The sequence below is a fragment of the Salmo trutta genome, chromosome 10 (genome assembly GCF_901001165.1).
Source record: "Salmo trutta chromosome 10, fSalTru1.1, whole genome shotgun sequence".
NCBI classification, from domain to species: domain Eukaryota; kingdom Metazoa; phylum Chordata; class Actinopteri; order Salmoniformes; family Salmonidae; genus Salmo; species Salmo trutta.
This window is the reverse complement of record NC_042966.1, coordinates 12,186,953-12,249,231: the sequence shown is the minus strand read 5'-3', so window position 1 is coordinate 12,249,231 and position 62,279 is coordinate 12,186,953. Positions and strand designations below refer to the sequence as shown.

The following is a 62,279-nucleotide window of genomic DNA, read 5'->3' as shown; positions in this document are numbered from 1 at the left end:
GCCAAAATTAGCCACAAATAAAGTGCATTCTAACGTGAAAGACACTCTACCATAAAGTAGATGAAAATGTGTCCACCTGTCCTAGAGAAGTCTATAGGCTTACAATCAAATAAGTGATGGTTTTATGGAGAGACATAGTTTGAGGGACCAGTTCCATTAAATGATGCATCCCACCAGAACATACGTCCCCAGATACCTTGTCAGAGCATCATTCCCCTGAAAAAACAGTCAGTGTCATTTTTTAAAAATGTTTGTTTATGGTCATGTGGATAGCCGGGTACGTTTTAAACATAAATATTTACTGTTGTAGGTTGCCATTCACCGGATAGATTTGTAGGCTGTATATTCTGTGATTCATACATTATATTATCTCTTACATCTTTGATGTGTGCAGTACATTTTGTATACAGTAACTACGTTGTATTGTCCACACCCACTTTTCATGTTGTTTGAAATGTGAATATATTTGGGAACGTGTGCACTTCTGTTTGACCTGATCAAGTTTTAGCTGGATAGGTGGTAATTCTGTTCTTTTCAAATTAATTGATACCCAGCTGTGAATTACTTGGAGATAATATCCCTCACTTAATTTCTGTCCTGACTGAAGTTGTTGGGCCCACAGAGTTTGTGACATGAAGTTGAGAGTCAAATAATTTCACTGCCATCTACTGGAAAGGCTTTTTGACACGGGGCCTAATGTGTAGTCCTAGACGTGATCCCTATGATGATAATAATATGGTCACACAGATCAATTACATTTCAATGATCAAGGAATGGAACAGTGCACCCGATCCTTGCGTGCATAATAATCACCTGTCTCTAGTAGAACATCTTGATTCTCTGTCCATATCGGAGAGAGTTAGCCAGTTTTTTTTGTCATCCAAGTCACACTTTCCAAACAGTCCTTTTTCTCTGTCGATGGTGTGAAGGGGAATCCTTAGGGCGACGACGATGACACATATATTGCCAATGGGTGTGTGTGTGTGTGTGGATGCAGCTCGCGCAACTCCATGGGAAAAATCTTCGGAAACCCTTTATCTCATAAGGGTGTAACGTAATGGCTTTCAGTCCGTGTAAGTCAGGGGGGGAAAAAATACAGAACCCTGTGATTAGCTGTTATTAACGTTACGTTACTGAAAACACATTCCTGATCATGTTGTTCATAAGATCAGTGTTAGAAGGCTCCTCTCAAGGCATTCCGAGGCGGTCTGTCCCTGGAGGGAACAGTAAGAGACATGTTGTAGCGCTGCGTTATCCTTACCAGTGCTCATAGTTACTTCTGTCATTTTATTTATTTGACTCCTATGTAGGACTACAGGGGTAGTTAGTTGTAGGACTGGGAGTGAATAGGGATAAGATGAGCATGGATGTGCTGCCTAACATTTCTATCATTACCATATGGTCCTCATTTTCTTTCTTCTTCTATCTATCTAATCGATTTTGACTGGTTACGTGTCCAACTCTCTGCCTTGTCACATACAGGTTGTCAACAGAGACGAGCAGGCCACACCAACCGCTGGCAACTGTGTCACCCGCTTGGCAGTGACCTGGTGGGGCAAGCGATAAGCTGAGAGAACTGTGAGAGTGGACATCGACATATCCATCACGACCATAAGGACAGGTGTGTGTGTGTGTGTGTCTGTGGAAGTCACCCATGTCTACAATGTGACAGAAGTGTTGGCATTTCTTATCCTAAGATGGTTTTGAAGAGTACAGTATGGAGATTAGTTCAGGTTGGCAGAGGGCCCAGGGTTCTTCTAGGTACTCCTCCTATGTTACCAAAGAGTTCTTAGCCAGCCGAAATCTGTACGTAGCATGCTGTGTCGGAGTGCCAAAGTCAGTGTACCCCAGCCAAGAGCCGTGCGTACCAGGAGGGACGCTAGACACGATCGGTGCCAACCACGCCAACCTGGTGTTGAGAAACTGGCAAAGTTGTGTGGAGATTGGCACCTGGAGAGATCTGACAGCAGTCTTTTTCCAACAAGACTGGCAATGGCATCCCATAGACAATTAGGCCTTTGACCACTTCCAGATACGCTGTGCGAATCTGTGAGAGCAGAGAAGAGTCACAGGGGAAACGATTGCAGAGAAATGCAACTATTATGAATACTTTGCAAAGGTTCCATTGGGATACAGAATACCAGATAAAGTTGAAATGAGAAGTTTTAAAACACTGGTAATTTGGGGTCTTTTACATGATCACAATTTCAATGCAAATCCATAAGTTCACCTCTGAACTTAAAGTGAAAGTTTGCCATTGTTACTGTCACAAACCCCACTGTGTATCACCACCCTCCTCACCACACCTCCTCCTCCTCCTCCTGTCTGTTTTCCAGCTGACTCTTCACAGTCCCGCACGCATGATGAGCCCCCCCTGCCACAGCTTACCCTCCCAGCGGGCACCAGCCTGCCCAGCAGCCCCAGACGCTGGTACGCTGCCAGGCCCACAGGGGCACACACTGACAACCATAGAGAAGCAGAGACAGAGGGAGGACAGTTGATCAGACATTCGGGACACATCTCCCACCACGGGCCTGCTGCCAGCTGCATGCAACCAATATGGAGCAGGCTGCTTCCCACATTGGAACATGATTATCTTTCATTTGGTCTGCTTTTGTGTGGAGCACAATGGCCACCATAAAGGGGGCAGAGCCACCTGTAGAGTTAATGAGATGGTCACGCTTGGAGCATTTGGGCTGGACGGGAGGGGTGATTTACGATGGTTGTGTTCTGAAGTGCTCACCTTGTTTGTTTGTTTTTTCAAGTCACAGACAAGAGTTCACACAGTGTTTACATGAAATAAGTGTTTGGAGTTTTCAGTTAGCATGTGGGTGCTTATGATGTTTCTTTCTTTGAATGTGTAGTGTGCCAGGTCATCCCAGCAAGGCTACTCCAGAGGACCTGTTCTACCTCCTGTCGCGCAGGGTTGTCCATAACAACCAACCAGGTTTTTATTTGTTCGGCCATCCGTCTGTTCTCTCTTTCTCTGTTTCTCTTTTCTACTCCTCTCTCTCTCCCCCCCCCCCCCGTCTCCTCTCCATGAACAGCAACAAAATGCTTGGAGGGTGCTGCCTCACTGAAAGGTTGACGACCCCCAGTGGAAAAATGTGCCATGAAAGGTCATGAAAGCGTAGCAGTTGGAGCTGTCAGAAAACGTAAACAACAACAACTCGCCTGGCTCAGTGTTTTGTCTGTCTTTTTATTGTCAATGGGTTGTCAGACGTGGTGTTGGAGTGCCTGGGGAGCTAGTGGGAGCTGCACTACCCTCATCTCACCGAGTCAGGTACCCCGAGTGACCTCTACATGTCAGCCAGGCAGAAGAGGGCAAGGAGCCTTCAGGACAGTGCAGGTGCGGCGCTTAAATGTGTCCCCCCATCTACCAGAGTTTATCCGAGTACAGTATCTCTGCATCTCTTACTGACTTTGCCACTTGATCTCCATCATAACCTAATGAGCACAACTGTAAGTGATTTCTCATTGGTTTCACACACAATGCACATTTTTGCAAAACAGTAAACACAACGCTCTACAAAAGATGAGAAATTCAGTTGAGTAAATCATTAAAAAAAGATATATATATATATATTGTCACAGCTGATACAAATGACTCCCATGAATGTGAACCTCTTCCGCACGTGTGCTAAACGTCTTTGCACAATTGTTCAATCAGCAATCAGTCCTTATTCATGCATAAAAGAGGTCACCTCTGAGATTGCTGTTTGCAAGAATGGACCAAGTAAGAGGGAGAGAGAGGGGCCTATAGAGGAAGATAGTTCAGCTCTCAGTTACAATTGACAAAGGTCAAATAAAGCCTTTTGTTTACAGATACTCATGGTCTTGAGTGACATTCTTTCTTCACTGGTCATCTTTGGTAAAATAATTTTAGGTAAAAATAATACAGCCCATGCTGTGATATGTTTATTTGCCCTTCCCTGCGTGTTACTTGTTTTGAAAAAGTTGATTCTGTTTGGACAAATCAAGCAATCGAGAAAAACTATCTGCACTGGAGTGTTGGAGATGACAGTATTAGAGTCCTAATGTCTCTGCATCCTATCATTGGGCCTATCTGGTGTGGGAGACAGACATGGCCCTAGTCACAGGAGTTAGTGCCAAATACTTATCCTCTGATAACATTTTGAGGAAATTTGTGTTATAGTGACAATCCAGAATTCATTCTCTATGAGGACAGACAACTCATTTTTGTCAGTCCCTTCTGCAAGGACAGAGGTGATTAGGTTATTGGCTTTGTTCTCCCCCAGCATTCAGTAAATCCAACCAATAACTGTTGTCTTGTTAAATATATATATATATATATATGGGTTACTTTTCCTCACTGCCTTATCATTACAATATTTGTATCTTAGGTGTTTGTGTGCATATCTATGTCAACTGATTACTTCTGTCATAATTGTAGCATGTGTTTGTTCTTGCATGGACCAGACAGTGGTAACAGTGGGAGTGACAAATCACACAGTCAACCAGGCAGCAGCAACTCGAGCAGGGACAAACAGAATGGGTAAAAACACACAGGCCCCCTGGTCCTCCAAGTCTCTGTGAAAGATGCCACCAGCACCAAATAACATACATTTTTCGTTGGGGACATTAACCCTCCTGTTGTGTTCGTTTCATTTTAATTCATTCTGTGTTCCCGGTCCAAAATGACCGCCCCATTATAGCTGATTATAAATCCATAATAATACATATTATCACCTAATGTTGTGTTAGATCGTTTTATCAACTTAAGTTCTTGAAAACATTACAAGTTTTGAACTTCAATTTGCTATTTATGGCCTGTAGGCCTCATTGACCTGCAACTCATTTTTGAGTAAAAACAAAAAGCATAATGTATGGATTATTTTGACTATAACAAATACTCAGATCAGACATATTGTGCTATTTATCACAGACTACTTTGTGTCAAAGTTTAACAAGGACTCTCTCCTTCTCACCAGTGTCACGATCAAAGATATGATCAAGAGCCTCACATACAGTACATCGTTTGGACATTGTGCTGCCACAGAATGAATTGTGAGCAAGGCCTCAAAAAAGCTTTATATACCAGAGCTTTGAGAAAAGTTCAATATATTATTGACACATTGTTGCTATTGTTTGTGAGAATGCCAACCGGCGTGGTTCCCGTGGGGGAAAGATTCTATTGGGTTAAGGTTCCCGTGGGGGTTGCCATGGAAGCCAAGAAGGGGAGTGAGGTGTGTGTGCTCATACACACATGCATGTGGGGGTCTTTGGAGAGGAAGTGTGTTCATCTGATGAATGGCATGTGCCTGAACTCAATTTTATACCCTAATTGTAGTCTCACCCATTCATTTCTAATGACCGGTCAAATTTTTGACCGGGAACACCACAGGTGTACAAAAGTTAAATACAACATCCAAAATGTTATGAAAATCATCAAAATATATTTTGTGTGTTCAGATGCCCTGTGTACACAAAGTCATGGAACCTTATGACAGATTCAATTAACTACATTTTTCAGAGAGATAACTTGTAAATCAGTCCAATTTGACCAGAACACAGCAAGGGGTTAAAGTAAATCCTAACTCCTATTGACAAACCGTATATTTGGTTCAATTTCACTTCATGTTCCCATAATCGCTCAAACAGTATACTGATAACTGATGAATGAAATTAATGGTCAGACTGTTAAGCTTGTGGTTTCCCCCAGCCCTCTCCTTTGCCGTCAGGACCTATAACCCAGAGGCATTTCCTGAACACCGGGGAGAGGGGGTGCTCTCTGCCATGGCCCTGCCACACCTCTTCCAGAGGAGCCAGACTACCACAACACACTACTATTCCTGGGAAACCCATAGGAGTGCATATTTGTAGCACTGAATCACCTGATTCAACTAATCAAGTGCTTGATGAGAGTTGAATCTGACAAGCTAGTACTGGGTTAGAACAAATATGTGCACCCCTATGGGTCACCAAGTTCCATGTTTGAACTTCACTATACTAGACTGTCCAGCAACACTGTTGGGAGGAAATCTGCACTGTAAACAATGTTGTGGCATGTAAACACAGGCAATCACTCAGCCAAAACCGATAAATCCTATTTTCAACAAAAACAAGGTCAAGGAGGTACAGGGATGAACTTTTCCCCTGCTTGTATAAAATGATGTCAGATTGGATAACTCATTTTGTAACTTATACTATGATGCCTCCAGAATACACCCCATCTCTTGTGGGTCTGACCTCAGTTGGATGAATCCATGTCAAACTTGCCCATATTTCCACAGCTTGTCCTGGAATGTACTGTAAGATATTTCAAGCTAAAAATCATAAACGGCCATACAGAGTCCAGGTGAGTGTCATAATGCGCAATTACGCCTTACGACGGTGACAAGTGTGCGCCATGACGAGCAGACTGGTGACCTAGAGGCCGGAGAGGGAGCACACGTGACAATTTTAACCAAAGTAGTGTAGTAGAGGTACAGTATACACCGTATCAATTAATAAGGCTAATGGAACAGATCAGAATATTTAGCCTCAAATAGTGATTAACTACTTCTTAACATTTCAGGCTCAGCAATGTGCACGCACGTAGGCCTATGCGCAAATGTTTAAAAATGCACATGCGAGTGGTTTCATGGACAGAGATAGAAATGTCCGTTAGACAATTAGAAAGAGGTGAGATTAAAGATGCAACAACTATCATGGGTTGCTAATATGAACAGCACAATGCCTTTCCCAGCTAGACAAGGAAAGAAATAAACCCAATAGAACAGGAGAAAGCGTATGAGGAAGTCTTTATAAAATAATTGCCTCCACGTTTCTTTGGTGGGATTTAGGCTACTTTGAAGAAAGGTAAAACCTGCTCCATAATATTACAGTGGCAATTTTAGCATGTAAATCTTGGCGGGGCAAAGTCACAATTTTTTTTAGATGCATGCCAGAAAAGCCACTATAACACTAAACAATACATTGCACTATAACGGTGACAAGGGTGCCCACAAACTGTTAGAGCCTACATACAGCTGTCCCAACAGCAGAGCTTTCTTTTCAGCACCATGGAGTGAATCCTTACCACTGCTACACCTGGCTATCAGCGGAGCCTTGTCTGGCAGCGAAACAGTTCATTCAGCCTGGTTTACTGACTTTTTAAAAAACATAGCTGATATGGCTGACTTGCTTAAACAAATGTGGCTTCTACTGGTAATTGAGATGCACAAACTATGGCATAACGGGATGACGAACGGATAATCCACAATTTCGATTAAGACATTAATGAGCCAGCTAAGACGGACATAGTCAATTTAACTATTTGTTCAGCACTTTCGAAATGTATTCTTCCTGTACACCAAGTCAAAACTTTAGGATAAATAAATAAGCAGACAATGAAAGCTCTTACAATAGTCAATGATTGCATTTCTCCAAAACAGGTTATAGGCTACATGTGCACCACCAAGTCAGAACAGTAGGATAAATTATAAGGGGGAAAGAGACCAAATTATTATGGTAAGGCACATGGGCTACTAACAGCTTACTACACAACATGCATTTAGTATTACTTTCTTAGCTACAGTATACATATCTCCCTGGCATATTACATAATTTATGCAGCAGCATACAATACATTTTTTGGAATCACCATGTTGTGCTGTGCTCATTTGAACAGGAAGGTGGCACAACTTTGTCATCAAAGTCTGGGATTCTCTGGATTCATGCTGCTTTCATGACAGCTGGGAACTCTGAAAAAACAAGGTTGAATCACGACGTCAGTGATCTTCAGGTCGGCGCTCTAGAAAGAGGCCTGAGTTCACGACTTGGAATTCCGAGTTGAATGACTGTTTAAAACGTATTTTCCCAGTTGGAGATTTGGAGTTTTTTCTCCCAGTTGTCTTGAACTCACTGAAGTATGAGATTTCCCAGTTCAGAGTTTCCAGTTGTTTTGAACGCGGCAGAAGTCATGCTGGATTGACAGCAAGAATGTTTATCCTTTTAAGCTTGGAAAAGAGACCCTTAAACCCAGACTTGGACCACACACCCACTCCACTGTATAGCAGGCTAGTGATTGCTTTGCAACGCCTGCAGTTAGCCATTAATTCCTTCCAAACCACTCATTGTTGAATTTGCAATTTACAACTTGCTGTGCAATGTTCATGTCCAATTGCCAATGAGCAATTACCGATACTCTTTATAATTTCTATATATACACTACATACTATATACTATTAGTTCATTTTAGTATACTGTAAACGAATGGTTTCGTTTCAGTTGAGCGTACTAGCGCTTCGCCTATCCCCCGGAAGTTGATGCTGTTGCTATGCAACCTTTTGCTAGCTTGTTAGCATAACAAATGACTAGCTAGACATTTTACGATTTCGGGTGTGTTCGTAAATTCAATCTGGAGTACAGGGGGTGCTCTGGGCATTCATAAATCCAGAGCGTTGTCAGATTGTCCGTTAGTTCAGCGCACACACTGAATGCTCTGGCCGAGGAGTAGGGTTGATCCGAGCGTTGGCTAGCTACTAACAGACACTAATGAGAGAACACCTCACTCTGACCATTTTACTCTCCCTAACAGAGCTGGCTAGGCCGTTTTCATGTTATCCAGAGTGTTGGTGACTAATTGAGCTGCTGGCAACAATTTAACTATGCTTTTTTTGGCCAACATTTACTGACACCGCCCATATTCAACGGGTGTTGACTGTTCTGAAATTCATCAATTATTCTGCGCTCTGGCACACTCTCAGACGAGAGTGCTCTGAAATCGGAGTAGATAGCCAGAATTAACAATGTCCATTGAAACGCACAACAACTATACCACTTAGCTAAGAATGATCTGAATAAACGTTGGGTAGTTAGTTAGATATCAGATAGTTAATATACTGCCAGGCAAGTTTGATGTATTAGTAGCCAACTAAGATTAGGTATCTACTGGTACATACTGTAGTAATGCTATGCAGTTCGTAAGGATAACGTAGCTAACAAATTGTCAGCCAATGTAACTTATTTGAAAAGTCATTACTTTATTACATTGCTCAACATTTTCTTAACATTTGTCATAATTAGTTAAAGCAATGAATTTGTATCTGCTCTCATCTGACTTTTTTAGCTAAACAGGTGGGGCTCACCTGCCCTGAATGACAGGTCGCCACTGTAATATTACATAAAAAGCCCAGGTTTCAAACGATTAAGGAACAGGAAAAGTATTGAGATGCTAATGATAGGCCTAACCGTACTCTGGTAGATACCCTTCTCAATAAAATTTTAACTAGCTACAAAGTAGCCTATGCCTACTTGGCAGAATTATATCATTATTATTTGCATCAATCCAGTGACCATTTTGTTTTGCTCCACCTCATATGCTACAGAAACACCTCTAACCAAACAACAGTGCTTTGTGCATGTGCGTTTGAATTAAAGGGTAACTACACAGAAATATATATATATATACACATTCTGTTCAAAAGTTTGGGGTCACTTAGAAATGTCCTTGTTTTTGAAAGAAAAGCAATTTTTTTTGTCTATTAAAATAACATCAAACTGATCAGAAATACAGTGTAGACATTGTTAATATTGTAAATGACTATTGTAGCTGGAAACGGCTGATCTTTTATGGAATATCTACTTAGGCGTACTCAGTCTCAACGTCAACAGTGAAGAGGCGACTCATGCTGGCCTTCTAGGAAGAGTTGCAAAGAAAAAGCCATATCTCAGACTGGTCAATAAAAATAAACGATTAAGATGGGCAAAAGAACACAGATACTGGACAGAGGAACTCTGCCTAGAAGGCCAACATCATGGAGTTGCCTCTTCACTGTAGACATTGAGGCTGGTGTTTTGTGGGCACTATTTAATGAAGCTGCCAGTTGAGGACTTGTGAGGCATCTGTTTCTCAAACTAGACACTCTAATGTACTTGTCCTCTTGCTCAGTTGTGCAACGGGGCCTCCCACTCCTCTTTCTATTCTGGTTAGAGACAGTTTGCGCTGTTCTGTGAAGGGAGTAGTACACAGCGTTGTATGAGATCTTCAGTTTCTTTGCAATTTCTCGCATGGAAGAGCCCTTATTTCTCAGAACAAGAATAGACTGACGAGTGTCAGAAGAAAGTACTTTGTTTCTGGCCAGTTTGAGCCTTTAATCGAACCCACGAATGCTGATGCTCCAGATACTCAACTAGTCTAAAGAAGGCCAGTTTTATTACTTCTTTAATCAGCACAACAGTTTTCAGCTGTGCTAACATAATTGCAAAATGGTTTTCTAATCATCAATTAGCCTTTTAAAATGATAAACTTAGATTAGCTGACACAACGTGCCATTGGAACACAGGAGTGATGGTTGCTGATAATGGGCCTCTGTACGCCTATGTAGATATTCCATAAAAATCAGCCGTTTCCAGCTTCAATAGTCATTTACAACATTAACAATGTCTACACTGTATTTCTGATCAGTTTGATGTTATTTTAATGGACAAAAAATATGCTTTTCTTTCAAAAACAAGGACATTTCTAAGTGACCCCAAACCTTTGAACGTGAGTGTATATATATATATATATATATATATATATATATATATATATAGAGAGAGAGAGAGAGAGAGTGAGAGCGGAGAGAGAGAGAGAGATTTTCCCAGAACTTTAAAGTGGTCTCCTGATGTGGTTTAAGCATTGTTATGGATTTACAATATCCAGTTTTGGTTTTCTATTAACAAAGTGTGACTTTGAGAGCAAAACCCCAAAAAATCTGAAACCTGTGAATTTCTGACTCAGTTGACAGCCTCGTTTACCTGTTCCAATAGTAGGCCTACTATTAGTCTACTTGCACAGTACCGCTTGGGTTGGCCTGACTGTGAAAGACCAATATGGGATTTATAATTTCAGGTCATTCAGAGTGTCATAGAATTATAATTTTTTTGTGCAAAATTATAGTATATCCACTTTTCCAGGCACCACTGCACCCTGTCACTTAAAGACCCTGGCCTGTATCGTAAATGGAGCAGAAATGTATTATGGTCTATAACGGAGGTGACAGACAATACGTGTGTGATTGGCAGGTGCCTAACGGAGATGATAAATAAGATCAGCTCTTCCACTGTGTGTGACTTTCGTCGGGTACCTGCAAGGTAAGCTGGGGTAGATAGCACCTGCTTTGTGTGTGGGTGGGTAAAAAAGTTGCTTCTCAAAAATATACAGTAGGGGGAGCCAAATCTCCTCAAACACATATCCATTGCTTGAAAAGCAAAAAAGGAAAGATTATAACCATAAATAGGTGCTAAGTGGCATAGTTTTTTGTGGTTATCATTTTTGCTTTTCAAATACGATTCTCCTTCAAGAGCACTTGTGGTTGTTGTGGAATACCTGAAGAGCTCCTGCTACTTTTCTTCAGCGTGTACACTGCTGTCTGAATTGTGTGTCCATCCATGTTTGTCTATTGTTGTCTCTGTGACATTTTGTTTGTGTGCATGTTGATATATGTTTTTGTGCACATCTGTGTGAGTGTGTGTTTACTTATTTTTCTGTGTGGTTCAGTGTAACGAAACCAGTCTTCAGAGAGCATGTGAACGATGGCTGGAGCTTTACCTGGTGACTGAGTTGACATGTTTCATCTACCTTAGAGACTTAACCTTTGAACTCCTCCACGAGACCTTAAGCTCACCCAGGTAGCTGCTAGGGGATAGTACCACCCTTAGAGTAATGTCAAACTTAAATGACACCCTATTCTAGTCATAACTCACACAGTTGGTTGTCTACGGCCTTCTCGGGCTCCCGAGTGGTGCAGCGGTCTAAGGCACTGCATCTGAGTGCTAGAGGCATTACTACAGACCCTGGTTCAATTCCAGGCTGTATCACAACCAGCTGTGATTGGGAGTCCCATAGGGTGGCGCACAATCGGCCCAGCGTCATCCGGGTTAGGGTTTGGCCGGGGTAGGCCGTCATTGTAAATAATAATTTGTTCTTAACTGACTTGCCTAGTTAAATAAAGGTTAAATAAAAATATTCTCCAGGGTCTTTGCTGCCTGTGAGTACCAGCTCCTGAAGACAGTGCTGGGTATTGCTACAGTGCAGCTAAGATCCTGCTGCTCAGATCCTTCCCTACCATAGGTTCGTTATGACCTTTTTCTCCAGGTACAGATCACATAGGGCTCAAGGTGGGAGTCTTCAGGCGTAAGTTTCGTTTTATGTCTATTCAAGTGGAGGGAATTCAGAGACAGTGGTGTTAAGTACTTAAGTAAAATCATTTAAATTACTACTTTAGTATTTTTTTTTTATATATGTACTTTACTATTTATATTTGTGACAACTTTTACTTCACTACATTCCTAAATAAAATAATGTACTTTTTACTCCATAAATTTTCCCTGACAACCAAAAGTACTCATTACATGTTGACAGGAAAATGGTCCAATTCACACACTTATCAAGAGAACATCCCTGGTTATCACTACTGCCTCTGAACTGGCAGACTCACTAAACACAAGTGCTTTGTTTGTAAATTATGTCTGAGTGTTGCCGAGTGCCCCAGGTTATGCGTCAATAAAAAAAGAAACAATAAATGTGACGTTTGTTTGCTTAGTATAAGGAATTTCAAATTATTTATACTTTTACTTCTGATTTAAGTATATTTTAAACCAAATACTTTTAGACTTTTACTCAAGTAGTATTTTACTGGTAATTTTCTATTACGGTATCTTTACTTTTACTCAAGTATGACAATTGAGTACTTTTCCACCACTGTTCATAGGCAACTGTCCATGGATAACATATTCGTTCTGTTTGTTTGAACATTGATTCTGGTGGACATGTAACTACACTGCCCCACAAGCTTTCTCTCACTCTCACTCTCTCTCTCACTCCAGTTGGCCGAGGGCTGGCGTCTTCCTTCTTTTGCTCTTGTTAACTTAGCGCATTAATTCATGTTCAAAAGGTCTTTCATAGTAATGATGAACACATTGCACTATGTCGCAATGGTGTAAGGAGAAGGACTTAACTAAAGACAGACCTGTTGGCCGTGGCCTCTGTACGTGACTACAACACTCTGGAGCCCGTGTCTGTCCCATCATGCAGCTGGAGACACATGTAATGTGTTGCTGCAGGGGCCGGCGGACTAGTGGTCCTTAGGCGAGCAGACAGTTTTAATATCAGTTTGATATTAAAGAACCACACAACGTGACTAGCCTCCCAGTGTAATTATGATAAACAGCCTCCTCTACTGTGAAAACCAAGCACAGTACACACCTTGGCAAATGCCTAAGTGGGCAAGCTCCCAGGCAAATAACAAGTTCTCAGCCTCTGCTTAGATTCCTGGAATCATGGTGTGATTCATTCTGAAACTCTGCAGATGTCTTCTTCTTCTTTTTATTGACTTGCGGCACTGAATGTATTAGTCAACATTAAATGAATCTCAGACCACTGGCGCCAGCCATAGATTATCACTGGAGGGTTGTGATTTTGTTTAGGTGTTACATGGTAACTGTTAACTGCTTCCACATAGTTGCTTTTTAGTTGTTTGGCATTCATCAGAGGTGGTGTTGTTTGTGCGTGCATGCATGCGTGCGCGTGTGTGTGAAAGGGTAAATGTGAGTGACGTTATGGTGAGTGTTCGCTTGATGATGAACCCTTACCTTTGATCCCCACCTCCCTTATCCCAGCTCCACAGTGGAGGAGACATGCAAGGAACAGATTGCTCCCAACAAGCAGTGCGCTTCAGCATGGTCATTAAGAGGGCAAGTCTAAATTACTGTTACGTACCTTACTTGGTAAAATGGCGAAATGTGAAAGCAAATTTGTTTTGTAAGTCATTGGTGCTATTGTTTTGGTGTCATCCTACAGAAGCCTCAGTACTGCACGCAAACCATTGAACTGTAGGACTTCTACTTCCTGCCCAAAGCAGCCAACGTGAGAAAGCCAGACTCGCATGGCTTCTCTTTGCAGGTCAGGGTGCATCAAACACTGTGTCTGCATCTAAAATGGCATACCATTCACTATGGGCCCTGGTCAAATGTAGTGCACTATCAGTGACAATTTTAGCATGTAAATCTTGGTGGGGCAAACTCCCCCCAATTTCTTTTGATGCATGCTAGCAAAGCCACTACACACCACAACACTAAACAATACATTAATTGCACTATTAATGGTGACAAATGGTGCCCACAAACTGTTAGGGCCTACATAAAGCTGTCCCAACAGCAGAGCTTTCTTTTCAGCACCATGGAGTGAATCCTTACCACTGCTACACCTGGCTATCAGCGGAGCCTTGTCTGGCAGCGAAACAGTTCATTCAGCCTCAATTACTGACTTAAAAAAAAGATATTGCTGATATGGCTGACTTGCTTAAACAAATGTTGTTTCTACTGACAATTGAGATGTACAAGCTATGGCATAAGGGAACGATGAGTGGATAAGAGGAAATCCGTCATTTCGATTAAGACATCAATGAGCGAGCTAAGACGGACAGTCAATATAACGATTTGTTCAGCACTTTGGAAATGTACAGTGACAGAATTCAGAACATGAGCCTTTTCACAATATTCTCCCTGAAAACCAAATCAGAACCGTAGGATAAATAAAGGGTGCATATAAGCAGACAAGGAATGCTCTCAATATTCAATTACATTTCTCTAAAACAGGCTATAGGCTACATGTGCACCACCAAGTCAGAACAGTAGGCTAAGTTATGAGGGGGAAACGGACCAAATTATAAGGGTGAGGCACATGGGATACTAACAGCTTACTACACAACATACACTTAGTATTACTTTCTTAGCTGCAGTATACATATCTCCCTGGCATATTACATAATCTTTGCAGCAGCATACAAAACGTTTTTGGACTAACCTTGGTGTGCTGTGCTCACTTGAACAGGAAAGTGGCGTGGCGGTTCTTCTTGTGGGCAAATTTTGTCATCAAATTTTGTCATCAAAGTAAGGCATTCTCTGGATTTATGCTGCTTTCAATACAACTGTGAACTCGGGAAAAAACAAGGTTGAATCATGACGTCAGTGATCTTCAGGTCTGAGAGGCTCGAGTTCCCAACTTGGATGACCGTTCAAAATGTATTTTCCAGTCTTAGCTAGTTTTTTTTTTCGAGTTCGCAGTTGTTTGAATGCGGCAGAAGTCATGCTGGAATGACAGCATGGCCATTGTATTCAACCTTTTCTGGCCCATGGTGTTGCATTTGAATGTTTATCCTTTTATGCTTGGAAAAGAGACCCATAAACTCAGACTTGGAACACACACCCTCCCCACTGAACAGCAGGCTAGTGATTGCTTTGCAACACGTGCAGTTAGCCACTGATCCCTTCCAAACCACTCATTGTTAAATTTGTGATTTACAACTTGTTGTGTAATGTTTATGTCCAATGGCTGATGAGCACTGATGCATTTTATCTATAATTTCTCTTCATATGACAAGGATTGAAATAGATTTGCCAGTAGATTGTTGACTTGAATCATGATGATGACTGCTTGTCTAGCTTGCTAGTTAAGATTTTGAAAGTATGATGTTGACATGATCAGTCCAATCAAAGCTATGGTAGATATAACGTGATTTGACGTAATGTTACCTGGGGCCAATGACCTTGAGCCTTCTTGGATGGGCACTTCTAATGTAAAACTATGGCAGCACCCAAGGGGCTTGAATTTTCGAGCTCTCCCTGTAGATTTTGCAGTGACGTAGTGTCCCCATGAGTGACAGAACACTGAGCCAATCACGGCGCAGTTAGAGAACATTACCAACCCCTACGCTCTGTATTTTCCGCTGGCTGCCCCACCACCACAGAAAGCACTGAGCTAGGCTGAAACACCGGCATTTTAGAGCTGCCTTACTCAAGAAAGCAAAAAGGAGACCATGTTTCTATGAGGCTTTATTTACTTAACATTGTTTGCAAACTGATATGTGACCCGTATTAATGACAAAATAACATGCAAAACAGGGTAAAAAAATGTTTTTGCTTGACAGGTGGGGCTCAGAACAGGTGGGACTCGGCCCCACCGGTCCTGAATGATGGGTCGCCACTGTGCACTATAAAGGGAATAGAATGCCATTTGGAACACAACCTGTGTCATCAATAAATGCTTAAACACATGCGTCAGCCAAACAGCTACTCACAAAGTATAATCTACCGATCACTGTCCATGGTCCTGAAATTGCGACATGTCTATGCGAATCGATGATAGGCTTTCTGTGGTGCCAGAGCATGTAGCCTACAGCTTTGCTTTAGCTAATGGATAAATGTTTATTGGTGGGCCTATCTGGTCATCATTGTCTCATGTTAAGCCTAACATTTCACGAAGATATACACGGTGTCGCAAGGCTGCCATGCTGGCTGTCGGCAATAATGTTATTACTTGTTCAGAAATTAAAGTTGGAAATTCAAACGTTGCAGATTGCAAAATGTATTTCTATACAACAGCATACTAATTAGCAACCAATAGATAATTTTTTAAATACACAATAATCCTGTGTAGCCTACCTGAAGCTGCACGACATGAACCGTCCTCGCTAGAAAGCTGTGCGTAAAACCAGTCTGTTTATGCCAGATAATACAGTCAGTCCACCCTCCACACGAGCATACTATGGATTGTTTCATTATGCGGTCTAGCCTACCATCTATATAGATTATTTAGATGGTATTTATAATATTTTTATAAAAATTACACATCAAATAGCCTAAAAATGAGGAAAAAAGTAGTCGGCTTGATGACAGATGAATCCACTATTGTTGCGCTCAGCAGCGCATTAATTCATGTTCAGCAGCGCATTAATTCATGTTTTGTCTGGCTAATAGCCTACACAAATGGGCTGCAATCTCTGGTAAATTGAATTAAATCAAATTCAATTCAATCCAATTTTAGAGACTCTCACCTGGTCTTCTGAAGTCCTTTTCCTGCTTCTGCTTTGCTCTTTCTTTCTTTTAGAAAAAAGTTCCCTTGTTTGTACTTGTCTCTTTGTTTATACATACAGTAGAGGCCTATAGTAGCTACAATATGCGACTGCGTCACCTTGCATTTTTGTGTCAAATGTTTTCACTTGGCCTGTAGGTCCAGGTTGCGGGCCTGTTTTCCTCACTGAGAAGAAACAAACACTTAGCTTCCTATTAAATAACGATATTAAAAAGGTTTATGAATGACTTTTTGGAGGGTTAATGTCAAAATGATTTATAAATTAAAATAGAGCATGTAGGCCCCCCCCCCCCCCCCACCTTGCGTGGGCTGCGGGTGTGTCAGGTACGCCAGTGATCTCTCAAGATATTTCTTGTACATGATCTCATTTGTACTACAGATCAGTGGCAGGTAAATGCTTTTCAAACTAACTCCACTAGGTGTCACTAGGACTATTAGAACCATAAATCAGGATATTTGCTCTCAAAAGTGGAAAGGGGGATACCTAATCAGTTGTACAACTGAATGCCTTCAACTGAAATATGTCTTCCGCATTTAACCCAACCCCTCTGAATCAGGTGCAGGGGGATGCCTTTGGAACCCAGGGAACATTTGGTTAACTGCCTTGCTCAGGGGCAGAACCACAAATATTTACCTTGTCAGCTTGGGGATTCAATCCAGCAACCTTTCGGTTACTGGCCCAACGCTCTAACTAGGCTACCTGCTCAAGCGCATATGGCAAGGTTAAAAGCAATAAGCAACCGATAAATTACACCAAGTAAACAATGTATTGAACGAGGAGTGAATGGCTGTGTACCTGTGGTCCACTGCAGAGACTGAGACACTGGGACCTTGCCATGTCTGTGCGGGCGTGTGAGAGACACCCCTTCAGTATGATAACAGAGCTGGCCGTGTCCTATCAGATCAATATGCAGGCCCATGTGCGCGGTCATTGGCAGGAGTTCAATAGTAGTCCCATCAACCAGGAGTTTGGGCTGAGCAAGTGCACCTGCAAGAGCCAGGTATGGAGGGATGAGAAGGGATGATGCAGGAAAAGGGAGGGTGGAGCAAGTGTTTGTGAGATTTCAGGACAGGAGATAGGGTCTAGTAATTTCAGGATATGAGTTCTGCAATGTTGTGGTTTAGTTGGATAAAAGTAAATTGATAATTTGGGTAGCTTAAACAAATAAACTTCAAGATGATTGACTCAGATACTAGCTAACAGGGCATTGTATTCAAATTGATGTTGTATTTAGAGGGTTCTGATAGATGAGTACTGAACTGCTTTACCTCTTCTTTCCTCTGTGTGCAGGTGTTCAAGGTCACAGCTTGCCCATCTTCGTGAACTTTGCCCTCGCCTTCCCTGCAGTCTGATCCCCTGCCAGACAGTCTCCATGGTGCTCGTTATCAAACAAAAACATCACACTTCCTGTCTGATTTAAAGTATCCAGACATATCCAGGCAGGAGGACGTTTCTCAGTGGTGTAGCCTTGATAGAAAAGAAGATGTGGTTAACTTCTATGGGCTAGGTGGGACGCTAGCGTCCACCTGCGGGACACAGCCAGTGACACAGCCAGTGAAATATCAGGGCGGCAAATTCAAAAACAACAAAATGTCATAATTCAACTTTCTCAAACATACAACTATTTTACACCATTTTAAAGATACACTTCTCCTTGATGTAACCACATTGTCCGATTTCAAAAAGGCTTTACAGCGAAAGCAAAACATTAGATTATGTTAGGAGAGTATATAGACAAAAATAATCACACAGCCATTTTCCAAGCAAGGACATGTGTCAATAAAACCCAAAACACAGCTAAATGAAGCACTAACCTTTGACGATCTTCATCAGATGACACTCCTAGGACATTATGTTACACAATACATGTATGTTTTGTTCAATAAAGTTCATATTTATATCCAAAAACAGCATTTTACATTAGCGCGTGATGTTCAGAAAATGTATTCCCACCAAAATGTCCAGTGAATGTGCACATCAATTTACAAAAATACTCATCATAAACGTTGACAAAATATATAACAATTATTTTAAGAATTATAGATAGACTACCCCTGGATGCAACCGCTGTGTCAGATTTTAAAATAGCTTTACGGAGAAAGCACACTTTTCAATATTCTGAGTACATAGCTCAGCCATCACGGTGAGCTATACAGACACCCGCCAAGTTCGGGGCAACCTAAACTCAGAATTAGTATTAGAAATATTCTCTTACCTTTGCTGATCTTCGTCAGAATGCACTCCCAGGACTGCTACTTCCACAAGAAATGTTGTTTTTGTTCCAATAATCCATATTTATGTCCAAATACCTCCGTTTTGTTCGTGCGTACAGATCACTTATCCAAAGGCATAACGCACGAGCGCGGAACCAGAGACAAAAAGTCAAAATGTTCCATTACTGTACTTAGAAGCATGTCAAACGCTGTTTAAAATCAATCTTTATGGTATTTTTAACGTAGAATTGCGCTAATATTCCAACCGGACAATAGCGTATTCATTCAAGGAGAAAAAGAAGGAACAGCGTGCTCGCGTGACCGCGCATATCCAATCCCTTTGTTGCCAGGCAGTCCACTCAGAAACTGAGCTCCTATTATCTGCCCAGTGACAGGAGAATGCTCAAACCACTTTCTGAAGGCTTTAGACAGCCAATGGAAGCCTTAGGAAGTGCAACGTAACCCCACGGATACTGTAGTTTCGAAAGGGACTAGAAAGAAGAACTACAATTCTCAGATCCTCCACTTCCTGGTTGACTTTTTCTCAGGTTTTTGCCTGCCATATGAGTTCTGTTATACTCACAGACACCATTCAAATCGTTTTAGAAACTTCAGAGTGTTTTCTATCCAAATCTACTAATAATATGCATATTCTAATTTCTGGGCCAGAGTAGTAACCTGTTTAAATTGGGTACGTTTTTCATCCGGCCGTGAAAATACTGCCCCCTAGCCCAGACAGGATATCTGTTAGGCAAACAGCCTGTTTTAACCCAAGCCAAGCTATGCCCATTGACTAAACCAGTTAAAAGAGCAGTCTTCCTCTGATACAGGTGATGGTTTACTCTGTCAAAGTAAAAGGGACACAATTACAGTAATTAGACAAGGAGCAGATTCATGCACTTTCACATACAGTGCACTACAGTGCACTACTTTTGACCAGAACTCTATGGGCCCTGGTCAAAAGTAGGTCACTATAAAGGGAATAGGGTGCCACTTGGGATGCAAACTGTGCCGGCTGTAATGTATCCTAACCACACAACCTGGTCTCAGAGCATTTTGTATTATTATGTATATGTTAATCCGAGACATTCTATTTAGTATAATATGTTAAGTTTCATATGGTATGTATTAATTTGTGGATGTATGATATGTTACGACTTACAATTAGTATGATATGTTACAAATTTGCAAAAAGTACAATATGTTAAGATTTTGCTAAACGTATGATACGTTACGAATTCCAATTTGTTGTTGCTAACGTTGGCTAGGCAAGGGTTAGGGGAAGGGTTAGCTAACATGCTAAGTAGTTGCAAAGTAGCTAATTAACTAAAGTTGTCCTTCATGAGATTCGAACACGCAAACCTTTGGGTTGCTAGACGTTCGCGCTTTATGCCTACCCATCCACTCTCCTTTTGTGTTTGCTTCAAGTAACCTTATGTAACCATACTAAATGTAACACATCATACTAATTTGAGTGTCCAGGATTTACATTCACTAATGATGTTACATTTGATACCGGAGCTCTGAGACATGCATCGAAATCGCTAAGCAGCGAACTTCGAAGCAGTGTGCCGATGCGTGTATAACTTTATCAGAAGTATGTCATCAGTGACGTCCGAAGCTTAGCTTCATCACATGCTTTTTTTTAAACCGTGTGTTGCAAAATGCGAGAACCCTCTGATTTCGTTGTGGTTCTGGTGCTTTCTTCAATTCCAAGCTGCTTTCTAACACTGACCTCTAAGGAACACCGTACTTACAAATATAGTAAGGATTTTGCACATGCAGGGTGTTTCTCTTTATGCTTACTACCATGCTCCACACTAATGCTCCGAGTGAATTATCCGACCACGTTCTCTTGAGTACATTCTTGTGAGGACGAGAGGCTGGAGAGTGCATAAAACAATACATTTCAGAAGCACCCGCACTCCCCCTACTGTATTACCTCAAGCTTCACCCCCCCCCCCCTCCATTCACTGAACCTTCTTCCAACCAGGACAATGGCAACAATGGACGAAACAAGATACAGTGAGGGGGAAAAGTATTTGATCCCCTCCTGATTTTGTATGTTTGCCCACAGACAAAGAAATGCTCAGTCTATAATTTTAATGATAGGTTTATTTGAACATTGAGAGACAGAATAACAACAAAAAATTCCAGAAAAAAACGCATGTCAAGAATGTTATAAATTGATTAGCATTTTTAATGAGGGAAATAAGTATTTGACCCCCTCTGCAAAACATGACTTTGTACTTGGTGGCAAAACCCTTGGCAATCACAGAGGTCAGATGTTTCTTGTAGTTGGCCACCAGGTTTGCACACATCTCAGGAGGGATTTTGTCCCACTCCTCTTTGCAGATCTTCTCCAAGACATTAAGGTTTCGAGGCTGACGTTTGGCATCTCGAACCTTCGACTTCCTCTACAGATTTTCTATGGGATTAAGGTCTGGAGACTGGCTAGGCCACTCCAGGACCTTAAGGTGCTTCTTCTTGAGCCACTCCTTTGTTGCCTTGGCCGTGTGTTTTGGGTCATTGTCATGCTGGAATACGCATCCACGACCCATTTTCAATGCCCCGGCTGAGGGAAGGAGGTTCTCACCCAAGATTTGACTGTACATGGCCCCGTCCATCGTCCCTTTGATGCGGTGAATTTGTCCTGTCCCCTTAGCAGAAATACACCCCCAAAGCATAATGTTTCCACCTCCATGTTTGACGGTGGAGATGGTGTTCTTGGGGTCATAGGCAGCATTCCTCCTCCAAACACGGTGAGTTGAGTTGATGTCAAAGAGCTCCATTTTGGTCTCATCTGACCACAACACTTTCACCAGTTGTCCTCTGAGTCATTCAGATGTTCATTGGCAAACTTCAGACGGGCATGTATATGTATTCTTGAGCAGGGGGACCTTGCAGGCGCTGCAGGATTTCAGTCCTTCACGGCGTAGTGTGTTACCAATTGTTTTCTTGGTGACTATGGTCCCAGCTGCCTTGAGATCATTGACAAGATCCTCCCATGTAGTTCTAGGCTGATTCCTCACCATTCTCATGATCATTGCAACTCCACGAGGTGAGATCTTGCATGGAGCCCCAGGCTGAGGGATATTGACAGTTCTTTTGTGTTCCATTTGCGAATAATCGCACCAAATGTTGTCACCTTCTCACCAAGCTGCTTGGCGATGGTCTTGTAGCCCATTCCAGCCTTGTGTAGGTCTACAATCTTGTCCCTGACATCCTTGGAGAGCTCTTTTGTCTTGGCCATGGTGGAGAGTTTGGAATCTGATTGATTGATTGCTTCTGTGGACAGGTGTCTTTTTTACAGGTAACAACCTGCGGTTAGGAGCACTCCCTTTAAGAGTGTGCTCCTAATCTCAGCTCGTTACCTGTATAAAAGACACCTGGGAGCCAGAAATCTTTCTGATTGAGAGGGGGTCACATACTTATTTCCCTCATTAAAATGCAAATCAATTTATAACATTTCTGACATGCGTTTTTCTGGATATTTTTGTTGTTATTCTGTCTCTCACTGTTCAAATAAACCTACCATTAAAATGATAGACTGATCAATTCTTTGTCAGTGGGCAAACGTACAAATACTTTTTCCCCCACTGTAGTATAAACTTATGTCTTACGCATACTAAAGAATGCCATAGATTCTGTTTTCAAAAAATAGTAAACTTGAAGGCAAAAAAGAGAAGCATGATGTGAGAACCTGGTATTCCAACTTATTATAGGCTGTGCCACGGAGTTTTGATGAAAACAGTGGAGAAAATAAAATATCTATCTGATAATCACACACTGCTATTTATTGCTGACAAGCAGATGTCATTAATGTGCAATGTAAACCGATAATGAAGCTCTGTGTAATTAACTGTTTTTCAGCACAATTTGATGAAAGCTCTGAAGCCTTTCAGAAAGCCTCGGTCTCCAATCACTTCCGTTTACTATGTTACATCTAGTGTATGAGACCAGGCTGAACCACAAGGGGCATTGCACACCCTCTCTGGGGAGATAGCTCTTTGAAGGCAGTTGCTGGCCTTGTGGTGAGCAGTTGTCTGGAGGCTTTATAAATGTTGATCCATGTGGTTCAGGCCCCTGCTGTACCAGGAAGCAGAGTAATAAGTCTCTCTGTGTCTAAAAAATGCTGACTGTCAGTGGGTAAACTTCTGACCAGTGGAGTTATGTACTGTAGGGTCAGGTACAGCTGAGAAAACACAAATGTAGAGCCGCCCAGGAAAACGGAGGTTTATTGGCAAACTCATGAGTGAATGCAGTGGCGGTCTGTGACATTTAAGATGAGGGAGGACGATTATTGTTTTTATGAGAATGGCCTTATTTCTACTACAGCATATTGGATGACTTTCATTCATTTTCCATTCACCCACCTCAATGTAACATCAACTGGTTTAGGCTACTACATAATACAAAATGTTGTCCTATACCCATCATGAGGTTACTACAACCTAGCCTATGAATGAAAGTTTACAACGTAGGTGCACAGGTCCACAGAATATTTTTTAGTAATCAAGGTGACAGTGACACATTCAATATAGCAAACTCCTGCCTGCATCTAGCTGATCTTGCCTGCATCTAGCTGATGTAGGGTGTAATCATTAGTCCAACAGTTGCAAACTGAGTTTCTATTGGACAAATTCAGGTATGTTTATCCCTGTTTTGTTTCATTTGCTTCTGTTTAAGAGACGTTTTTTCAACAGGCAAACCCAGTTCACTTTCATAGCAGCCACATACAAACAGCATGAACATTTTGCACATTGTATAGTTCCATCTCACCTTTTCCGTTCACTTGTGGACTTCAGTGCACAACACATCAGCTGTCTGTGACCAGGCGAGAAAACCTTTCCAAGCCAAACCTTCATATCATAACCGCTACACACAGCCTACATCATTGTCACCATAGTAGATAACGACATTAGTAATGTCATAGTCAACATAGCGACTACAACTAACGCGTTAGTAAACCCGCTAAAATCATACAGTACAGTGTACAGTCAGAAAGCCGTTTAACAGTTACACAGGCAGGCCCCAGTGATAATTAATAAAACCAATAATAAAGCTTACCTTAACTTGGAAGAGTTCCAGTGTTGGATAACTATAGCCAGCTAGCTAACATGACATCCCTCTCTGTTTGAGCTGGGTGTTTGAGTAGTATAAACTAGCTAGCTGCATTCCCTAGCTAAGTGAAAGTGAAAGAAAATGCTCTCTCTCTTTCTTATTTCTCCTTCATTTTTAAAGGAATCAATTTCTTCAAAACTGTTCAACTATTGGCTTTCTCTTTCTTTGAGTCAACTACTCACCACATTGTATGTACTGCAGTGCTAGCTAGCTGTAGCTTATGCTTTCAGTACTAGATTCATTCTCTGATCCTTTATTGGGTGGTCAACATATCAGTTCATGCAGCAAAAGCTCTGAAGTTGTCATAATTACTGTGCATGTGGAAGGGGGTCAGAACCATGAGCCTCCTAGGTTTTGTATGTAAGTTAATGTACCCAGAGGAGGATGGAAACTAGCTGTCCTCCGGCTACACCATGGTGCTACCATACAGAGTGCTGTTGAGGCTACTGTAGACCTTCATTGAAAAACAATGTGTTTTAATCAATTATTTGGTGATGTTAATATATTTAGTCTAGTTTAATCTAAAAAGGATAACTTTTTAGTGGTTCACAATTTAAATGTTTATGAAATTCACTGAGGAAGATGGTCCTCCCCTTCCACCTCTGAGGAGCCTCCTTGAGTGACTGATAAACATGGTTCGTATTTATATACACCTGGCAGGAGCACATCATGTGGATTGGCTGTTCATTAGATGTACAGTTTTCGTCAGCAGGTCATTAGCAGGGCCTGCCAAGACTCAAAATCTGTCATTTCTGTTACCATGGATCTATTCAACCTTTTTATGCAATAAAAAAAAAACATTCAAGACAGGCCTAATGGAAACAGCAAATTTATGTAAACTTTCCAAAATGGCGACTAAACAAAATGCGCTAGACAAAGTGGGATCTTTTTGCGTTGGTAAAATTAATTATGCGATTAATGGTGGTGGAAACCCTTTTTTAGCGTAAATATTGATATAATAACCATCATATTGAAGTAAACTTGGAGTCACGCGATGACATGTGTGGTCCTCCCTCTACGACTCGGGAAACAAGCATGGAGTTTATTAGGTTACAGATGAAATAAATTCTGATTAATTTCACAGCATGGTGAAAGTGCAAGGTGATGAGCTTGATGCTCCTTTCCAATAAATATTGAGGGTGTTATTCTGGTGAAATGATGATCCATGCTTGGCTGCCTTTTGACGAATACAAATTCTAAATAATGTTGCTCTTTTGTCCATAATAATCTCATGTGGGTTATATCCTCACTATATATGCACGCTGTTGGCTAGAGTGCGCACATTCACTATATAACGCAAAAGCATTTTGTGGGAAAAAAACAGAGTTGAAAATGCGATGCAAACCCATTTAATATGTTGTTCTTTATTTAACCGCAAAAGTTATTTTTATGTGCACTACGTCATCACGCAAAGCCATTTATCCATAACAATTGAATTTGATGGAAACACATTTCTGGTGAGAAAGTGCGCATATTGTTTTTATGCAGATCTTTTGTCACATGAAAATCTGTTGCCAATTGGATGAAAACCTAGCTAGTGATGCCAGTTCATCTAAAATGAACATGTACCAGAACATACACATTGAATATCATCTCAATTGTAAATGCTTGTTTGATTAATTTAGGAAACATAAGTTATACCATTCATAAATTACTTATTGTTAAGTTGCCCACTAACCTAAACTTATATATGTAACGCCCGTTGTTGGAATGAGACCAAGGCGCAGCGTGGGTTGGGTTCATCATATTTTAACATAAACGGTGAACCAGCAAAAACCAAAACAAGAAGCAACACAACGAACAAACAGTTTCGCAGGCAATGCACAGCAATGCAAAAACAACTTCCCACACAGACAGGTGGAAAAAGGGCTACCTAGGTATGGCTCCCAATCAGCGACAACGATGTACAGCTGTCCCTGATTGAGAGCCACACCAGGCCAAAACACAGAAATACAAAACATAGATAGGGAACATAGAATGCACACCCCAACTCACGCCCTGACCAAACCACAATAGAGACATAAAAAGGAACTCTAAGGTCAGGGCGTGCCACTATATTGCTCAAAATAGAGTGCATAACCTCAGGCCTTTCAGTTCAAATACACTCAGTTTACAAAACATTAGGAACACCTTCCTAATATTGAGTTGCACCCACTTTCTCCCTCAGAATAGCCTCAATTTGTCTGGGCATGGACTCTACAAGGTGTCGAAGGCTTTCCACAGGGATGCTGGCCCATGTTGACTCCAATGCTTTCCATAGTTGTGTCAAGTTGGCTGGATATCCTTTGGGTGGTGGACCATTCTTGATACACACGGGAACTGTTGAGCGTGAAAAACACCGTCAGCGTTGCAGTTCTTGACACACTCAAACCGGTGCGCCTGGCACCTACTACCATACCCCGTTCAAAGTACTTAAATCTTTTGTCTTGCCCATTCACCTTCTGAATGGCAAACATACACAATCCATGTCTCAAGGCTTAAAAATCCTTATTTAACCTGTTTCCTACCCTTAATCTACACTGATTTAAGTGGATTTAACAAGTGACATCAATAAGGGATCATTGATTTCACCTGGATTCACCTGGTCAGTGTATGTCATGAAAAGAGCAGGTGTTTCTAATGTTCTGTATGCTCAGTGTATGTTGCATGCATGGCTAATGTTTAGGAGAGCTTCAATTATAGGAGAAAAGGGAGCATGGTTTCTCTGTAGTTGATGTGTTTTCACATGGGCAGACTGCCACTAAGGAAGAGTCCAATCCTGTAGCTCCTATCGTGGACCAGCCCAGAACTGAGTAGATATTTCAGACCGGACCATTGCAAATTCAAAGTTGGTTACACTGCTGCTCCATGCTCCCTAAGGCTGTGCAATATTTCCCCCACCCACTTTGTGGCTCTGGTAACCAACACACCACTCTCCTGTAAAGCACCCATCATGTCAGGAAGCCGTGCAATATTTAACCGACCACTTATGCTGGTGATCTAATTGCCACGGAAAAACTGGTGTCTGCATATCACAAGGGACTGTCAAGAATGGATTAAGCGATGGCTCAAAAACCAAATTGCATCTATATTCCGATCTTTCCTTTGAGCCTATGATCTCCTTTTTTTAGGTTAGAGAGACTGAAAATGCACTGTAGTGGAAATGCAGTGCACAGCTCCCACAGTGAGTGGGAACGAGAGGCTTCTAGGTCACACTGTCTGCCTGTTTTAGCGCTAGTGTGCATCTTGCTCACATCTTTAAACTTGGTTAAACTCACATCTTCACAAAGACCCTACTGTCTAAACACAGAAATGCACTCCATCCGAGAGCAACTCGCTGCATATTAAGGATCGGTTGAGGGCTGGGAAGTCCCCCTGTCAAATGTAAAATGGTAAACCAGATGTTGTTTCCTTGTTTTGCATTCATCCAGTCCCAGGTTGCACCCTGATAGAGAGCGAGACATGGCACATAATTTCAGTCAATGTACAATTCTCAGGAAAGTATTGGTCAGGAAATAACTGGAGTGCTCTGACCAAAGACCAAAATATTTTGTACACAAGAAAGCGAATGTAACTGAACTAAATGACTATTGCCCCGTAGCACTCACTTCTGTCATCATGAAGTGCTTTGAGAGTCTATTTAAGGATCATATCATCTCCACCTTACCTGACACCTTAGACCCACTTCAATTTGCGTACAGCCCCAAAAGATCCACGGATGACACAATCGCCATCGCACTGCACACTGCCCTATCCCATCTGGACAAGAGGAATACCTATGTAAGAATGCTGTTCATTGACTATTGCTCAGCCTTCAACACCATAGTACCCTCCAAAATCATCATTAAGCTCAGGGCCCTGGGTCTGAACCCCGCCCTGTGAAACTGAGTCCTGGACTTCCTGGTGGTGAAGGTAGGCAACAACACCTCCACTACACTGATCCTCAACATGGGGGACCCACAAGAGTGCGTGCTCAGCCGCTTCCTGTACTCCCTGTTCACACTTGACTGCATGGCCAAGCACGTCTCCAACTCAATCAACAAGTTTGCAGACAACACAACAGTGGTAGGCCTGATTACCAACAACAACGAGACAGCCTACAGGGAGGAGGTGAGTGCCCTGGCCGAGTGGTGCCGGAAAATTAACCTATCCTTCGACATCAACAAAATAAAGGAGCTGATTGTGGACCTCAGGAGACAGCAGTGGAAGCACATCCCCATCGACGGGGCCGCTCTGGAGAAGGTGAAAAGCTTCAAGATCCTCGGTGTACACATCACTGTCAATCTGAAAGGGTCCACGCACACAGACAGTGTGGTGAAGAAAGCGCAATAGCGCTTTTTCAACCTCAGGCAGAAGAAATTCAGCTTGGCCCATAAGACCCTCAAACTTTTACAGATGCACCATTGAGAGCATGCTGTCGGGCTGTAACACCGCCAAGTACAGCAACTGCACCATCCACAACTGCAGGGCTCTCCAGAGGGTGGTGCGGTCGGCCCAACGAATCACCGGGGGCACACTGCCTGCCCTCCAGGACATTTACAGCACCCGGTGTCACAGGAAGGCCAAGAAGATCATCAAGGACCTGAGCCCCCTGAGCCATGGCCTATCAACCCCACTACCATCCAGAAGGCGAGGTCAGTACAGGTGCATCAAAGCTGGGACGAGAGACTTAAAAAGAGCTTCTATCTGAAGGCCATCAGACTGTTAGATAGTCACCACTAGCCACCCCCCGCCCAGTACCCTGCCCTGAACTTTAGTCACTGTCACTAGGCGGCCACCACCTGGTTACTCTACCATGCACCTTAGAGGCTGCTGCCCTATGTACATGGTCATGGAACACAATGCTTGTGTTCCTAGCTCCAACAGTGCAGTAATATCTAACAATAATCCTAAATCTAAAAAGTAAGCAAATGGAATTAAGAAATATTAGGACAAGTCCGTAGTATGAATATATATTTCTTAATTCCATTCGTTTAATTTTTAGATTTGTGTTGATTGTTAGCATTTCGCTACACCCACAATAACGTCTGCTAAATATGTGTATGCGACCGATAACATTTGATTTGATTTGAAGCATGCATCCTTTTTTACTGGGAGGCTATGTGAAATAGTTTTATTTTGGTGAGTTAGAGGGGATATAAAAGTCTTTGATAGGTTTGAATTCTGCTGGCAAAGGACCTTAGTGGCTTTTCAGAGAGCAGAATAGAATAGCACGGATCCTTAGTGGCTTTTCAGAGAGCAGAATAGAATAGCACGGATCCTTAGTGGCTTTTCAGAGAGCAGAATAGAATAGCACGGATCCTTAGTGGCTTTTCAGAGAGCAGAATAGAATAGCACGGATCCTTAGTGGCTTTTCAGAGAGCAGAATAGAATAGCACGGATCCTTAGTGGCTTTTCAGAGAGCAGAATAGAATAGCACGGATCCTTAGTGGCTTTTCAGAGAGCAGAATAGAAAGCACGGATCCGAAGGGAGTAGAATAGAATAGACAGAAACCAAATTAAATAGAATAGAAGGGAACATAATAGGCAAAAATATGATAGGTTTGAATGAATCTGTCTCATTATACGTTTGAAACATATGAACTAAGGCGGGGAAATTGAATATGTGGCCTCAGAAAGTTTGTATTTTTATTTTTTAAATGTAACCTTTATTTAACTAGGCAAGTCAGTTAAGAACAAATTCTGATTGACAATGACGGCCTACACCTATGGGACTCCCAAACATGGCCGGTTGTGATACAGCCTGAAATAAAGGTTGGCCTGCTGCATAAAAATATGAATACTAGCCTACTCTGACCATAAAAACTGTAAGCTCTCCTCTACACGCCCCACCTGCCCACCCTCCACCCTCCACCTATTCCTAAATCGTTGGGATAGGAAGGAAATATACACCTGTGTGAAGCTAACCACAATAGGGAATAAAAGTCCCCCATTGAAAGTGATTTCAAAATGACACAAATAGCGGGGATCATGCCATATTTGGGCTAGATAATGTTAAACATTATGATCTTATATAAATTCAACAATTCAACAAAATATGCAATATGAATGTTTAGTACATAGTAGGTTGACTGGTGACTTAATGTGGCTCATTTCACTCCAATTTCAAAGTCCAGCAATATGTGCTACGACACAAATATTTGTGAAAACCCTTCGTAGTTGTGTTCTGTGGGTGTCACCGAGTAGGCTGATACCCCATTTCATGGGTGCACAATCTCTAGTTTAGGCTGTACAGTCCAATATGTATGTTCAATACACACAATAGGCTGTGTAGTGAGCTGATTTCCCCTCAGTTAAAGTTCCCTAATAAGTTCCCTAAGGGCTATGATGCTAATATTTGTGTAAACTCTACATAGTTGTGTTCTGTGAGAGTCACTGAGTCGGCTGATAACCCATTCCGTGGGAGCAACATCCATAGGTTATACTGTACAGTGCATATAAGCATATAAGCATGCCCCAATGCAATTCTAAAGTCTAATACATCCACAGTGCGATTTTTTTAGTGTTAAATTAGTTGTCCTTTGTTGCATTTATATAACAACATTCAGACCTTGTTTAGCATTATCTATTGCAAATATGGCATGATTCCACTATTTGCATCCGTTTGAATCACTTTCAATGGGGGGGGATTTTATTTTGAAGGCGAACCGCAAATTCCTCTATTGTGGCTTATGCTTATTGTGGCTAGCTTCACACAGATGAAATATACGTGGTGGGAGAGACGTATTGAAACTCCTTTCGGTTTATCCAAAAAGATCTCTCAAGCTGCCTATAGCATTCGGAAAGAACAGAAACATGTAAGTATTCTGAAAGGTTCTTTATTGTGTTAGCATTCGATGTTAGCATACAACGTAGCTTCGCACGAACACGTAGAGCGCGAGGGACATTGCACGCACCCCGAATGTAAATATAGCCGACATAGCCAATTTTACAGTAGCCGACTTCATTCGATGTTACACTTTTTGATACTGTGTATCAGTACGTTGTTAGAATCAAAGTTACTTTATACAATGTTACTGTCGCACATGATATTTAGGCCTATGTGTTTCTCGTCATATCAGGGAAGTATTATGGTTGTGTGGAATGCTGAACTGTCCTCAATGTGTCACACTGTCTGTTATTGTTGTTAAAATACAAACTGCTACGTAGCAGAAGCCTGCAAATCTATCACGTTCAAAAACAACCCGCTAAACCTGATCGACAATGGGCAATTCCATGAGAACGGAATTACGCCGAGACTCTCAGATTTGTCACTTTATGCCAAACAAAAACCATTGATTTTCAAAGTTTAACAAATCATACAACTCTGCACAAGGACTACGTTGGAGCAATTTACGCATACATCTTCACAAAAACACATATACTTGGAGAACTGTGCAGATGCAACGTTTGGGAACAGTATTACGGTAAAATCTCCCTCGCGTTTTCCAAAAACGGTTAAATATCTGCTCAGAATTAAGATTCAAAGATGTCTGCAGAAAGAATGCGGTGTCAGCTGTGACATGACACCTTGACTTTGAGAAAATCTATTTTGGTTATTGAACTACACTGTCAGTGAAGTGGATTTACACCCAGTAACGGAATGAAATCATAGGTCCCCCTTTCAGTACTAAACATACATGATTAATTATGGATATGAACGTCATTCTCTACAAGGTGATGCATCCTGAATAGGTACACAAAGGTAGAAATATGCAATATCATCCTTTGCATATATGGGTATTATTCTACACATTGGCTATTATTCTAATGAGCTCAGCCCCCAAACAAGACCAAATTTGGGTTGCTCAGTAAAAGACCAAATCTGAACCAATCATAGACGTCCAAACTTGTGAAATATAGACATCACAGTATGGCACATCACAGTAGAGTTCAGTACATTATACTGTACTCTACTGTACTTAACTATACTCTACTTTTCTTTACTGTACTATACTGTGCTTCACTGTACTGTCCAAGAATGCATAATCGTGAGGGATATAGAGAGCAGCTGTAGCTTCGCGAGGTAACTCGACCTGAATATGCAGTACATGATCCAAGTGATTTGATAGTTGATATTCAGCAGTCAAAAGTATGCCTTATTTACTTTGAAGAACTACAAAATAGTGATTTTTGTTAGACAGCATAGACGGCAGCTCTATAGAGATGAGATTAAAGAAATAATTGTCATCAAATGTAATATTCACAACTGAAATATTTTTGTAAAGTAATGTGAATAAAATATGGTTAATACGTGATAAGCAGTAATGGGCAGTCACTACCATCATGGGACTTTTATTCATTGTTTTATTCTGTGTTATAGCATTCAAACAAAATAATCGAAACCAAAATAAAATATATATATATATATATATATATATATATATATATTTATATTATGTATTAATAATCGAGCCGAAACTAAACTGACCTCCAAAAAGCTAATCGCTCAGTATTACAGGGTAATCAAATTAAGATCCCACATCTGTATATGGGTCATTCTACAGAAGTGGTGAAAATTGGTGGTTAAAAAAAAGCTAATTCGTATCCCATTTTTCCCAAACTTTCAGTGCACATGTCTTCCAACATATCCCAGGTAGAAACACCTGTACAATACAGTGGCTTGTGAAAGTATTCACCCCCTTGGCATTTGTACTATTTTGTTGCCAAACAACCTGGAATTAAGAGATTTTTTTGGGGGGGGAGTGTTTATCATTTGATTTACACAACATGCCAACCACTTTGAAGATACAAAATATTTTTTAATGTGAAACAAACAAGAAATAAGACAAAAAAACAGAGAACTTGAGCGTGCATAACTATTCACCCCCCCCCAAAGTCAATACTTTGTAGAGCCACCTTCTGCAGCAATTACAGCTGCAAGTCTCTTGGGGTATGTCTCTAAGCTTGGCACATCTAGCCACTGGAATTTTTGCCCATTCTTCAAGGCAAAACTGCTCCAGCTCCTTCAAGTTGGATGGGTTTCGCTGGTGTACAGCAATCTTTAAGTCATACCACAGATTCTCAATTGGATTGAGGTCTGGGCTTTGACTAGGCCATTCCAAGACATTTCAATGTTTCCCCTCAAACCACTCGAGTGTTGCTTTAGCAGTATGCTTAGGGTCATTGTCCTGCTGGAAGGTGAACCTCCCGTCCCAGTTTCAAATCTCTGGAAGACTGAAACAGGTTTCCCTCAAGAATTTCCCTGTATTTTTAATTCCTTCAATTCTGACCGGTTTCCCAGTCCCTGCTGATGAAAAACATCCCCACAGCATTATGCTGCCACCACCATGCTTCACTTTTTTTGCATCGGGGCCCAATTTGACCAGGTTGTCTGTCGCAACCCAATATTCGCATAAAAAAAACAAATAGGCCAAAATGCAATCTGGAAAACTATTTTTAGTGCTATATTGACAGTAAATGTGACAATTATGACAAGGGAACAACATTCCCACCTTTTCCATTGTTTACAATTACATTTTGCCCATATTCTTGATTTAAGAATATTAATAAGCTCACTGGTTTGAGACCACAAGATCAACTAGATCTGCTAAATAGCGTTAATAGCTCTACATTGAAAATACTGGGATTAAAGAAAAATTGTTCAGGGATGAAGTTAGTTAAAAAAAATATATATATATTATATAATATTATAATTTCTAAACACTTTCTACCTGGTTTTAGTCATTTCAGTTTACACTGGAGTATTTTTTTCATGAACATTTATTTTTTAGACACCCGCTACCCACTCAAAAATCATAAAAAAATGTGGCTTGTGACTGATCAGATGAGAACTGCTGCCTTACAGTACATTATAGATGTCTATGTTGTGGCCAATATTTGGGCTCTTGGGGGGTTTCAGCCCCCCTGCTGGATATGCATCTCAATAGTCTACCCTTTTTCCTGTAGTGTGCACTTGTCCACAACCCACATGGTGGTTCTCTGTAGCTCAGTTGGTAGAGCACGGCGCATGCAACTTTCTGTCACAGACGCCATAATGGCACAGATACAAAGATGAGACCTATATATATTTCTATGGTGTCTATTGTTTACATTTTGACCGTTCCGGTTTGGACAATTAAAAAAAAAAAAAAAAAAATGTATTTTGGACTTTAAAGAATCCCAATAGCTAACATATGGCTGGCTATCTTTAATTTGGACAGATGTATGTCCTAGGAAACATGTATATTTAAATCCCAAAACCGTAGTTTGAAAAATACATGAAGATATACCAACTTGCTTACTCATTTTCTCCAAAATGTTTGCAGACAGACTACTCACCATGTGGCCATGCTGGAGAGGGGTGCAATCCCCATCACCTGGTGATAGGGGTGTGGCTTAAGGCACATTCATTCTACAGTATTTTTATGTACAGTTGAAGTCGGAAGTTTACATACACTTAGGTTGGAGTCATTAAAACTCATTTTTCAACCACTCCACAAATTTCTTGATAACAAACTATAGTTTTGTCAAGTCGGTTAGGACATCTACTTTGTGCATGACACAAATAATTAGTAGATTATTTCACTTATAATTTACTGTATCACAATTCCAGTGGGTCAGAAGTTTATATACACTAAGTTGACTGTACCTCTAAACAGCTTGGAAAATTCCAGAAAATTATGTCATAACTTTAGAAGCTTCTGATAGTCTAATTGACATCATTTGAGTCAATTGAAGGTGTACCTGTGGATGTATTTCAAGGCCTACCTTCAAACTCAGTGCCTCTTTGCTTGACAATCAAAAGAAATCAGCCAAGACCTCAGAAAAAAAATTGTAGACCTCCACAGGTCTGGTTCATCCTTGGGAGCAATTTCCAAACGCCTGAAGGTACCACGTTCATCTGTACAAACAATAGTACGCAAGTATAAACACCATGGAACCACGCAGCCGTCATACCGCTCAGGAAGGAGATACGTTCTGTCTTCTAGAGATGGACGTACTTTGGTGCGAAAAGTGCAAACCAATCCCAGAACAATAGCAAAGGACCTTGTGAAGATGCTGTAGGAAACAGGTACAAAAGTAGCTATATCCACAGTAAAACGAGTCCTATGTCGACATAACCTGAAAGGCTGCTCGCAAGGAAGAAGCCACTGCTCCAAAACCGCCATAAAAAAGCCAGACTACAGTTTGCAAGTGCACATGGGGACAAAGATTGTACTTTTTGGAGAAATATCCTCTGGTCTGATGAAACAAAAATATAACTGTTTGGTCATAATGACCATCGTTATGATTGGAGGAAAAAGGGGGATGCTTGCAAGCCGAAGAACACCATCCCAACCGTGAAGCACGGGGGTGGCAGCATCATGTTGTGGGAGTGCTTTGCTGCAGGAGGGACTGGTGCACTTCACAAAATAGATGGCATCATGAGGAAGCAAAATTATGTGGATATATTGAAGCAACATCTCAAGACATCAGTCAGGAAGTTAAAGCTTGGGCGCAAATGGGTCTTCCAAATGGACCATGACCCCATGCATACTTCCAAAGTTGTGGCAAAATGGCTTAAGGACAGCAAAGTCAAGGTATTGGAGTGGCCATCAGAAAGCCCTGACCTCAATCCTATAGAACATTTGTGGGCAGAACTGAAAAAGCATGTGCGAGCAAGGAGGCCTACAAACCTGACTCACTTACACCAGCTCTGTCAGGAGGAATGGGACAAAATTCACCCAACTTATTGTGGGAAGCTTGTAGAAGGCTACCCAAAACGTTTGACCCAAGTTAAGCAATTTAAAGGCAATGCTACCAAATGCTAATTGAGTGTATGTAAACTTCTGACACACTGGGAATGCGATGAAATAAATAAAAGCTGAAATAAATAATTCTCTCTACTATTATTCTGACATTTCACATTCTTAAAATAAAGTGGTGATTCTAACTGACTTAAAACAGGGATTTTTTTCTAGAATTTAAATGTCAGGAATTGTTAAACTGAGTATAAATGTATTTGTCTAAGGTGTATGTACATTTGCAACTTCAACTGTGTTTCGGTATTGACATCAAAAGTTGGGACAGCTTTTTTTTAGGGCAAGGTGTTGAAAAAAGTGTAAAAAATGACAAATTAGATCAGTATCTTTCAATGTAATAGTGCTCAGTGTTTCCCCTAGGATTTTTTTTGCATAGTTGGTAAAGTTAGCGTCAGTGGGGGGTAGTGGGCGTGGCCAATGCTGCAGCCCTCCTCTCCTCAGATTGAGTTTTTTTAAAAGCTAATTTCCTGCAATTTTACACATTTTGACATGGGACCGAGAGAACATTTTACAGTTTTAAAGCTAGTTTCCTGCAATTCAACACGTACTCTCAGCTCCATGACAGAATATTTGTAGTTTAAAGCTAATTTCCTGCAATTCTACACATTTTGCCAGTGCTAATGCTGTGTTCTTATGCTATCTGAGTAACTCAAACATTATAACAAAATCAATGCCATTTTTTTAAATGTTAGATTCTCCCTGAGTCTCTTTTTTTGGTTGTTGTTAGTTCTCAAAGATGATCTTATCAGTATATAGCTCCATTATCTTTTCTACATACTTTATCTGTTTTTAGTTGTTTAAGTTTACACTGAAAATGTTTTACCATCCCTATTTCTTTTTTAATCATATATTTTGGAGTGGCGGCAAAGATTTAGCAGTGGCGTCCCGCTAAATTAATTTAGGGGACACATTGATAGTAATATTAGAACAACTCAAGATGTTCTATTGAATAAAAAAAATACAAAAATCAGTAGAAGTTTGGGAGTCAGAGTTTGGGACAGCCACCTCTCAATAAAAATAGCTCTATAAACAATACATTTGTACTACATTAATTAAAAAATGTTTCTTATTGCCTTGGATTAAATTAGAGCATATCATGATGTGAATAAATGTCATAAATTTGGAGACTTAACTGTTTTTTTAACAGTCTTTCTTTGGAGTTGGGACTGCAATTTGCAGCACTTCTGTAGAATCACCCATTTAGGGAGTAGGTTGCCATTTGGTACACAGACCAAGTGTGTTGTGCTGCTATGTCTGATGGAAATAGTGATGCATACTTCAGCCGAGGCGGTACTCCCACTAATCCACTGTAACAAGGTTGAGGCTGCGCCCTTCAACCACTAGACAGCTGGTTGAATACAAGCAGGCACAAGTGGGCAATGCTGTAACATAGTCACACCACTGTTATGGTTTGGGGTTTTGTAGGGAAATAGATGTCATACATTTGAAAGACCATCTCATCATTCTGAAGTCAAATGGGAGACATTTTAAAGTTGCTCGGCCTGAAGAAAGTGGAAAAACAAACAACCATGACAAGGAGGATCTTTGTGCCTTTGTGTAGCCAGCCTATATCATTCTGAAACATATTAACATATCTACTGTTGTCTGGAGCTGAATGCAATGGAACCATGTCATTTGCATCCTTTTCATATAGGCCTACATAGCACACTAGCTGAGAACACCTACGCCAGAGCAATTTCAACCTTTCCAAATGTAGCAGTAGGTCTTCATATACCGTACAGCCAACTAAGCAGATGATCATATTCAGTGAAGTGACAGGAAATGGAAATAACACATTGAAGTATTACAATGTAAATGTACTTTTTAATCCGTCCGTCTGCATATTTCAAGACATGTGAGGCCGCAGTGAGATACCCGATGGGTTGGACGATACTTTTCTCGTCAATCGTCTTCAAATCATTTTGACTTTAACTGTAAACCAACCAATCCTCCAGCGTTAACGCAATGGAAAGGTCAAATGTTTTATTATCTAAATGCTGAAAGTGTGTGGGCGACGGAGAGAAACTGATGGTGCCGTTTAAGGCCATGTGGTGGAGAGTGATACGGGCGCTGGAGAAGGTGGTGTTAGCAAGTGGGCCTGGGCAGGGGTGATGTTTTGTATGTTTGTATGCATCTGTATTTTTATTATTTGGATGTGTATATTTTGTATTATAAAAAATCAGTTATCAGGAAATAACACATTGTGAATGTGAACGAGTGGTGTGAGCAGGTGGTTGATGTGGCCAAAACCAATAAAGGCCAGTCGTCTAGAAAAAAGCTCCACATGTTTAATATAATAATATTTGCTGTAATAGGTCTAACCATGTTATTAAACTAATCAATTCAACACTGAAGGGAGTGAAGAGTGTATTTCTGGCAAAGTCAATCTCTTCTTACTTCATACCTGTGCGTTTCTCGTTTTGTTTGCCCAAAAAACACACAATGACTGTTTGAATAACCTAAAACCCCAAACCACACCTTTTTATTGCGCTGTTCTATATGTCCCATATACTGTCCCCTATCAGTCATACGCGAAAGTAAGCATGTAACATAATGTAGGAGGGCGTGTGTTGATAGGTATTGGTTACAGAGCGGTTGAGTTGAGGGCCTTGTGCACTCGCAGTGGAAACAAGGACATGAGTCAAAGGTGTGTGTGTGTGTGTGTGTGTGTGTGTGTGTGTGTGTGTGTGTGTGTGTGTGTGTGTGTGTGGCAGCTTGCATGTGTGGTCGACTATAAAAAGGTTGAATGTCAGCTTGGCCACATTCAGGTTCTCTTTTCTTTTTCTTGCTTTTTCTCTCTCTCTGTTTTCTGGTCCTAAAAATAATACCAAAAACTCAATTCCTGTGTGTGTGTGTGTGTGCAGGAAACCATGAGATTTGGGAGGCTAGGACTAAGACACAGCTGTACACATACAAAGAGAGAAGGGAAAACTGCAAAGAGAGAGAGTAAGTAGGGATAAAGTCAGAGGGAGGAGAGAAGCAGATGGAGAGGGAGGGAGCTATTCTGAGGTCCTGGTACTTTGGCCCCAGGAGGACCCTGCTCTGCTCTGTGTGTTGCTCTGGACACAGGAGGTCTGCAGCCAGGTGGCTAGGTGGTCTTGCTTTTGTTCCAGCGCAGCACTGACACCTGATTTCAGCTTGTCCACTTATTATGGTCTTCAGTTTAGATAGTTAATTGAAGTCTTCAATTGTCTTATATTTTGACAGTTAGTTTTCAGGAATGTCTTTCCACAGCTAACACAGGTAGCATACAGTGTTGGTTTTCATTTGACGGTTTCGGCTTCTTTGGAAGCTGGTGTACAAAAAAACAGCGGTGCATCTATCTTTCTCTTGCTCTCTTTCTCCCTCTCTCCTTCCCCTCTCATTATCTCTAGTTGGTATGCAAACACTGTTTATCTTCCTTGTTGTGACCCCATTAGACAGATATTTTTGTTGCATTCCAAACACACTGTAATTAGGTTGAATGACTGAAAGCACATCCGACTTGTTACACTAGGCCTACAGTACACAAGTTGGATACGAAAAGAGCACCCAGTCTAGTAACTTAGTGCGGGACCCGTCCAGGCACAGGGCACATTCGTAATGGCACTCTATTCTCTAAAGTGCTCTACTTTTGACCAGAGCCCCTGGTCAAAAGTAGAGCACCATCTACAGAATCGGGTGGCGTTTCAAAAAGCAGCCTGAGCGTATGGCCCAGGGAATGCAGTGAATGATCCATGAACACCAGAGCTTTTAATGGATATGTGCTGTAGCATTCAGGCCCATAGCCAGAGAGCCAGTCAAGGAGCATCGGCATGTCCCAAGTGAAAATTTGTCGCGGAAATCAGCCTTGTTTACCATAGCGGGGATGAAAAGAACATCATTTTTGGCTGTAATGGTCTTCCGAATTAGAAGCGTTAGCGCATCACACTGTTCATATAGCACTGGACGCTAACAGCTCGAATCCCCTTGTGATGCAGTGGTGGACACTTTGGCGTGACGGGCCCCCATGTAATGTTTTCACGGTTTCAAATATCTGTCCACAACGCCTCAGTCGACCTGTCTTCTCAACACCCTAACCTCACGGGAATGTCTGGAGGCTGAGAATGACTGAGCTCTCCTCTTACATCTTACTGTGCGTGCCTCTGCTTCCTCACCGCACAGTCACACACACGCATGCACTGAGCCGTGCATTGTTTGTACCGTCACTGCAGACTCGGTTCCTCATTTCCTTCGTTATAGACAGGACACCGCTGCTGTACAGACCTGTGTGTGTGTTTTTAAGTTTTAATGTCGCGTGCACAAGTACAGTGAAATGGCTTTATTGCAAGGTTTAAACCCAACAATGCAGTAATGGATATCAATGTAGTACTACAAATAACAAAAGGTAGAATAAAAACACACAAGGTATGAAAATAAGAAGAGCACGAGATAGTAAGTAAGCGTACTATATACAGGGTCAGTTTCAGTACCATATTTACAATGTGCAGGGATACTGGAGTGATAGAGGTAGATATGTATAAGGGTAAGGTGACTAGGCATAAGGATATATCATAAACAGAGTAGCAGCAGTGTATATGATGATTGTATGTGAGTGTGTGTGTGTGTGTGTGTGTGGCGAGTCAGTATAAATGTGTGTGCATGTTATGTGTATGTGAGCAAATTATGGGTGTGGGCGTGTCTGTGCGTGAGTCAACTCCGACTGTCTGTTTATCCATTTTGTTTGCTATTTATCAGTCTTATGGCTTGGGGATAGAAGCTGTTCAGGATACTGTTGGTGTCAGACTTGATGCACCGGTATGGCTTGGGTGGCTGGAATCTTTTCAGGATTTTCCTCGCCTTCCTTTCACACCACCTAATATAGAGGTCCTGGATGGCAGGGAGCTCAGCTCCAGTGATGTACTAGGCTGTCCCTCACCACCCACTGTGGTGCCATGCGATCGAGGGTGGGGCTGTTGCCATACCAAGCAGTGATGCAACCATTCAAAATGGTCTCAGTGGTGCAACTGTACAACTTTTTGAGGATTTAAGGGCCCATGCCAAACCTTTTCAACCTCCTGATGGGGAAGAAGCACTGTCACGCCTTCTTCACGACTGTGCGCGTGTGTGGTCCATTTATGTCCTTAGTGATTTGGACACCGAGGATGCCTACCACCGTTGTGTAATCAGCAAACTTGATGATGGAGTTGGAGGCGTGCGTGGCCACACAGTCGTGGGTGAACAGGGAGTACAGGAGGGGACTAAGAACACACCCCTGTGGGGCCTCAGTATTGAGGGTCGATGTGGTGGAGGTGATGTTGCGTACCCTGGGGTCGGCCTGTCAGGAAGTCCAGGATGCAGTTGCAGAGGAAGGTGTTCAGTCTCATGGTCCTAAGCTTGGTCACGACAATGGTGTTTAACGCTGAGCTGTAGTCAATGAACAGATTGCGTCGTCTATGAATCTATTGGGGTGGTATGCAAATTGGAGTGGGTCTAGGGTGTCTAGGATTATGGAATTGATGTGTGTCATAACCAGCCTCTCAAAGCACTTCATGATTACATATGTGAGTACTAGAGGGTGGTAGTCATTGTGGCATGAAGCCTTAGAGTTCTTGGGAACAGGGATGATTGTGGTCATCTTAAAACATGTGGGGATTACAGACTGGGACAAGGAGAGGTTGGAAATGACTGTGAATTTGCCTGCCAGCTGTTCTGCGCATGCTCTGAGAACGCGCCCTGAAATACCACCCTGCGGTATGTGTGTGTGTGTGTGTGTGTGTGTGTGTGTGTGTGTTGGGATCTCCAGGGCACCTGGCCAGGCTAAGTGTGTTAATCCCAGTGTGTTTACTCACCCAGCAGTGCTGTTCCTGTGCATCAGCCTGAACCCCTGAGCCATAGCCTTAACACTGTGTGTTAGTTATTCCCACTGGGCCAGAGGTCACGTCACTACCTAGCAGCCCCTCTGAACACCAAATGCTCTCCCCAACGCTTCAGGCTCAACTTCAATGTTCCCCGATGCCCGTGATTGACGGGGGAGGGCGACATGGGAAACTGGCCTTGGAGAGATCCCATGGTCTGGGTGCATGCCATCCAGCCAGCTGAGCCTTGCACTGGAGCGGAGCGGCCCGTTTGTAAACAGTCCCATGCCTCAGCCACGCTCACACTTCCTCCCCCTGGACAGACCCGGGGCGGCAGGAAATTTGGACCGTTGGTCTGTGTGCATGCTTGCATGGCCGGGCCTAGCTTTCAGCACCATTACCTCAACACCACATACAGGAGCTGGGGCCTCAGGCCTGGACCCTTTGATGTCAGAAGGCTTTAGATAGTTGAAGATGCAGTCCGGGATCTTAAGCACTTACACATATTTAACATATTGTACAAATTTGAATTGCATTTTTTGTTTTTAATATTCTGTATATATTTTTTGCAGGATGTAACATATACCTAATGTATACACAGTACATAATTGTGCACAATTTTTGGGGACGTGTTTTGGCTCGTGAGCACTACTTTCAAAACTCCTGGCTGAAATGATAGAAAGTCTCTCGAGCGTCACTTTAAGCTATACAGGGACAGCATATACTCTACCCTGCCTCTATGGCCTCAATACAGCAAGCTCACTATGGTCGTGTTCATGGGCACACTAAATGTTCAAACAGTTTGCAACTAAAAGAGCGTGTCTTATTGGACAGTTCCAGGTAGTCCATCCCTGTTTGGTCTGTCATCTTCCGTTTGGTGCCTAATGAACACGACCCAACGGCCTCTGGTATTTGCAGTGTCATTTTAAAACCGTCGAGAACATCAGCAGATGCGCTTTTTGAAGCTTTGCACGGTGCGTCTGGGACTATGCAGGGGGAAGTTGTGCCGTAGTTAGTTCGACTAACCTATTGGGGAAAGTAGAAAAGGTCACTGAACGTTACCACATTAACATTTAGATGACCTGTTTTTCCTGCGCTTCGCATATAATTTATGGAAAGAAACACTTTGTTTTCTGAGAGATCATGAAGAGAGTTGGACTTGTGTTGAACTCATCAGTGTTTGGCTGTCATGGCATTTTAAAGGGGCAGTGTGGGATTCAAGGGGCTACAGGTGAGTAGGAGAGCGTAAGCAGCATAAGCCTTCCACCTCTCTCTGTAGCCAGCGTTGAAATGTTGACTTATGGCATTATAAACCCTCCCTAAGCCCCTTGTGAAATCTGCCCACTTGTATTCATATCAGGGATAAGCCGTGCCCCTCTGCTATTGGTGTGGTAGAGCGAGAGAGAGGGGAAGGGAGGGGAGTGTTGAATGTGACTGTCCCATAAAGAGTAGGAATGGTGTAGTAGCTGTGTACCGTTGACTACAGCTGTAGACTAGACCTAACTTATCGCTTCTTTGTCTGCTTAGCTGAAAGACCGATTTTTGACTACTGCTCGCTCTCTCTCCCTCTTGTCTCTCTCCTATCGCTCTTCCACTTCCTCGCTCTTTCTCTCTATCACCACTCCCCCCCACACACGCACACTCCTCTTCCTCTCTCTCTCTCTCTCTCTCACCTCCTCATCATCTCCTTAGCAGCAGTGGAATGAGCAGGCTGAGGCGGGGAGATGCCTTACGTGGATCGGCAGAACCGGATCTGTGGCTTCCTGGACATCGAGGAGAATGAGAACAGCGGCAAGTTCCTCCGACGCTACTTCATCCTGGACACCAAGGAGGGTAGCCTGGTGTGGTACATGGACAACCCACAGGTAGGACAGCAGAGGAGTACACACACACACACACACACACACAGACGTACACAGAACAGACACACGCACATACCTTGGGACGTGTAGTTCTGGACTACATGCATTTCACAGCGGAGATCATGAGTTGGGCTGTGACGCTCTCACTACCCTCAACAGTCGTCATTCTCTGTCTGTTTGCTTAACGCATGCATTTAGGCTGATGTCATTACTTGAATGGGCAGCAGCTGAAACTGACTCATGTACTTACTGTGTGCACTGTAGTAGGACAATGGCAGTCAGATGGATTGAATAGCCGCTTGTGTTTGGACTGAGCTAATCTCATAACGTGTTGGACTGGATTGATCTGTCTGGTCTGGCCAGACCTCTCTGGGCCCCATCAAGAAGAAATGTGTGTGTTGTAACATCTCCCCAGCGGATATCTGGGATAACAAACCCCCCCCCTCCCCACACACACCGCAACCCGTACGTCTGCCCAGCCGTCCGTCGGTCCATTCGTCCGTCTACCTGTCCCTCCCCCCCAGATCTCTACTCTTGTGACGTGTGGAGTAAGGCTCATGACTTGAGCTTTTTCATCTCTGAACTTCTTCTGGCATTTTACGCTCCTGTCGATATAAAGTATAGCTGCTTTACAGATGGAACAGTATAATAGTGCTCTATAGCAGGGGTACTCGAGTACTATTTGAGAAGGTCCGGTCACACACATTTCCTAGGTGGCAAAGGCCCCCCCCCCCACCCACCCCCAAACTGTTCACACCCCTCTTGTTGGTGGAAGAAAATGTTGCTGTTTTATAGCTAATTTCCTGCAATTGTATGCGTTCTTCCATGTCGTGTGCTTGTGATACCGGGGTCGAAGCCTGACCGTTCTGGTCCGTATTGACCCCGTTCTGGGTCCGGATCCGGTCAGCGGTCCGCCAGTTGAGTATGGAGGCTCTATAGTATAACAGCAGTGTTACTGATTTGGACATTCCTTTACATGGCATAAAATGACAAGAGAAAGGATTCATCTTGTAAACCTGATGTAGATGCTAACCAATCAATCAAACATCGGTGTAAACAGAAAAAAACCTCTCCTGAGAATGCTGCTTTGCAGGCCATTTAAATGCATGTCATCTTGTTTGGCTGGGAGTGGGAGCTCAGTGAGGAATACTTGTACAAAGACCGATTTGGTCATGCCCCCAAAAAAAGATGTAATTTATTGATGCTGCCCTGGGCTCTGAATTATTTAATTCAGTTTAGTTTCCATCTCCTTCTCCAAGACCTGCTAAAGTTTCATGCTTTATCACTGTTGAATTTCTTTGATTCTCAGACAGTTTTCAGACTCTTAAGTTCTGTTCTCAAGTTCACTCCGGTTCTATTCTCCTCCGAACCTTCTCTAGCTGTCCCTTTGATTTCCTGTTCTACCACTGTCCTATTTATGAACTTTATATCATATTGTTTTCAGGTTTGCGATCTCACAATTTCTCTCTCCTCTCTCTCCGTCTCATGTTTAGAACCTGCCCAAAGGAGCTGAACATGTTGGCTCCCTCAAACTCTCTTACATCTCAAAGGTCAGTCAAGTTGTCCAATTATATCTTGTCTGACAGACACAGACATGGCAAACCACAGACTTAGGTGTGAACATCCAGTGTTTCCCTTAGGTTTTTATTTATTTGGTGGTGGCAACCGAGGTGGGGGTCGTAAATAGCCGTGGTCAGCACATTGGCGTGGTTTAAATAGGTCCGTATTTGGCGGCAGAGAGAAAAATGTGCAGGTTTTTTTTGGATAATTTCCTATTATTCTGTACATTTTTCCGTGGAGCCGAGACATATTTTTTTTTTACTTTGTGAAAACAAATTTCCCGACATTCTATGCATTTTTCCATGGCTAATTCTGTGTTCTTATGCTCAAACATTGTAATATAAAACCATTGGATGCCAATCGGGGCCCCTGGGGAGGTGCCCTGCGTGTCCTGTCAGTAATCCAGCCATCACAAAAATGCTCCTAAATTCGTATTTATTTTTAAATTCTCCTTGACAGTCTAGCTTTTATTTATGGGGTTTTCTAGTTTTTAAAGATTATGTTATAAAACAATACATAGGTAAATGATCTATTCTACATACTTTCTGTTAAGTCATTTTAAGGTTCTGCTGAAAGTGTTTTTCTATCCCGAAAATGAATAGCAGCGATCGGGTGCCGTTGCTAAATGCGTATGTGGGAAACATTAACATCTGCCCCACTTCCACTCATTCTCTTCCTCTCTTTCTATCACTCTCTCTCCTAGGTGAGTGATGCCACCAAGCTGCGACCCAAGGCGGAGTTCTGCTTCGGTAAGTCCTACAACCTCTGGATTTGACACAGTGGATCCGTGAACCAAATGTTTGCGACACTCGACGGTGTTTTTTACATGTGTATGAGTACTGTGTGTTCTGGCTAGCGCAGTGGTAAGTATTGTCTCTCAGTTTGGCGCTGGTTGGTGGCATTGTGCTGTCTGAGGGGGCTGTGAAGGAGGAAGCAGGGGGCACTGGGGAGGGAGCGTTCGGGGGTTGGTAGTAGGCTTGTAGCGAGGAGGCCCCTAACCTTCAGCTATTGTTCATCTAGAGTAGACCGGACAAACACACTGTAGGGGGCTTTGTCAACTCCTCTCCAGGGGATTCAAACGAGAAACCAGGGCCTCGTAACATGTGCTTTACACACACACACACACACACAATACTTAGGGTCTTCAGTGTCATTCTCTCAGGGCCCCTTCATACTAATTGGACTAGAAGGAGTTAGTTCACTAAGGTGGATGATGTGAGGCCCCGTGCAGCTCATAGATGGTAGCCAGTAATTGCACTGTTCACCTGTCCCCTCCCTCCACAGTCTCCTTTTCCCTGTTTTCCTCCCTCCCTACGTTGCGGAGGTTTGGATGGGACAGTTTCCTATATGACGTGCTGTTGTTCAACATGCCCTTTGTCCCTCAGCGGCCCCAGTCAGGAGTATAGCTCCCCCACACTCAATAGAAGGAAGCAGTAGGATGACCCGCCGGTGACTGCAAAGCACTGGCTCGACCCAAGCATGTCATTGGATGAGGGGGGTGTCGGGGTCTCGCACTTTCCTGCATGACAGGATGCTGGCGTCCCAATCGGAACCCCCCCCCTCTCTAAATCTCTGGGCTATTTTTAGCCTAGTTATTTGCATGATCCAGATCCACTTTTGGATTCCTCCCCCAATAGTCCCATCAATCTATTCCGCCACTACACAGCTTTGTGTTGTGACTGCAGTTTCAGGACTAGCTACCTGACTGTCGAGGTTAACCTTCCTCAGCCCTGACTGAGTCTAACATATGGCCCTGCGCGTGTGCATTTGTGGGTTGGTGTGCTCTGGTGAAGCATTGTGAGGCTCATAGAAAAACTGAGAAGTTGAGTGGGATGGTGGAAGATGGATACACTGAGGGTACAAAATATTAGGAACAGCTGGTTTTTCCATGACATAGACTGACCAGGTTAATTCAGGTGAATGCCATGATCCCTTATTGATGTCACTTGTTAAATCTACTTGAATCAGTGTAGCTGAAGGGAAGAAGACCGGTAAAAGAAGGATTTCTAAGCCTTGAGACATGGATTGTGTGTGTGTGCCATTCAGAGGGTGAATTGGAAGGGGTATGGTAGGTGCACCGGTGGAGAGTTGTGAAGATGTGTGTAGTAATGGTGCTTAACATGCATTTTGAATGATTAACCCATCTTTGTACTTTGTATTTGTATTAAGCTTTGGATGGTGTATCAATTCACCCAGTCACTGCAAAGATACAGGCATCCTTCCTAACTCTGTTGCCGGAGAGGAAGGAAACTGCTCAGGGATTTCACCACTTTAAAACAGTTAGAGTTTAATGGCTGTGATAGGAGAACTGAGGATGGATCAACACCATTGTAGTTACTCCACAATACTAACCTAATTGACAAAGTGGAAAGAAGGAAGTCTGTACAGAGTAAAAATATTCCAAAACATGCATCCTGTTTGCAATAGAGCACTAAAGTAATACTGGAAAAAAGTTGGCAATTTTTTGGGGCAAACACAACACATCACTGTGTACCACTCTTTATATTTTCAAGCATGGTGGTCGCTGCGTTATTTTATGATTTATTTTATTTAACATTTATTTAACTAGGCAAGTCAGTTAAGAACAAATTCTTATTTACAATGACGGCCTACGTTAAGGATATGCCCGTCATCGGCTAGGAGTAGGGAGTTTGTTAGGATAAAAAGAAACCGGATAGAGCTAAGCACAGGCAAAATACTAGAGGAAAACCTGGTTGTCTGCTTTCCAACCGACACTGGGAGACAAGTTCACCTTTCAGCAGGACAATAACCTAAAACTCAACACAGTAAAATGTGGAAATAGTCAAGAAGTGTATCACTTCATTATCACTGCATTTTATAGATGGTGTCTAGTTACACTGTTTATGGAAAATAGTGTATTGTAGTATAGGGCCACTGCAATATGTATTGATTAGTGTCTCTTGAGGGTTGTTGAAGGCATCAGCAATGGTCCAATTGATAAAAGGCTGGATTTTTTTTAAATCACCAATTGCATAATTTCTATTACATTTGTTAACCAGCCACTGAACTAATGGCTACAGAATGATTAGGTAACATATTTCATTAAGTAACGTGTACGGTTAGAGAGCATCACTTTAAAATCATGATGGCCAGGGACAGAACAGATTGTAATCACCAATGTTCCTTTTTAGAGATCGTTTGTGTTTGCATGTCTTTGTGTTCAGAATATTAATTTTATTAATTGCCATCTTTAATAGTCTGTTGTATAGCAATGGCCAGCATTCTAAAGGTGTCCTCTGTCTGTTTGAGTTATCCCAGCAAGTTCCAGATTTGGATCACTTGGGCTTGTATTATTTCTCAGTATGACAAATTTCCATAAAACAACCCCAATTGATGTTTTTAACATTATTGTTTCAATGATGAGTCAGTCTAGGTAGATCATTAGATCTGATGGCAAATATTTACCAAATTCTGTGGTTTTTAAAACAAGATCCATCCAATGTTCCATTGTTTGAAACGGTCATTTTCAATGAGAATGTTTACATTCCAACTTGTCTCATCATTCCTTTATCAGCCTGCAAACATTATATTGTGTAGACTCCCATAAACAAGATATAGAAAAGTAACTATTTTGGAGTGGCTATCATATTTTAATACCATCAAACTTTTGCCACCCCAAAGTGGACACATTTTTCCACTGGCCCGTGGACTAATAGATTGCTATTTGGGATACAATAAAAGTTCTCTCTGGATTCTGAACTTGGGATCCAGTCGACTGTAAACAGCGTGATATTCTCTGAGTGTCAAGACTAGTTAGCAGGAATATATTACAGCAACACGTATGGGCCTAACTGACAGAACTGCTACTGTTCTCTTTTTGAAAACTGACTGGAAATCTGTCTCTTTTTCTCTCTCAAGTCATCAATGCTGGTATGAGGAAGTTCTACCTCCAGGCCAACGATCAGCAGGATCTGGTAGAGTGGGTCCACGTGCTCAACAACGCCACCAAGATCACAGTGAGTGCCCCCCACCCTGCTACCTGTCATAAGTAGCACTTTGTCACAGCCCCTACAGCACCACCTCCTGTAGTACAAGACTGCGCCCTTCTGAACCCCTCTGGGAAGGATCTGTTATTCACAATGAGGATGTGTTATCCCATTTCAGCTAGCATGAGTGGAAGTGTTACAGGATGAGAAGGGCGTGATGGAGGAGGATGACAAGACAGGGCAATACCACGCATGTGTCTACTGTCAAGTCAACAGGGGAGAGAAATACCTTATGAAACAGTCATTGCACACAGTGTTGTGGTCTGCTGGGACCAGGAGCCCATGTCTGTCTCCTAGAGGACATCCAAACCCCTCTGGACAGGGGGGGGGGGGGTCATTTCCCTGAGTGCATCACTGAGGGCCAGAGCAGCGAAAGTGGCTTACTCTGCTCCTCTCCCTCCCTTCTGACTAGCCCTCGAATACACACACACACACACACACACACACACACACACACACACACACACACACACACACACACAGGTACACGCGCGCACACACAGACCAGAGCAGGCAGGACAAAGGGGAAGGCGAGTGTCGTGAGTCACGGGCTGTCTCTACAGATTTGAGGGCTTCTGAAAATAACGCTCTCCCTTTGAAAAGGCAGTGCAGGGACAGAACAGAGCTGTGTGCCTATGGATCTGCTTTCACAAAGATTCAGTGGAGAGGATGTCTCACTCCAATTACTCTTAAACCACATCCATGTATGAGGAAGGGACTGGGCATTGAGTATAGTAACGTAATAATGAACTTTTATAATGACTTCAATACAGTGTTGTGCTCATCATTGAGTTATATCCGGCTGCTGACAGACTGTTTTGTAGTCTCACTGTTACTCAACAAGCTCCCATACAGTCTCACTGTTACTCAACGAGCTCCCACACACAGTCTCACTGTTACTCAGCGAGCTCCCACACACAGTCTCACTGTTACTCAGCGAGCTCCCACACAGTCTCACTGTTACTCAACGAGCTCCCACACAGTCTCACTGTTACTCAACGAGCTCCCACACACAGTCTCACTGTTACTCAACGAGCTCCCACACACAGTCTCACTGTTACTCAACGAGCTCCCACACACAAACAGACACTCTGTCAGGCATACAAAAGGCCCTACTACACACACACACACTCCATAAATTGTGCCACACACTGCTATTAATAGACCGATGGCTGTCAATGTTTGACTGTGTGCGTGCACTGGAGTGTGAGCCCTGGCCGCTAGTAGAGGGGTGGGGATGTACCCTAATGCCTGCGGGCTACACACACACACACACACACACACACACACCAATCGATGACCCCAGTCACCACAGTGTAGCAGTGGCTCTCTGAAGCCCCCAGGCTAGAGTTGATGGAAAATACACTAACAAGCAGGCAGGGAGTACATCACATCACTACAGAGACTGCAGAGGGACACATCTAACAAGCTATCGGAGCATGTTGTCCACTCTGCTGGTCCTGGACTCCTGGCTGCTGATGCACTCTGGGAGTTGATGTTTATTTAACATATTCCAGGTGCCAAAGTCGGGAGATGGCCAGCCCAGTGCAGAGATGCCTCAGGAGGTGCTGGGTTCCATGAAGCAGATCTCCTATAAGACGGAGATCATAGGAGGGGTACCCATCATCACTGCCACACAGGTAAGGAAGGATCACCAGTCTGGCCCAGCACTTAACGAACCCTAACCTTGCCCACTCATATGAACATGAGTAGGGTTGCAAAAAAATTCAAGTAACTTTAATGAAGTTTTCAGGTTTTCCAGAAGTCCTGGTTAGAATATTCCTGGAATCAAGAAGGAATAATTAGAATATCCAGGAATCGTTCGACCTGGGATTTGTGGAAAAAGTGGGGCATTTCTGGAATTTTGGGAGAGTTACCGAAAACTTCTGGACATATCTGACATATATTTGAAGGCCACCTGCTCTGTTGTGGCTTGGAACAGTTCAGTCAAGTGTGGTTTCAGACATTTACAAGCAGTTACAGGCAAGGACATTCCGAGACTTCTCCCGAAGCCACTCCTGCGTTGTCTTGCCTGTGTGCTTAGGTTTGTTGTTCTGTTGGAAGGTGAACCTTCACCCCAGTCTGAGGTCCTGAATGCTCTGGAGCAGGTTTTCATCAAGGATCTATCTGTGCTTTGCTCCGTTCATCTTTCCCTCTGGGTATCCCAGTCCCTGCCACTGAAAAACATTCCCACAGCATGATGCTGCCACCACTTCACCGTAGGGATGGTATTGGCCAGGTGATGAGCGGTGCCTGGTTTCCTCCAGACGTGACGCTTGCCATTCAGGCCAAAGAGTTCAGTCTTGGTTTCATCAGACCAGAGAATCTTGTTTCTCATAGTCAGAGTCCTTTAGGTGGCTTTTGGCAAACTCCAAGCAGGCTGTCATGTGCCTTTTACAGAGGATTGGCTTCCGTCTGGCCACTCAAACAAAAAGGCCTGATTGGTGGAGTGTTCCAGAGATGGCTTTCCTTCTGGAAGGTTCTCCCATCTCCATCAGAGTGATCATTGGGTTCTTGGTCACCTCCCTGATCAAGGCCTTTCTCCCCCGATTGCTCAGTTTGGCCGGGCAGCCAGCTCTAGGAAGAGTCTTGGTGGTTACAAACTTCTTCTATTTAAGAATGATGGAGGCCACTGTGTTCTTGGGGACCTTCAATGCTGCAGAAATGTTTTGATACCCTTCACCCGGTCTGTGCCTCGACACAATCCTGTCTCGGCACTCTACAGACAATCCTTTCGACCTCATTGCTCGGTTTTTGCGCTGACATGCACTGTCAACTGCGGGACCTTATACAGACAGGTGTGTGCCTTTTCTAAATCATGTCCAATCAATCGAATTTACCACAGATGGACTCAGTCAAGTTGAAGAAACATTTCAAGGGTGATCAATGGAAACAGGATGCACCTGAGCTCAATTTCGAGTCTCACAGCAAAGGGTCTGAATAATTACTGTATGTAAATAATGTATTTCTATTTGAATGAATTTGCTAACATTTCTAAAAACATGTTGTCATTATGGAGTATTGTGTGTAGATTGAGAATTTGTTTTTTATTCAATCCATTTTAGAATAAGGCTGAAATGTAACAAAATGTGGAAAAAGTGAAGAGGTCTGAATACTTTCCGAATGTACTGTAAGTAGACGGTCTGTCTGAAGGTGTCCATGGATCAGCCCATCTTTTAGCTAGACAGACAGTGACAGACATTGAACATAGTGTTCCACTGTCTGAGGAGCTCACTCGCTGTTTGTTTGCTGCTGTGTATGAGCCATGAGCAGTACAAGTCATATCCTGTCTTGTGCTGGTATCTGGTGCATAGCCAGCCAATAGTAGCTGAAAGTGAAAATTCACATCCAGATGCACAAGCTATGGCATCTGATGTCACTTCCTGTGTGGGTGGTGGTGGTGCAGTGGGCCTCAACTTCTGCTTGACACATGCAACAGGCAGTGAATTCTCTATCATATCTCTAGTCACTGTAGACGATGTGGTGGGGGGCTTTTCCCACACACATCTGATTCTGTGTGTCTGTCTGTGCGTTGGCGTGCCAGATTGGTTTTGTAGTTGTGTGTGTGTTTTATTTAGTAATGGGAAATATAATGAGACCATGGTCTCATTTTCAAAGGTGCCCTGAGCACAGCAATACAACAGTACGAAAAATCTAACAAAGATTAAAAATATATATTTTTTTAAGTATATGTGTGTTTGTACTTCGTACACTTATAAACTCAGCAAAAAAAGAAACGTCCCTTTTTCAGGACCCTGTCTTTCAAAGATAATTCATAAAAATTCCAAATAACTTCACAGATCTTCATTGTAAAGGGTTTAAACACAGTTTCCCATGCTTGGCCACACCAGATACTGACTGTTACTTTTGATTTTCACCCCCCCCTTTGTTCAGGGACACATTATTCCATTTCTGTTAGTCACATGTCTGTTGAACTTGTTCAGTTTGTCTCATTTGTTGAATCTTATGTTCTTCAAGCAGTTTACACATGTTGAGTTTTCTGAAAATAAACGCAGTTGACAGTGAGATGACGCTTCTTTTTTTGCTGAGTTTGTGTATGTGTCCTCCCTCCTTCCCTGTGGTGCAGGAGCAGGGTGACGGGGGGCAGAACGGAGCAGACAGGGGGGGCCTGCGGAAGGCCCACAGCCAGCTGCCCTACTTCCTGGGGCGGGGGGTGCAGGACCAGGCGCTCATCAAGGCTGGATACTGTGTCAAGCAGGGAGCCCTGGTAGGTAGACCGTAGAGGAGGATGCTCTCTGGGGGGAGGGGAGAGAGCGCTGTAGCAGTAGCAGCCTACACTCAAAACCATGGACGTATTCATAAAGGAATGCAGTGGAAAACGTTTTGCACAGACAATGAAAAGGAGTGTTTCTTATTGGACAAGTCCAGGTGGTCGCTCCCGGTTTTTGTCCGTTTTCCTCTGGATGGTACCTAATGAATACACCACGGACTCAGAGAGATTCTCTGTCAGCTACAAGCATTTAACACTACCAGTGCTGTGTGTTTGTTGTTGCTTTAGGATGATGATGAGTTAGAAAGCAGCTGCCCAGATATTTTGGACACAGCCAGGGTGCTGAGGGTGAATTATATCCCTCATTGTTGTCCTACCCTTAACCTACTGTACCTTCTCTTATCCCCTATAAATAGACCATATTAACCACAGTAATCCAGCCATTCTAAAGCAAACCGTGGTCCTATACAATATCAGAATAGCAATCAATTAGCCACGTTCTTAGCAAGTCGAAGGATTTGGAGGTGCTGGAAATGTTGACGGCCATTTTGTATATGACTTTCGAATGTTTGTAACTTTCTCTTGCGCAGATGAAGAACTGGAAGAGGAGATACTTCTTACTGGAGGAGAACGCGGTCAGCTACTTTAAGTCAGACCTGGTGAGTGGGAATGTCTCTCCTCTCCACCGCTGCGGCTATGAGCGAGGTGACACACACTCCACATAAAATGTCCTTGAGCCGCCTGCCCCATCTCTCACACACACACACACACACACACACACACACAATACAATACAAAGGCGCTGTGTGACCCCGTTGGCCAGCAGTTCGTCTTTGTGTTGAGCCTGTGTTTCACAGACCCCTAGAGCCCCGGACAGACGGGGACACACACACACCAATCAGATAAGAGTTGACTCCAGGCCTGTGCATTGTTCACGGCTCCCAAAGCTCTTGGCACAGCCACTAATAAATAGGACTTCCATATCGACAAGCCTGGTTTTGATTTCTCCTCTGAGGGAAAGGTTAGATTATTAGCGTTCACATTCTGAACTGTGGCTAAATGACTGCTAGATTGTTGATAGATCTGTTTTGTCCTACTCACATTCTGCGCCTCCTCTCTCATGATCTGAGAGGTAGAGAACGAGTTCAGACAAGAGGGACACGTTGTCTGCCTCTTCCCCCTCCCTTAGGAGTGGTTGGTGTGCTGCTGCAGTGGAATTAGCTTGACTCCCATTGGCCCTAACACTGGGCCTGAGTGTGTGCTCTCTCTGTCCAGACCTCTTCGTCTCTCCATCCTCTCCTACTGAAATGCCATTAGTGCCTCTATCCCAGGGCCAAAGACATGCAGAGATACGTCTCCTATAGAGATGATAATGCTGGGGTTGCGCTATTGACTGTCCCCGGGCTTGCAACGTCAACATATCCAGACAAGTGTATCCGGTCTGAAATGGCTAGCTAGTTAGCGGGGTGCGCGCTAATAGCGTTTCAATTGTTGACGTCACTCGCTCGGAGACCTTGAAGTAGTTGTTCTACTTCAAGGGCCGTGTTTTTTTTTGGAGTGATGGGTAACGATGCTTCGCGGGAGGCAGTTGTTGATGTGTGCAGAGGGTCCCTGGTTTGAGCCCAGGTTGGGGCGAGCAGCGGGACGGAAGCAAAACTGTTACACAAAGCAGACACACAACATAACCAGACAAACACACACATTGTAATCTCATAGTGTGTGTGTGTGTGGGGTTATAGGGGGACTGGGGTATTGCCTTTGGGGATTGTTGTTTCAGCACGTCGTGGAATGCGTCGTGAATTCCATTCCTGGTGCTCCACTTGTGGACAGCGTTGCCTGTCCCAGCCTGTGTGTGTGTGGATGGGTGGTTGGCAGCAGGTGGGCAGGGATCCTGTTATGTTCCTAATAATGTATCATAATGTCAAAGAGAGCCTATTGTCAATGATCATATGCTTAGTTCTAGAACCTTTTTAGCAGATGGGGAAAATGAGGCAAGTCCTCGTTTTAGTCCTAAAGTGGATTCATTTTTGTCCCCTAGCTTCATTCTAGGCCTGTGATAGCTGTTGTCCAGGGTGTTACGTGCTGATGCTGAGCCTCCCGTAAAAAGCAAGCGTGACGAAATGCCCTGGATCAGAGCTAGGCCTGTGAGGACAGATCATGAGTACTCCCCTTCATCCCCCTTTTACCCTCTCAGCCTGTCCTCTCTGTTCAGGGCACATCAAGGGAGAGGCTCCTGTGCTGTCATGTTACACTTTGTGTTTTGTTTATGTCATGTTGCTTGTGTTGAATTAATTATGTATTGTGATGGTGTAACATGTTCTGTGGCTATTTCCTCTTTCTCTCTTTTTCTTTCTTTCTTTTCTCTCTCTCTCTTTTCTCTCTCTCTCTCTCAGGAGAGAGAGCCACTGCGTGTGATCCCACTGAAAGAGGTTCACAAAGTTCAGGAGTGCAAACAGAGGTCAGTGTCTTTTACTCTTTAGTCACTGAGCTAGACAGATTGGCTATCGACACTGGCGGGACAAGTGCCAAGGTGATAGGGGCTGGGAGGGAAGACGTGGGCTGTGTCCCTAATGGCACCTTGTTCCCTATTTGCTGCACTGCTTTTGACCAGGGCCTACATACACTATATAGGGAATAGCGTGCCATGTGGGACGCAGACATGGCTGCCAACTGTAGCGTCCTCACAGATGAGAAGTGTAAATGTTGGATATGGACTCACAGAATTGGCTTACTGTCGTCCTTCGACGGTGACGCGCTCTCTTACGTTCACACCCAGTGATTTTATGTTACTGGGATGTTTGAATATTATTGAGAGGTTTTCATTTCTTTCTATCCAGTGACTTAATGCAGAGGGACAATCTATTTGAAGTGGTCACTAGCTCAAGGACCTTTTACATACAGGTGACAATTTCTTTCTCCAGTTAATGTCTGAATATATGGACTGAATTCCATTGAAGAGATAAAGTAACTGTCCATTGCCATTGGCACACACTAACCTATTCCTTCTCTCTCTCTCTCTCCCTCTGTTTTCTTTGTGACCACGCTTCCTTCCTCTATAGTCGGACAGTCCAGAGGAGATGCACAGCTGGATAAAGGCCATCTCTGGAGCCATTGTGGCCCAGCGGGGGCCTGGACGCTCAGCTGCCTCTGTACGTATTCAGTCTGGGGCTGGGCCTGAGCCACTGGTCCTCCATACTGGCTCTGCCTGGGACCCACAGGGTGTCACAACTTTCAACACTTTAGTTCCAGCCCAGTATTACATGACACACCTGGTTCACTAACCAAGGGCTTGATGGTTAGTTGGATCAGGTGTGTTTGTGCTGGGCTAGAATAAAAGCCTGCAAGTCGTGTGGGTGCCCAGGAAGAGTATTGGAGATCTCTGCTCCGAGGGGGAGAAACTTGACTGTCTTTGCAGGAAACCATATTTTATCTAAATCCGCTGTTCCGGTTTGGCTAGAATGTCTCTAGTTAGTCTGTTTCTGGCTGTTGAAGATTAAACGTTAAGATCCGGTTTGGATGTAAACCATTCACCCACCCACCACCCCAGCTTAGAAACATAGAAACTCCTATCACAGTTGGGGGAGGGGTTCCAGGTTTTTCATTGACATACTGCAGGTGTAGCTTACACTACAGTACACAAGGCAGTGTTCTATCTCTACTCGACCTGGTGACGCTGCTAGATACCCCACCTCGAACCGTAACCGACGGTCACACCCGCACAGAATAGAAACCCCCACCTCAAAATCCAGCCACTCTCCCGTTCTCTCTCTCCTCCTTGCCTCTCTCCCTCTCTTGGCCGGAGTGTCCTCCCCCCCATTTTCTCTCTCTCTCTCTCCTAACAAAGCTGTGCACTGCTGTGTTGTTGCAGATGCGTCAGGCCCGTCGGCTGTCCAACCCTTGTATACAGAGGTATACATTCCGCAATGGTGAATGCAGCACGTATGTGAGCCCTCGTGTCAGTCAAGCAGCTTCATTTCTGTTTTGCCAAGTAGTAGTCCTAGGTTGCGTCTGAAATGGCACACACTTCCTTAAATAGTGCGCTACTTTTGACCAGGGGGAGCTCTGGTCAAAAGATGTGCACTATGTAGGGAATAGGGTGCCATTTCAGACGCAGTCCTAGTCCAGTGTAGTGGAATGAAGCTTTGACTGCTTATTCCCCTCTGAAACACCCAAGCAAGCCCAGTTACTAGATAATAGATAGACTTCCATTTCATGCTTGAGTGCTGATCATTAGCCCCTCCCCCTTCTCCATCCTAACTGTTCTGGACAGTCATCCTCTAATCTGCCATTGATTGACCAGACTAACTCGCCTGGTCCACATGACCTCACTCCTCCTCCTTCCAGGGATCAGTATCGACTGGTCTGTTCTTGACTAGGCTTCTTGGAAAACTCCCTCTGGCATCATTGGTTACCTTCTTCCTCAACTGATTTGAATGCATTTCATTCACATTTTGTGACTTCCAGGTCAGTTTTTGGCCATTTTTTTCCTGAGTTCCCGTTCCTTTATACAGACAATGGAGGGGGAAAAATGAAAAGGGCCATCTATCTGGCCTCTGTGCAAGCAAATATTCCACATAGAAACCACTTGCGTCACTGGGTTCCAATGTAGGGTGGGGGCACTGTAGTGCAGTAGTCTGTAGTACAGTAACCTGTAGCTGGTATCTAGGCCTAAGGCTCGTGTTGCATGTTCTCCGACCTATCCTAGAAACACGCGCACACACACACACACACAGCAATCCTCAAGGTTGACCATCACAGTATATCTTCATTCATTCTTTCATTCATTCATTGGCTTCAACATCTTACGCTTACCAACTTTGAGACTTTTTAACATTTCCACATGTCTTTTAGACTCTCTAGTTACCGTTTTGGTTTGGGGAAAGGTGTGTCTAGTAGTTTGAAGCCTTTCATGCTCTAATCCCCCAGTAATACTGTGATTCTTGTCAACATGTCGTCGTGCACCCCCACCCCTTCAACGCACACTTACCTAGCTCTACCCATTTATTCTGATTTCATCCCCCTGCCCTTCTTGTCTCGAATCTCACCCCGTGTGTCACTTTTTCAACTTTTTCACTCCCTTGCTGGAACTCGCCATTCCTCAATGGGTTTTTAGCTCGTCGTAACTGGTCTTCTTTTCGCTAATGTTTGGCCATCTGTTTTCTTTGTTTTTGTCTCTGTCGTGTTTTTCAGAGAGTCAAATGTGACAGTGAGATACTAACATTCCCCAAGTGAGCTCTACTGTACATCCACTGTCTACTGTACCACCACTCTGTGCTGCCATCCTCCTTTTTCAACTACATCTTCTGCCTCAGTCTGCCGCTGCTTCCCTCCAGCTTCCTCCACTACTCCTCTTTGCTCCTGCACCACTATAGATACTACCACTGCTTCAACTACTGCTGATGCTGATGCTGTCCTACCTCCCTTTGCCACCCTGTGCCACTGCCCCTGCTACAGCACTGTGACTGACCTGACTGACTCCCCTGCATCCAGTGCTTCTGAATCTGAATGACTTTGTCCCCCTCCCAACCTCCGTTCCCTCCCCCAACACTCTGCAGGAGCACAGCGACCACACCCCCTCCGCCTTCTACTGTAGCAGCAATCAGGCGGGACCCCCCGTCCCTCGCTCGCCCATCCAGGCAGAGCTCCCCTACCACCAGCCCCAGGGGGGGCCGGGCCCTGACCTGGGACAGCCAGGACTTCTTGGGCCTGCTGCCCTGGCGCGGCCACCAGGGGGCACCACCACCGCACCGCTCCCGCCTCTCTCTCCAGGAGACCCCTCGTCTGTCCAAGTGAGCGCCTCGTCCCGTTACCCCACCGACGCCCACCAGGAGGATCTGTCGCCATGGAGACGTCGCAGCAAGGTAGAGGGTGACCAACCGGAACTCTCCTCCCTCAGCTTCGAGGACTCAGACCTGCATGTCAGCCAGGTGTGAGCCTCTAACCCTGACCCCTCCTGTCAGGATTCACACTGACAGAAAGGGGACTGGACCTAGTGGACAGTCATCAACAACGACAAGAGGAAAGCCAATCAAACGTGACCAATCAGAGCCAACCTGGCCCTCAGGAAGACAGGAAGTGGTCCCTGGCTGTGACCGTTGATCGTCTACTCTCCCCTGTATCCAGACCCTCTCTTAACACAGCAAATGGCGTGACGTTTCAGGGCAAGGAGATGTCGTCGGATGTTCTATTTCAGTCTCTTTCGTTGTTGATATTTCTGTTGGGTGTTGCTCTTTCTCTCTTTTTGTTGGTATTGTATGATTCCTGAACATCCTCCCCTCTCCATTGGCTCAAGAGGTTACAAGAGGTGGACTGGGTTGGCTACTCTGCTGAGAAACTCACTAAGCATTTTTGTCATTATTTCCCACTCCACTTCCTCCTCCCAGACGCCACTTGATTTACTGTTATCAGGGTTGTTGGGACTAATATATAAAAAGGGGGCTAGATGTTATTTGTGTTCATAGTTATGTAAATGAAAAAGTTGTAACTGTTGTCAATGAGACAACCCCACTCACACACAAAAACATACACGTGTGGTGTAGATTTGTGTGTACTTTTAACATGACCGTTTTAGTTTCTATCCAAAGCATGCCGTTGTTGAAGCACACCATGAAATATGGAACCACATCCTAAAGATAACTTGGCGGATGAACTTCCTTGCAGCTTTCTTATTTCCAGCTAAGTTTTTAGAAAGAAAGTGGGTGTTATGTGTTATATTTCTGTTTTTATTCATCATTCAAATAGATACGCTTGGAGTCCTTCTGTTCATCTGAGAGTTACACCTGCTGTGTTTTAGACTCTCGCTCTCTCTCTGTCACACCTCTTTTTTTGCCAAATGAAGTGCTGCACCGTATTGTATGTGCCTGCCAATGTTAGCATGCATTTGAATAGAGACTTCTCCCTCAGGAGGACATAAACAGGACATGTATGTGTACAACACATCGATAGGCCTCTTGGCAGGGCCTCTCAAATGGCACTTTGTGGACACTCTTGTGGGCAGATAAGCTGCTCACTGCCCTTGATCTGTTTTATGGGTGTTCCTTTGTGGTCCTCTTTTCTACTGTGCAACTATTTTACAACTTTTCCATATGCTGTGACAGTGTGTGTGTCCGTGGGGAGGCATTCTGTGCCTCCCAGCTGTACTGTTCCCGTAACTTGTTACTGTGTTGCACACCTCTACTGTATAGCTGGTAAAGTGCCTGCATTCTCTTTATAGAGAGAACGGGGAAAAAAACAAGATATTTTGACCCTTTTAATTGTGTACCTGATGTTCTGAATCATGTGCATTATTTATTAAGTGGAGTTTGAAAATAAATCAATGGATTCAAGTTGGAGTGACTTTGCTTCTTATTTGTGTTGACTCAAATCGTTGAAATATCTTTGTTTGTGTTGGATGCAGTCAAAACAGGAAATTGACACTGTCTAGTGCTGAAGGAAAGAACTACAAGCCAGTGTTTTGTTCAAATATTTTTCTATTACCTACAATGTCTGCTATGTTCACTTCTTTTGTAACCCCCACCTTTTCCAGCATGTTATTGTAGATTGCATTTAGAGGTGTAACCCATTTTTACAGTGTTTTAAAAGTTGACACATCAAGGCCTGGTAAGACCATAGGAAAGGACTTGGCAATGCAGGGCTCTACTGCCATCTATGGCCAACTGAGATATTTAGTAAATATCTCTCATTCATCTCAATTTGGTGCTCTGAACAAAGGTGAATTCCATCACTCTGAATGATCAAGGCCACATACCCTTAAGACTGCGTCCAAAATGGAACCCTATTTCCTCTATAGTGCCCCAGAGCCCATACGGATCTGGTGAAAAGTAGTGCACAAAACCTAAACTTGGAGATGGCCAGTCCCTCACATTGACCAGTTGGCAGGAGCTGTCTGTTGTGACCGAGATGTCCCTGCTATCTCGTAGTAAACCCAGCTGGAATCCATCGTGCTCTGGGAGTAGGCCAGGCCTGACTCACGATCAGTGTTATGATGCACAGAGCCAGGTATGGGGAAACAAATCCTGCTCAAAAGCTGTTGTTTGGATGGGGAACCAATTGAGAGAGAAAGAGCAGGGGGCTCATCATTCCAACCATGATGATAGGGCCTCCTTTTCTGCCTCCTATTAGTCTTACTATATTACACAAACGTACATCCAATAAAAACACTCAGAAATAACAAACTGCTTAAACATACTGGAACAGGTCTCAGAGTTTGGATGTTACTGGCAGGGATTTGGTGTGGGCAAAGCTTGTTGTAGCAAATTGCATTGAGGACTCGACAATTGGAATCCCTCGCCATTCCCGAGTTCAGGTTTGAGTAACTCTGACTTTGACTCAAACGGACATTCGTAGTGCTTCATTAGACGTGTCAGTTCACACGTAATGGGCTCGTATTGAGAAGGATGTGCTTGCCAGATAGTGTAACTCTAAAGAACACAAGCAGGAGACCCACTGGGCACAGACGTCAATTCAACGTCTATTCCACGTCGGTTCAACGTAATTTCATTGAAGTGATGTGGAAACAACGTCGATTCAACTAGTGTGTGCCCAGGGGGAAACGACCACTGGGAAATCTATCTATATTGATGACTGCAGTGAGTGAAGTTGAACAGTTGACCTCTCCTCTGATGCCACCAATGCCAGTTAAAATGAACAGTGCTGGCGGGTTGCACTTCAGGCCATCGTTTTATGTGGATGATAGCGTAAACATGAATCTTCAAGCTGGCCTCTTCTCTCATCTCGAAGAACCCCCTAGCTGTCATCTGTAGTTACATAACAGGCCCAAAGTTGTTTTTGGTCACGACATGGGGAACTAGCGACCTAGTCATGCAGGTTGGACACCACAGTGTAATGATGCTATGAAGACAGCAGGTCTCTAGCCACTGATCCCAGGTCTGTCCTGCTGGCC

The 62,279-nt window shown here is 43.2% G+C and overlaps 1 protein-coding gene across 4 annotated transcripts; it reads left to right on the top strand.

Moving 5' to 3' along the window:
• The first annotated feature begins 30,842 nt into the window (after positions 1-30,842).
• LOC115201128 (pleckstrin homology domain-containing family A member 1) lies at positions 30,843-60,702 on the top strand. Of its 4 annotated transcripts, XM_029764445.1 has the most exons (13): positions 30,843-30,975; positions 43,413-43,582; positions 45,073-45,129; positions 45,843-45,888; positions 49,019-49,116; positions 50,664-50,786; positions 53,234-53,374; positions 53,968-54,036; positions 55,771-55,835; positions 56,215-56,278; positions 56,437-56,526; positions 57,246-57,316; positions 58,933-59,301. In XM_029764445.1, the coding sequence occupies exons 2-13, from the start codon at positions 43,442-43,444 to the stop codon at positions 59,168-59,170; spliced, it is 1,203 nt and encodes a 400-aa protein (XP_029620305.1). In that variant the 5' UTR covers positions 30,843-30,975; positions 43,413-43,441; the 3' UTR covers positions 59,171-59,301. The 4 variants fall into 4 exon arrangements, with proteins under 4 accessions (XP_029620305.1, XP_029620303.1, XP_029620304.1 ...); XM_029764443.1 differs by lacking the exon at positions 57,246-57,316 and having other exon boundaries at positions 30,846-30,975; positions 58,933-60,702; XM_029764444.1 differs by lacking the exon at positions 57,246-57,316 and having other exon boundaries at positions 30,846-30,975; positions 43,410-43,582; positions 58,933-60,702.
• The last annotated feature ends 1,577 nt before the right edge of the window (positions 60,703-62,279 follow it).

Excerpts from the sequence above, each read along its gene's own strand:
- LOC115201128 (XM_029764443.1), top strand. The coding sequence starts at position 43,442 with ATGCCTTACGTGGATCGGCAGAACCGGATCTGTGGCTTCCTGGACATC. Across the intron at positions 49,117-50,663 it reads ACAACGCCACCAAGATCACA|GTGCCAAAGTCGGGAGATGG; the intron begins GTGAGTGCCCCC and ends AACATATTCCAG. Across the intron at positions 56,279-56,436 it reads CAAGGACCTTTTACATACAG|TCGGACAGTCCAGAGGAGAT; the intron begins GTGACAATTTCT and ends CTTCCTCTATAG.